The sequence below is a fragment of the Vigna umbellata genome, chromosome 2, assembly GCF_029865625.1.
Source record: "Vigna umbellata cultivar VRB3 chromosome 2, Vumbellata_1.0, whole genome shotgun sequence".
Lineage (NCBI taxonomy): Eukaryota > Viridiplantae > Streptophyta > Magnoliopsida > Fabales > Fabaceae > Vigna > Vigna umbellata.
In genome coordinates this window covers 6,245,595-6,317,683 of record NC_142166.1, presented here as the reverse complement: position 1 = coordinate 6,317,683, position 72,089 = coordinate 6,245,595, and the positions used below count along the sequence as shown (strand labels likewise).

The window sequence follows — 72,089 nt, the reverse complement described above, 5'->3', positions numbered from 1 at the left end:
AGAAAAAAAAATCAATTTAATATAAATTTATATGAAAAAATTGTATTGAATCTTTTTATCATTGTCACTTTAGATGTAGTAATTACGTTTCAAAGTAGAAATGTTATGAATAAAGTCATTTTATACATTATGAACCAGTTTGGATGATATTTCAAAGTGCAAAAATTATTTGATATCACATGAAAATTTATTAAAAAGAAAAATAAAATAATACAAAGTATAGGAACTACACCAAATTTATGATAAAATTTATATACATAAACAAATTATACTTATTATTAAAAATATATAAATAAATACATAGAGAAAAATATTAAACCATTTATATTGTTCTTTATGAAAAAAATTTATATTATTTAATTTATCATCACAATAATTTTCTTCGTGGGAAAAACATGAGAAACTCTTAATTGTATATGTGTATATAAATGTATGCACCAATGTCATCTCTCTCTAAGATTCCAAGAAACCATTCGTTGATCTAAGAAATCGTAATAAACTAAAGAAGAATCACTATCTAACCAGAGATTATGAAAGCTCTCCCTCCAAACATACTCCAAGATCCTTATAAACTCAACATAAATAAAAGTTTGTACACCTAAAATAGCTGAAAAGTACCTATATATTTCCCCAAAATTTCTCTAAAAATACCAACACATGAAGCAAAATCAGGACAACCCCTAGGTGCACTAACAATATTTACCTTAATCCAATTAGCAAATGAAACTTGCTATATTACATCCATAAATGAAATCATCATACTTTCCCTAGTTTAAATATTGAAAAGTTTTAACACAAAAAAAATCAGAGATAATATTATTCATATGCTTCTTAGATTTATTCTCAGTCATACATACTAACTCTTTAATTTGAAAAATAACAAAAGGAAACACAATTGGATCCTGAAATCTACTACTCAATCGCCAAATCATCAAATAACTTCAGTAATGACAACCACTTTAATCACTTTTAACAAAGGATTACAAGGATATTTCATAAATTGACAACCAAATCCAAAGAAAAAACTGCAAATAGCGAAAAACTTCTTTCAACCTTTCCCATAATCGTATAACAATAGAATAATGAAAGAACAAATGAGAAAAAGATTCAACATTATTACCATACAAAGAACACATAGAGCATAAAATCATTTTTTTTAAACCTCCAAGTCAATAGATTACCAACCATACAACAACTTCCAAAGAACCAAAGTTTTAGTTGGTCACACCTCATCCAACCAAATCAAGTTCCCCCACTCTACACATTCCATACCAAAAGAGAAAAACTATTTTGCAACATTTTTTAGAAAGCACACCGGTATCATTCATAATCCAATTAGGCACATCCTCATCCTCATTAACCATTAAAGAAGAAAAATCACAAAAATTAGCAAAAAAAGAAGGAAAGATCTAGTGAGTACCTATCCAAGTTGAATAAGGAATTTTAACCAATTTAGATATGTAGATGCCAGAATACCAACAATCATTCCAAAGATTAATATTAATACAATTACCTTTACTTAGTGTTCAAAAAGTATTTTCAAGAACAACATCATATGTATCCTTAATATCATGCCAAATTGATGACGATTTAAAGAACATGTATTTCTAATACTTAGACTTAAGAAATCAAATAACATGAATTTAGTCGAAGTCATTTTGCCATAAGCAAATTCTCAAGTTAAATGTTGCAGATATGCTTTATTCTCCAATTGAATATTGGTAACCTACAAACCATCACTCAACTTAGAACCACACAAGATAGACCATTTAATTGTGAAAATCCCTATTTTTATGTATCTCTAGTCTAAACAAAATTTTGAATTCGTTGTTCCATACCATGAAGAAACTTAATAGGCCATTTATAAACCTACAAGTTATAAGACTAATAAACTAATAATTACCAAATTTATTGGTTGAATTTCTCATACTAAGCAATTTTCCTTTTCAAGAAGCAAGTTTGTTACGAATCTTATCAACCAAAGGTTGAAAAAATCGTGTCTTGGGAGCCCTCATAAAAATTGGCACACCTAAATACGTAAAATGAATAAAACCTTAATTACAATCTTGATATATCTAAGAAAAGAAACATAAGCATGAGTAGCATAAAAGTGATTTTTAGTGGAACTTACCCGTTAACAAGAGAATGTGACATATAGCAAGAAAGATTTCAAATTTTGCAATGTTATAATTTTTTCTCTACAATAAACTGATATACTATCCCCAGTATGAGAAGGAAATTGTATATCTTGATAACCAACATAAGAAGCAACTAATGAAACTATCATTAGCCCAAAAATTAAAAAATAAACAAATTGTAAGATATGAAAAATTCATGAGATAAATATAGCAAAACATTTACTAAATATCTTAATTTCTCTCCATTTAAATCTAATCTTAATTAAACTATTTATTATCGAAGTTACTAGAATCTGAGACAGTTGTATGAATCTAAGTAATTAATTCTATGAAAGTTTAAGACTACATCAACTACAGACAAGTAGAACCCATTCCAATTCTGGATTTAATCTATGCTCTGCATATGTACTTAAAAACCGTGGACACGTCCCACTGAATCCAACGGTTAAGATTCCTCTTCGGGAGAACAAAACAAAGCTTCAATAAAAACTCAAAACAAAGCGTGTTTTTTTTTAAAATCAAATAATGTATCTTTTTTAATCAACTACATAGTTCAATTTATGTCCTTAATTATTATTATTAGTATTCAACTGGTTTTCTTAGTATAATAGACTCTTAATGCAAATATATAGATGGATTTGTAGTCAATAATATTGGTAACCTTACATGATTGAAATATAATTTTCTTTTATTTATAAAAGATACACATGTTTTTCTTCTAGGGCCTTTTTTGGTGTAATTTTTTATTTAGGGGAAATTTTAAATAAAATTCATCCATAATTCCTCTTAATTTAGTGCAAAATTATTAGAGTGAATTATCTATCGTTTTTTTATTAATTATCTATCTACATAAATTATTTGGATTGAACTAATCACACTAAATAACTTACATGAAAAATAAAAATAGTTATAATTTAATTATTCTTAACTTTCTTTATTATAGACTAATTTAATTACTATCTTGTTAAAATTAAATAATGTATTTAAAATATGTCAAAACAACATGCTCTCAAGGTGTTAATGTTTCCAATGTAAAAAAAAACACTATTAAAATGCTTTGCTATATTTATCTGACTTAGAAACTATCCCATTCCAAAATCACATACATGCATCCAATTTTTGTTTTTTGTTTTGTTGTTTTTACCAAAGTACTTACTAAAGGAATTGGTGAAATCGTAAACCAAAGATCAACCTTGGTGTGCAAAATTAACAATTAAACTACTCCATTGCCCTGCCGTATTATTTGTGTAATCAAACCACCTAATTACGCACTCACCAAGCTAAATTAAACTAATACTACTATAATTCTTTATGTTACGTCTTAATCATTGAAAATGACATTTTTGGGAAGCTGACCCACATACAAGTGACCCTTAAATAATATTGATGTTTAAAAAATCACAACACAAGCATCTCTTTAAAGGTTCAATGGTATTAGTAAAAAAAACCCTAATTTAATAACTCCATAAATTAATTAAAAATAACTTGTTGGTCATATCTCTAGCAATCATCACCCACATACTTCCAAACAAAACCACGGGCTTAATCCAACCACTCCATCAATTATGTTACAACATCTATGATGTTTTCCATGCTGCCCTTATAAAAGACATTCTCATCCCACACTTCACAATACTAATATTTGCAACAGCACAAAACACCCACCTCCTCCATCCTCATTATTCTCCACAATTATTATCTAGCCACCACAAATTACAGTCATGTTGGGCAAAAGGCCACAACCATTGATCGGAAAAATCTCCGAACTTTTGGTGTCCGGTGGCCGCACTGCCGCTCTTTTCGACGCCATCGGAAGCCCGAGAAGCCCATTTGAACATATGAACTTAAAGATGCAACAATCACCGAAGGGTCTAAAAAGTTACGACCTTGGTGGTGTTGGTCTGGGAATTGTGGTGGCTCTAGATAAATCCGAGGAACCAGGGCACGAAATTCTGCCCAAACACGCCGTTTGCACATCAAGTTTGAACAAATCGGTTAAACAAAGCGCGTTTCAAAAGGGTGTGACCGAAATTCCCGTCGGAAGCTCCGAGGACTACACATATGTCACATACCATATTTCCAACAAGACGATCACTAAGGTTTATTACGATGGCGGTGAAGGTGGAATCCTAACACACGGCTACTATAACATTAACAACAACACCAACAACGTTGGTGGTGTTAGAAGATTCCCACAAACGCATAATTTAATTCAAGATGATGACGAACCGTCATATGCAACATCAGATTTTCTCAGCACATGTCACTTGTGCAGAAAGAATCTCCATGGCCAAGACATATACATGTACAGGTACTGGGAAATTCAAGGTTCTTGCTCAAAATTTGGTCATGTTATTTATATTCAATCATTACATTAGGACTAACGTTTTGGTTTGGTTTGGTGTGTGCAGAGGTGAGAAGGCATTTTGCAGCACCGAGTGCCGTTCAAGGCAAATATCCATGGATGAACGCAAGGAGAGGTGCAGATCAGAAGCTTCAAGATCTGTGGAATTGTCAAGTTCATCACACACAAGAGAACAAATGTTTTCAACCGGGATTGTGGCCCTTTAATCTTGAGTATCTGTCTCTGGTGTTAGAAGGTGGTAGTCAGAAAGCTAGAGACTGATGATTTGAATTCACATGATATAAGACTATATATACTACTGCTATATGTGAATGAAACCATAGGAAAAGTTTTGATCTGGAAAATGGTAGGATTTTGATGTAGTGAATACGAATAAGAGCTTTCTTTTCTTGTTTTTTGTTGTATCTCACTGAGAATCATAAATTTGGGATCTCAATTGCACAGATATAACTTGTTCTGTTCTTGAACCTGAAGTAGTTGATTCAGGTTTTATTACTGTTGTGGAGTTTCTTGTCACTGTGCATATTTTTGGTGTTCCTTTCTGCTATGCTCTCTGTCTTGTTTTGTGCAAAGTCTTTTAAGAGACATAATAATTTTTTGATCACTTTGTTCAATCAGCTTTAGGGAGTGGCTGTTCATAATTAAGTCGGTGGGCTCCACTTGTTTAATTCGGTTTTGAAAGTGGTGCTTTCAACACAGTGCAGAAATGATTGAGTCATTGTAGTGTTAATCTGATGAGAGTTTCTTTTTCTTTTTTCTCCTACCCCTCTTTTCCTCTTCAGAATTTAATATAACTAAAATAGTTAATACAAGTTTTTTACTTGTGTGAAATTTTTTCTATCTATCTGCTATGAGCATAAATAATTAATGGCTTTTGTAAAATAATAAAGTTTAAATTTAATATTTTATTTAAAAAATTTAAAGTTAACAATATTATTGTAACTCGTTTTTTACAACACTAATCGTAAATAGATAAATTAAAAATTAAAACTAAGTATTTTTTATTAATAATTCAGATTTCATTTGACAAATAAGTTATATATTTCTTTTACCAGAATTATAAATCTTCTTATGAGGGTAAGAATTTCTTCTGTTGTTTATTTTCTATTCTCCATTTTTTTAGTAAAATTTGTCTATTTTATCGTTATTTTCTAATTCTTGTATAGTGTAATGTTTTTCAGTTGTATTCTTAGTTTTATTGATATAAAGAATAAAATTAGTTATAATAACAAAAATAATCTATATTACATTAAATATATTTTAAAATAAAAATTAAAAAAAGGAATAACTTAAAATCCTATTAAAAACAGTTAAATGATTTTTTTAATAAAAATGCTTAACTATTGTAAATTTAAAAGTATGGTATATTGATTATGTTTTGTTTTTCATTGAGAAATATTATCTGTATTAGGCATCTATAACTTCATTACAAGAAAGTATTGAATGCAAATCCAACTAATTGAGTATTTAATTGTAATTATATGTTGAATTTAACAGCATAATATATTAATCATTTTATTTTCAGCACATAAATCCATGAGATCGTGCTTTTCTTAATGGTAACGAATCTAAATTCTTTTCATTAATACTTTCTTTTCATTTTACGAGTATGTGATATTACTATATTTTAAATATCGTATTTGATTCTCCTCGATCAATCACATCATTTCAAAATTCAGAATTTTCATGTGCAATACTTTTGTTTTCTTCTTAACATATTGGAGTTTTTTATCATAAACTGTAAAGGACAATTTAGGGGATAGAACATACTTTTCAAAAAGCTATTCAGAAAATTTAGTAAAATTTATTAAAATATTTAATCAGCACGACTGAATTTTCTACTTCTCATATTTTAGTATGAAACAAGTAATTATTTTTAATAATGCAGGAATTTTGATAACTTTTTTGAGATTAATAAGAAGGATATGAAATAGGATGGGATGGAAGCATTTAGTAATGTGCAAGAAAAAAAAACTATTTGTTAGAATTAATAAAAATATACAAAATAAAATTGACTTAATTAAATTTGAATATTTTTTAAATTTATGTATTTTTAATTGAGTTTTTCTTCAATTTTTCTTCAATTTTTCTTCTCTATGGAATTTTCAAAATAATTTTATATTTTTCAATTAAAATTTTACTATTTAATTAGCTGATGAGTCCATCATTTTTTGTTTTATTTATCTTTCTTTCTTGTTTTTATATGTTGAAAGTTGCTATTTATTGTATTTAATGTAAAACAATATTGTAATTAATGTATAATGTATTGTTTCATAATGTATAACATTCATATCATTTTATTAATGAAAAAAATAAATGATATATATTTAATTAAAAAATATAATTATCCAATAGACAACTTTTTTTATAGAAAATCAATTGAAAATACTTATGAAAAAAATTAAAACTTAATTAAGCTAATAAAATTTAAAATAAAATAATATAATATAATACTTATCTAAGCATGTATATCAATGTTGATTTTAACTTCATTCAACTAAACATAATAAAAGCTCATAAATTATTTACTTATAAGCTCAGAAGTAATATATTTATTTATTATATTAGAATATTTGATAAAATTATTCGTTATAAATATGTAAAGGAATATAATTATTTAATTTTTAGTGCACAAATTTAATTATACTTTATAGAAAAAATATATTACCATACAGTTATGTTTTTATATTTTATAAAAATAACTAAACTTTTTATATTTTTATTTATTTTCTTTAACGAGGTATATGTTTTATTAATTAGATACATTCTTCCTTTAAATGAACTAATATTGATATAATGAATATTAATCAAATTTAGTTTTTACTTAATTTTACAATTTAATCTTCTATTTCTCAGTTTAAATTATTATTATTATTTTACAAAATTTATTATGTGAAATTTTCACCTAACATTTGGAATCTCATTTACTCACCATGGAGACACATGTATGGAGTTCAAACACTGTCCAAACATGCCTACAATAAGAGAATATGTTCTCACAGAAACACCATCTATCAATATTTGTGACCTAATAATAATAATCATAATATGAACTTTTACTATTTATACATACACGATTATATGATTAAAAATATATATTTTCCTCGTATCAAACACATACCTGTATAAGGTTAAAAGCAACGGTTCCAACACGCTCCTATGATGAGAATTTTCCTTTTATTATATCACGTTTCAAAATGGAGGAAAAAAAGACCATTCCATTCAGTGGGCTGAACTATACCAGGAAAGTAAGAGAAAACACATTAGTCAAATTTTTTAATATTTTTAACTCTTTAATCGATATCTTAACAATTATTACTCATTCCATTAATGTATTTAGGAATCTCTTTCATGAGTTTAAAAAATGTTTTTTTTTTGTTTTATAATTAAGAATGGAGTATTGGTTAGGATTTGTAAGAGAGTAATAGATGAGGGTGTAAAAATGATAATAGGTATTTAGAAACTTATGGATGAAGAGAAGACGAAGGTGTGTCATAAATGTGTAATTTGGTGGTTTTAAGTGGGTGGTGTAGGAGTAGGGACCATAGGGTGGACCACTTTGAATTTCAGCACCAGGTGGAGTGAATGTCATCACTAGGGAATCCAACTTTCCATGTAGCCCTACCCTACTTTATCTCCACTTCAAAAAAATAAAATCTAAATACAGTATTGTATGTTGTGTTATCATAGTGTTATTTACTCATCTAAGTTTTATTCTTGTAACAATTTCATATTGATGTTATATATTAAATCGATTTTTCTGAGATTAAATAAAATAATATGTTAATAAACAATAAATTTTATTAGAATAAATTTTAAATTATGTTTTGATTTAAAAAATAAACTTTAAATTTAATTTAATTTAAAAAACTAATTTATAAAATAAAATTTATATTTATATATATTTTTTAAATTGATGTAAAATTTTGAACAAGATGTAAAATTGCATATAAACCTGAATTTAAATTAAAAATAAGATGTAAAATTGCATATAATAATAAAAAGAAATTAGATGGGTTTTTGATAAAGGGAGGAAGGAATATTAGGGGTCCCAGTGGTGCTACTTTATGGTAGGAACCCCTTTTATGATTGATAGGCATATGCCCCACTATCACATTGCATGTCTGCTGCCATCTCTTTCCTAAAATTAAAATCATTGTGCTCCCTTCTCATAGGGGAAAACAGGGAACAATACCTCTTCACCTCTTTTATTTTATTTTTCATAGCCTATTTATGCGCCAAATTTCAAAATTTATCCATTTCATAATTCTTTCTCAATCACTTATAAATAAACATTTTCTATATTTTTATTAGTTACATGATTCTCACACTAGATTAGATGACGTATCTACTATGTGTATATGGGATAATTTTGTTTGAATAAATTCTTAGACTTTGAAGGAGTTTTGAAAACTCTTATGAACTCTTTAGGCATAAACTGCATGAGAAATCATCTGAAGTCAAGCAATGTCATAGTTCACACGTAAGACTAAGTTGATTGAGAGACGTATATGTCAAGAACCAACAATGAGAGTGTGTCGCAGAAGCCTATTTATTGCATTTTGTTGGATGCACAATTTTTATGGATAAGGGTGTAACATAGTACATCTGTGTACTTGATGCTCTTTAGAGATATGTAGTCAGGTGGCAGATAGGTTTGGGGAGTTACTGCACTTACTCACTTGTACGAGCAACTTGGAAATGCTAGCTTTGCAAAAACAAAACAATGAGCTGGATATCTGACTCATTTACAGGTACACATATATCTTGCACTTTGATTTCCTTTATTGTTTCATTATTGAAATACATTTGCATATTTTTGTAGAGTTGGATATATGAGTACTTTCTTGGGATGGAAGGAAGAAGTTGTTGGCTAGTTATGATGAGACTAGACTTCGAGTCACATGTTTTGTGATGGAGAGGAAGATTTCCAATCTACAAGAGGTTAGGACACGATTAGATACCTTGACAAAAGATGGGGTGATCTAGGCCCCATATGGATCACATCAAATTACTTGTTTGCATATGACAATCGGTTTGTTCTCTAGCTTCATCAGGGTCGGTGGGATTGTTCACCGTCATTTATCAGAATGTGTGTTAAGGAAATTTTTGTATGAGAAGCCAATCACGTGGTCGCCAAATGTTGTTCTAGAGGTTGACTTGACAACTATTGATAATTGTTAGTTACACTTCACCAAGCATGTGTTGGTCAATGTCACAATAACTTCATATATACTTGCATGTGTTCAGGGATACCTACAATGGTTTTAAAATGTATCTCATGCTTATGTTATTCGTTCTGTTGAAGGCGACCGACAGATTCTTTTACCCTGACTTCATCCTAGATGACATTCTAGAGGGCAAGAGTTCAAACTAGGACCTGGTTGATTGTTATGTAACCAAACAATGTTTATGTATTTATGTTATAAAACAATGTTAATTAATTAGTTATTTTCGTCATTGTAAGGTGTTATCAGACGTGTTGTGATTATCTTTCAAAGAATGATTGATAATCGTGATGTGAGTAAAGACATTGTAGCTTTAGACTAGATGTGGCTAGCAGCGTGTTCATTTAATGGTCTTTTAACCTATGTTGATTTATGTGTAATACCAGCATTTTTATTATGTCTTTTGTTTTGAACTTCAAAGTAATGTTTATAACTAAAGAACTTCATATTTATTATTTCCATATACATAATCTATTTACATAATACAAATATCAGTTCTAATGCAAGTTTACATAACTGGTATTCACGTCCATCAACATTACAAATGTTTGCATCCTTTTGACATAAAAAGATGACTGTGCCCGAGCCTCCAGATAAAAATTAGTATACGATATGATATCCACCATTAATAAAGGACAATTGTCGTGTAGGTGAACTTGTAAAGATAAAATTATTAAATGGAAATTATTTTATATTAGTACAAAATACTAATCACTTTACATATACAAAATGAAAACAATGAATATGTCTTATACTTATTAGTCGATGTTGTCTTATATTAGAAGATAGTCTAGTACGTAGTAGGAAGATCGTAATATTTTGAACCGAGGAAAAACAAACCAAGATGACATTATATAGATAGAAATAACATAGCCTATGTATGATATAGTCATTCATTTCTCCATATTAACCTATAATTAATGAAACAAAATGTTATGGAAGAAAAATGTAAGACATAATAAGTAAAGTGTAAAGCATAGCAACACGTACCCTTGATTATGTTCGACTAAAAAAGACTTCCTTAGTTCTTCTAGTCGATCATAGCTTCCCACTAATCTTGCATATTAATCACGTCATTCATTAAGTTCTTTAAAAAAATCATATCGAATAAAGGGTAATGACTTTTCATCCATCCCTAATAAACAACAATGCATCTATATCTACAATGACCATTAACGACATCAATAACATCGATAATGTAAGAGTGACAAATCGAATGGAACTTATCTAACATGGATATTTAACTTTGTTGCATAAATCCAAATCTTGCATTAGATTTAGCCTTATATTGAATGTCATAATTAACTGAAGAACTATCATGTTGGGAATGAGAGACATCTATATGCTCGAAAATGATGGCTCATGCTTTGGAGACCTTTGAGATTGATGAAATTTAGTCTTATATGCACCCTACATTTTATCTTCATGTGTTTGAGGTGTTACTGATGTCATTATAAGATAAGCAATATCAAGTAACTTTTGTTTGATTGTCACTTTTCCTATATTGTCAAGTTCTTTCAAACTATTAAGCATCAAATCAAATTCCTTTTGAATGCATAATTTTTTGGATGATTCATTTGTGAACTATTTGAAAAACTCAATTTAATCCGCATTATTGAATTTTAGATAGAGGAATCACCCAAAGTTATACTATGCTAATTCACAAGCACATGGTAGACTATATGTTTGTCTCACAACACAACTACAACTTTCACTATCAAATCCTATATGCTAAACTCGATCGAACTCCTAAGAAATAAGTCTTAAAACATATTTTGATACATATCCAACCAATTTTTTATACTTATTTGGCTTAAAAGCGTCACTCATAAGATTTATATTTTTTTTCAAACGACGCCTTTATTTCATTATATTGCAGGATGATGACGTTATGAATTGCATCCCAACACGAAAAAATGTCCCTTATCCTACTTTCCAATACTTTCTTCAGGCTCTAGTAAGTAAATTCAACCTTGATACAAATGACATGAAGAATATCATAAAACATCTAATAGAAAAAACTAAATAAAATAACATGCAGACATACATGTTTGATGTTGTGTTTCCTAAATGCATTAATCGATTTATCCACGCCTTTACAAAGTATTTCTTATACGAAATTATCTAAGAGTCATCATATTCAAATAATAAAGGCCATGAATTACAAACATGATGAAGGCAATAAACACAATCACTAAAGGTTGAATCATGTTCACAACCCATGACATTTTCTCATGATTCCATGAAAACATACAATGCCTTAACAAAATTGACTAATATTTTGCACTCACAATTTTTTTAATGTGGAAACGACATAGGAGATGATAAAATTCAAGAAATACAATGTCAATGGCATTAATCAAAGTTAGGTCTTTGTCGCTAATAATAACTTGTGGACCATTCTCATATGTTATAAATAATCCTCTTAGTCTTTCGAAAGTCCAAGTGAAGTTAGTTTGTCATTCACTTGATAAGAATACAAAGGCAGCTAAGAAAGTCACCCTTATTGATGTGACCCCAATATCTCAAGTTATAGCAACTGATATTTGTTGGTTTTGTAGGTGTTATCCATCAAGAAAATAATATTAATTGCATTCAACAACTTTATTGCATTAAGATGTGTCCAAATGATGTCACTTACCATGTCAAATTTGTCTATACATCTACTTTAGTTGATGTATTTATCACAGTCTAATATTATCATCAGCGACTATAATTAAGTTTTTGAAGTTCTCAATGATCGTTTGTAATTGTATCTTGGATTATATACTTGTTTGACTATTATCATATTACACTCATTATTTTCTTTAAGAATAATAAGCATGTTTGCAAGTTTCACTTGACTCTTAGTCATATCAACAAGTAATGATTGTTCAGTGGATTTTAACCTCCCAGTGAAAGGGTGACCAACTAAAGTCTGTAACAAATCATGGTTATTATATCCACAAATCATCATCAATACACACACTTCTCCATTAGAAATTGGTTTGTCTCTCAATTTAAAAGAACAATTGCATTTTCTTGTGCCGGATAAACTATGTTAAATATCATATTTATATTTCTTGTACTTTCCATCCTTTTAACATCCTAACAATATATATGTCTTTCTCCCAAGTTGATCATTAGCTTTATTAGATCTTATGATGACAAAAACAAAATCAAGGTCAAAAGCAATCTCCCAAACCCACTGAATTAACTCATCACATGTGGGAAAAATCTAATCAGTTGTAAAGTTATTTGTGTAATTTCTCACACACATTTCATTTATAAAAGAAAAGAAATCTAACATGAAAGTATAATTTACTTGTGATTTCATAAAATTTAAAAGACAATTTTCATCTTATATACGAAGACTCGAACCATCTATAACATAACATCGTTATAGAATACCTTATTTATTCAATAATAATAACTTGAGATTGACAAATTCATTAAACAAAACATACACAAAGAAACTTAAAAAAAAAACAAAAACAATAAAAAAGTAGGCAAAATAAATTTAAAAAATAAATAAAAAGAAAACACATATAGACAAAAATGAAGAAATTTTAAAACAAAGATGAACAAAAGTGAATGAAGAAACACACTATAACGTGGTTGAGAGAAGAAGAAAGATGAAGTTGAAGAAGAGAGAAACACTTTTAGAGTTGGTTGGAGGTGTAGGATAAGTAAATATTATAGCATACACATGGTTTGGGGTGTTAGGATCATTAAATATAGCATACAGAGTAAATACGTTTGATAAGTAGTAATTACTGCTTTCCTAATTAATTTAATATTTTATATATTTATATTAGGAAAGACATATTCGGCATCACAGTAAAACTTAAGAGTTCGGAAAGAAATATGGTAGGTGCAAGAAGAAAGCCCCTGCGTAAAAGACTCGGAGGATTTGAGGCGAAGTAACACCTAGCCCAAGACGTGGTATGGATTGAGCTGACTACTTAATAGGCCCATCTATTGTTTGATATGGTGCTTCGGCATCAATTTTGTAAGAACACAATAAAACACTCCTATTAGGCAATATTTACTTTGAATAATCTTATTTATTAAAGTATTTTCTTAAAATATTATTTCAATAAAATGCACATAATCTTAAAAATATTTATTGTATTTGATTGATAATCTATAATTTCTATCTTTAAAAAACTTTTCCAATAATTGGTAAATGAATGAATATGTAAGGTTTGAACACTTTGGATAGTTTTATCATTCAATTTGGTAGATTATGTATTAATAAGTAAGGTTTTGATCCCTTTGACCAATCTCATTGCTGATAAGCCACAAATCTATAAATATTATATTTAACCATGTAACCGAAAAGTATTGGTAACATATAGAGTTGTTTTTTACCCTAATTATAAAGGAAATAGCATTCAAATTTAAAATTTCTGTAATTTCCCCCCGTAATCAAGCAATCATAATTTTTGTTTTATTGTTTGTATTTTCTTTGAAAAATTTTGAAGTCATCTTATTTTCTTTGATCAATAATTTTCTAATTTTAATATTCTATTTCGAGTCATTCAACTACTAATGAGTAGTGCCTCTATGTGGTTCTATTCTAGTATCATTATTAATTGATGGTCTAGGTTGGTCATGATTATCATCGTATCCTTTGTTCTTATTTGATAGGGTTGGAGGGGGCAATACAACCATTAAACTAGCATCATAACATTCTTAGATAGTTTTGTAGTAAACATGTAGCATGATCATGTCCCATGATGTTGATTAAATTTTGATTAATAAATAAGGGTTCAAAGCAATATTTTCGAAATCATTCAACACAAGCTAGTCAAGAAGGACTTATATGAAAGTGTTTTGGTTGATGATAAGGTATCAACTTTTGATTGTTTAGCTCTTTAAATTTTCCTCCTCAAACATGGTGTACAAATATAAATACCTTTTTGTATCCACTTTTTCACGGAAAAGCTCTACAATTTGATCATCATAAGGGTGTAAGGCATATTTTTGAAATTTTCAACTATTTCAACATCTTCTAGTAAAAAATCTCAATTTAACTTCCTTGATATACCAAGGTCTTTATGATCACAAAGTTTTCATTCTCTACAGTAATCACCATGGGATCATCTTATAAGGGGTTGATGACCTTGAAGTCTTTATTAGTGAAGGTAGATGAGGATGTTATTCTTTTTAGAGTTGTTGTCATTGTGTGAACTCACTCTATCATTCGTAAACACTTTTTTCAGGTTGAGACAAATGAATATTCACTTTTAAAACCCCAACAATGGTATTGATCACATCTTAAAGTGGTACATCACATGTTTGCGCTTCTCAAGATGTTTGATATGCTTGTCATGTCACACCTCTTCTCAACTATCATGATTTTCTAACTTCTTTTTGTTTGGTAATCCATCCTCGATATCTTGATTATCTTTTTATGAATCTTTATAGGAGTTTCACTTGATTCAACTCTTATATCTATCTTTTAGTATAGTACATTATTCAATGTTGTAATCAAACTTGTGGTGATATTAGAAAATTGTTTGTTTGTGCCCTTGGGAAGTGTAGGGACTTTTTGTGGGGTGGGAACAATCTCAACATTAAGATCTTTTTCCAAGACATGGGTTCTCTACTCATTCAAGGATGTGTACTATAAGACTCTTGGGATCTAGGCTATTGGGTTTGTATGATGGGTATGTGTCTTTCTAGTTAGTCCTTCTTATGTTATTACTTCTCTAACACTACAGTTTATGTCGGGTTTTGTTTATGAAGCCCGTCAATTATTCTAGTTGTATAAACATGGCAGCTCATGTTCGCAATTCATTAAGGTCTGAGGTTGGCATCTTGTATTGGATGTTTGCAAAGGATCTAGGTATGAAAGTTCTAATCATGTGATATTATGTTATTTTGGGATTTAAGTTCTTTATACTCAAAGCTCCTTTTTTCAATATCTCCTAGAATGTCCTTAGAAGCTTACACTTCTCTTGTTAGATATTGACTAGGATGATGGACGTTAAATATTGTTGTTGACTTGTTGCAAACCACATACCAAAATTTCTCACAAGTATGTCAAACCAAATCAATGGAATGAAATAGGAGTTGTGTAAGCTAGCTTAAAGTTGATTTCTATTAGGAAGTGGGGAACACTCAACAAATCATTACATTTTTTTATGGTGTAGATGTTTATATGTTGTTTATGTGTCTGTCTAGGTCAATTATCCTATTATATCGATCAAATTGAGAGACTCTTGTATGTGTAGAAATCACAATTTCCATCAATAAAAGGATGATGCCAAGTCTTATTGATGGTTAGGGAGGAATGGATTAAGGCATTATATTGTGACATCATTCTAGATTGACTTAAGACTTTCAAGATTTTATGATTTCAATCAACAATGAAGATATTAACTGCAACTTACTTGGAGTTTCTTTTTGTGTCATCTTTATTTGACATCATTTTAGTGTTCACAAGACATATGGCATCTTACCTCTAATTTCTTTTTCATTAATTTATTTTCTTAAGACATGGATTCCTCCAACCTTTTTGTCCTTGGATGTCTAACAATTGTTACTTTTTATTATTTGTCATGTTTCTTGTTGAAGCACCAAAGTCCTTTGAAGCACCAAAGCCCTTTGAAGCTAATTCAATTCCCAAGTGAAAATGTGCTTATATACTTATAAATTTATAAATATATTGTGTATAAAAATTATTGAATACAATATTGTACCTATAAATTGTTTATTTATATATATAATAAATTGATGAACCTTTCATTTGAATAACCAAATATTAGCATAATAATCTATGGTAAATAATTTACATTTAAACTGATAATATATCAACTTATTTAATGCGGTAGTAATTACTCAAAATCAATATTATTAAAAAATAAAAAAATATATCTTCGTATTGTTCATTTTAATCAAGTATACCGTTAACGTTACTACGGATAAAACAACCATTTTTTTAATTTAAAGATTAGAAAACAGTTTTCAATTTTAAAGAATAAAAGAAAAAGTAATCCAAATTTTACAAATAAAAGTTTATTTAAGCAAAAGCACAAATGATTTTCTTCTTGATGATGTAATATGATACGATACTTCCCCAAGTCCAATTTTACTCCTTAATATTTCATCTTAATAATTGAATCGTACAGAGGCAATTCAAAACCTTATAATTTTCAACGACTCCCTTTATCTTTAATACTATTGCTCCTGCTTTTACACGTCTCAATGTTTGGTTTAGTTTGTCTTTAATGTTTGGTTTAATTTGACCAAATATTTAATTTTATTCCAAAGACAAAAATAAACTTATAATCATCATGTAAATCTAAATAAAACCGTTTTGAACTAATCACATCAAAGTCGATTGGCCACAAGTTCAAAGATAAATTGATTTAGTATTTCCTGATGAGAAAAATTAGAAAAAGATTAATCTTAATATAACAATGAATATATTGAATCACTGTAATTAGAGCAGCAACAACTAACAAATAGTTAGATCTAGGACATAGCCCAACAGAGCCGAAATTACTATGACAAACAAAGCAAAAAGCCCATAAAGCATTGTAAAACATTACAAAAAAGAAAAAGTAATAATGCTACCTAGTCAGGAAAAAAACATAACCAGAAACTTAGTGAAAGGTTCTGGCAAAAAACTTCTGACTGGTTAACATTTTCACAACAAAAATATGCTTAAAATTATATATTCTGTAGCTGCTCTCAGATTTTAGGTGAAGTAGCATTCAACCCAAGCCATGGCAAGGACTCAGCTGATGGCCCGTTCGGTACTTGATATGGAGCTTTGGAAGCAATTCTGTAAAACAACAGAAGGAAACATTATTGACTGAACAAAAACAAAAGGGTTGCAATTCCACTAATAATATCTATATTATCAAGACAAAAGAAAAAGAAAAACCAGATCTGCAAAGGGTAAATGGAGATTTCTCTTTTTCAAACAAGGAAAAATGAAAAGAATTCACATCTGGGCTAGCTTGTGAATAAATTTATTTGATTTTAAGTTTGCCCACAACTGCAGGATTGTGCTTTGGTTCAACTTATTTAAAACAAAAATGAATGATTTTTGAAAAAATGGAAAGATTATTGTTTCCCTAAAATATTCCTATACTAAACATGCACAAGATGTTTAAAGTTTTCTTTGTTTGGGTGAAAGTGCATACCTATCCTTTCTCTTCAAAAGAAACCGGTGGAGTGAAGCTTTTCTAGCAATTGGTGGATCTGCTCAAAAAGGAAATTCATGATTAGAAAACAAAATAATCCATATAACAAAATTGAATAAAAATATTCATCTCAAAAGTATTAATGATCTTAAGAAATTACCACAAACAACAGGCCTGGATGATGGTTGAGAGTGTTCAAGGATGGAGTTGGTAATAGTCACAGTGGGAATAATTGGAGCACTTGAATCAGCAGAAGTTCTGACCAAATTAGGAGGAAATGAAGGTTGGCTCTGTGTGTAAGTGAAAACAGAATTGTTCTGGCTCTGTGGCTTCCCTCTAGCATAGGACATGATCTCATTTGCTTTATCAGCAGGAAAATCATCAAACACAACAACTTGTCCTCCATAAAAGATTGTCATCTGAGCAGTCTTAGCAACCTTGCTCACAGACTTAATTGCACTGCACACCATGAGTTAATACAAAAATTGTCACATACTAGTTTAAAGGCAATTTTTCTAGTGAACAAACAGCCATAAAAGAAATTGGAGATTTAAATAGCATATCTAAAGGGTGGAAGCAGTTATGAATTGGTATGCAGTCATTGCTCATTAATATTCTTCAACACCAAGTTGGAACAAAAGGTTACTGTTAATTGACTTGGCAACAAATTAAAGAAGCAAAAGCAACCAACCTGGAATTAATCAAGGTTGGAATCTCCTCTGAAGGACGATAGGAAGCTTGTGGAGAGAGCAAATCCATAGCTGTCAGGTTCTTTGGTGTAACGTTGTTTTCCTTGGTAGGAAACAAGTTCATAGTTGTAGCAGATTGACAAGAAGTCTCAGGTGACCCTGTAAAAAATTTCACATCAGAAAAGAAAAAAGGAAATCTCCAAAACATGCAAAATATCTGACAATTAATCTTGTTTTCAAACAAAAGAGAACACTAAAATCAAACCCTTTTCTTCACTTTTTCTCATTCAAATAAGTGGGGCAAATTTGGAGTCATGAGTTAGATCTAGGAATTTCAAAAGACATGTAGAGCAATAAATTAGCAACAAAGCTAGATACCTGAGAATTGAGAGAGAAATTCAAGCCTAAAACTAAAAAATGTTTCAATTCATAAAAAAAAATAATAAAAAAAATTGAAAGACCGATTCCTAAAGATATATTTATCTCAAAACAAACCAAGATGAAAGGAATAAGCAATTGAGTACCCATCAAGATTCCAAATGTTTCCCTTCCTACACTTTCTACAGAACTAAGCAACACCCAAAACTTTCGCTGAAATTGCACATAGAAAAACCCAAAAGAAAAAAAGAAAGAGAAAAAAAAACATTTCCATAGTTTAAGGAGGCGTACCACATGGTTCAGCGTTGCATGTCATACCGAGGGTGAGATCTCCAAAGCTACCCTTCTCCTTGATGTATTGACTCAACAGACTGCAAGTTTGAGAGAAGCTTGACTTCTCCGGCGACTTGGCCGATTTCTGGCCGGAAAATTCAGAGTACTCCGACGAGCTGGACATGATTAATTGAATCTACTCAGAAAGAGAAACACAAGTTTTCGGTGAGAGAGAGAGAGAGAGAGAGAGAAAGAGAAGCAGAGAACGCGTGGTTTGACGGTGAGGGTCGTTGGATTACGAAGGAAGAGTCCGAAGATGTAATGATAATCTTTGTCTCCGCCCCTTCATCTTATATATATAAATCAATGATAACCAATTTCAATAGCTCCAATAAAATAATAATAGTATTATTATTATTTAAATTTTGAATAAGGAGGTGGAAGATTGGAGCACGAGGAATATGTGGGGTTTTTCGAAAGCGGTTCTTTTCTTTTCTTGCCGCTGTCTGCTCCCATGTCATACGGTTCCATTTGTTGTGATTTTCCCAAAGTCTCCCTCATAAATTTTTTTTTATTCTTGTCCATAATTATTTATTTACTTGTTTATTATTATTATTATTAATATTATTAATGTGGTTTTGTATTTTTCTTTCCACCACGTGTTGTTTGCGTCGGTAAACTAAACGGCGACGAAACGGTTACGTTTGCGCTCCGTTTAGATTTGTTTTTTACGACTGCGTTTTTCACTACCTTAAATGCGCCCACGTTTTTGGTTTTATCTTTTCACGTTTAACTCATTCATTCTTTTACGAACTGTTCATACCATTGATAATTAATGCTTTTGCTTAAATATCACGCGCTTTGGATCATTTAAATATCTTCTTTTTACATATCTTTTTATTATATTTATAACTAACTTATTAATTTAACTATATATAATAAATTATCCGGCTGTTACTTTCATGAAAGTTACAAAATACGCTGGTTATTATATTATAATATTAATACACAAAATTCAGTTTTTCACTGATTTTTATTGTTTCAATATAAAATTTTATTAATTATTTTTATTTTATTGATTGTTATAATTATTAAATTATTAATTTAGTTTTCTTATTATTGTAAAAAAGTGGCACACAGCACCTGTTTTTACCAATTGTTTTACAAATAGTATTGTTGTATACGGACAAAAATCTATTATTATCGCGTTTGTCTGTTATTTTATTTTATTAAAATAATATAGAATTTAAAATACGTAACGTTGCAAGAATAAATTAAAAATATTTTTTAAAAGTATTTTATTCATATTTTTATTATATATATATATATATATATATATATATATATATATATATATATAATTATCTTAGCCTCGCAATTGCACGACGAGTTTAATTATTTTACTTTTGTGTATTTAGTTGGGTGTAGAGACACATAAAAAAGAAAAACAAATTAGACAACAAACTTAGGAGTAAACATATACATGATTATTCTACAACCAAACATGTGAAGAAGTTGGTGCTAACATTAGATTCAAAATGAAATAATAAACAAGAGTTCTTTATGAATAAATACTTTAAAATATAAATATGTAGTTTTTAAAATAAATATGTAATTTTATTAAAAATTATATATTATCATGTATGAAATATTTTTTTGTTATTTATGTGTATGTGTCAATAAAAAATATGATATAGGAATGACCTTTTAATTTTTTGGAAAAAAATGAAACTTAATTAGCTTTATAAATCTTTGATATAAGTTAAAATTTAGGAATTCAAACAGATTTGATGAAACCTACAAAATCAGTTTGTATTTATAGAATCGTGGCAGATCCCAAACGTGAAAGACGTGTCACCAGAACGCAGAGGGATATCATCATGAACACAACTTCGTGATTAGACTAATTCCATTTCGAGAAAAATTATAAGTTTTCACGATTAAAATTTGTTGATGATAGTGCTGGATTATTAATGATCTGTTTTGTAAATGGTAAAAATTGTTATTTTTGTTTGTGTTACGCACAGGATAAATATTTCTAAATATGTAAATTATAGGGATTAATATTTGAGTCTATAATTGTTTTTCAACTATTAGTTTTGAATCTTTTACTTGTTAACTCTTTTAATATTTATCATGCCAATGTTAAGAGATTATATAAATAAATTAACATTCCGATAACTTAATTGATTTAGTAGTTTCACTTTAGTTACGTGTAACATATTAAATCACTAGTAAAAAAAATAACGTATAACGTCACGCGTTTAATATTCAATTATTGAAAAATCAAAATAAAAAATGAGTGGTTACATTTTTGTAAATAAATGCAATTATTAAACGTTGTTTAGAATTATAATTCGACCTAAAAAGATATAAAACATCGAATGACTTTTAAATTCGACGTCAAAAGGTTAGTGAATTCAATAAAAATTTGAGCGGGAGATTTTCATTCACTTTATCTTAACGCGCGCGATACCCTCTCATCTTCTCAAACTTTTCTCGAACGAAAGTTTGACGCACATGTAATATTTCTTTCATTTGATACAAATGCATGTTAATTAATTACTTTATGTATGATTTTTGTTTGTTCTAACCGATAATTTTCGTGTTCTTGTTCTTCAAAGGCGCATTCTACTTTCTCTCTATGTGACCAAACTTTGTTCCGACAAACCCTCATTTTGAAGGTTAGTTTTCGTTTTCGTTTTTGTTTTGAAGAACTTATTTGTTGAACTTGTTTGTTGTTGGTTATTATTGTTTGTGGTTGATACTACACTACACATTCATAGTTCATGCTTTATAAAATACGAAACACTGGAATTTTTTGTGTCTCCTGATATGGCGTCGTTGGCGAATTCGCCATTAAAAGCCCAAAATATTTGACGTTGTACGTGATTTTTGTACTAGTGAATAACAAGTTAATATGAAAGTAGTGTCAAAATTATATGTGGTATTAAAGTTTTTAGTTTGTTTTAATGGTCGACTTAGACGGTTGTGATAACTTTAATACCATAGCTATAACAATGATGGTTAAGTAAAGGTCAATGTATAAGGGAAAATATATTATATGTAAAATACTTATTCTTGAGGTGGTGTTAAGCTATCTCAAAAAGAGAATTAAGGGGTGTTAAGTTTACTTAAAAATATGAATTAAAAAAAGACCCATCCAATTAATAATTTGAGAGATCAAATTAAATCAATATATCTTAGAAACCATATATCAAAATTTAAGGTTAATCTAATGGTTAACAAGGTGGGAATTGAAGATGACTCAAAAATAGAACTAAGGTTATGTTGAGCTCTCTAAAAAATACGAAACTAAATTTTCTAATCACAAACCTCCCATTAATAATTCAAGAAGTCAAGTTGAATTAATATATCTTAGGAAGCATATCTCAAAAATTTAGGTTAGTCAAACGGTTAAGTAGGTGGGAATTGAGATTTTACCAAAATGACTTGGAAATCAAGTTAAGGTGGTGTTGAGCTTCCTAAAAAATATGAAGTTAATTTCTATAATCACGTACATCCATTTAATAATCTAAGTAGTCAAATTGAATCAATATGTATTAGGAACCATATATCAAAATTTTAGGTTAATCTAACGGCTAACTAGGTGGCATTTGTGATTTTACCAAGTTGATTCAAAAACATAAATAAAGTGGTGATAAGTTCATTCGAAAATGAGAAATTTATTTCTTTAAACATAGACATCCAATTAATAATCTGAGCGATCAAAGTGAATTAATATATCTTATGAACCATCTATCAAAATTTCAGGTTAATATAACGGTTAATTAGGTGAAATTTAAGATTTTACCAAGATTACTCAAAAATAGAAAATAAAGATGTGATTCGTTCACTAAAAAATGTAAAATTAATTTTTCTAAGCACAAACATCAAATTAATCATTTTTATCAATTATGAACCACATACCAAAATTTCTGGTTAATCTAACAATAAACAAGGTGGACATTGAGGTTTTACCGAGGTAACTCAAAAAGTAAAAAACAAAGAAAACATAGACAAGAAAATAAAAATTCCACAAGTGGACAAGATAGCTTCCCTTGCTAAAACTTAATATGCTCATATGTCATATATTCAAATTTTTCATCCTAAAACATATAATTATCATGCATAAAGAAAAGAGTTAGCTCCCCTATCTCTTTTCGAGTATTTTCCTTCAATTTCCAAGACAAACTCCAAGCTCTCCTTCACTTCCCTTGTTTCCTTGCTCTTTTCCTATCTTGCACCAAGTATAGTTTGTCCAAAAAGACTCCTTCTCAAAAATTCATGTTGTCTCATTCTATCAAAACTCATGTTGCTGCTTCTCCATTTATAGCCAGGATTCCATTTGTACATGATTTCTATGAGTCCCAGTTTTCCTCATTTTATACATGAATTTATGGAAGGGAAGCTCACCACACCTTAGTTTTCTGTAGGAGGTTTGGAAAATGTGTTTGTTGGTCTCCAAGGTGCCCTACCAATTCATGGGTCTTATAGTAGGTTTCACTCATTTCACATTTATGTAACTTTAATAGAATTCACCATATTCACCATACTGATTTAAAACATTTCATAATTGATAAAAATCATTAAACCAACTTATTAATATATAAAATGTATTTACAAAGCCTTCATGAGAAAAAAAACACTTAAACTTTTGAAAGATAAAAACACTTCATCAACTAGGAGGATCTATATAATACAAAAGTTATATATCTAAGCAACTACTACTCTTTCTTAACAATCATAAACAGGCATATTGCTTTAACTTTTTCATATGTATTATTCTCTACTCATGTATAACATACAATCATTGTAGATGAACAAACCACAACATAACTTGGGAGTACCTAGCGGTCCGAAGGTAGTGTTTGGTGCTCTGAACCTCTTGTGATCACTATCTAGTTTTCACAAATGACATCCAGGAGTTGTGGTATCACTCAATACTATATCAAACTTTTAACTCTCAATTTGATTTGAGTAGGTTGTCCAACTTGACTATCTATACACACCAATTCCTTTTTAGTTTAAAATATCTTGTTTTAGTTCAAAATAACCTTGAGATAGATCAAATTAGACAGTCTTAACCAATTCAAACCAGTTGCACAAAAAACAAAAATTAATTCAGCCAAAACATCAAGTCAAAACAATCACATAACAATTTAATACACACTTTTAGCTTCTAACCTAACATACTATATGTCCAATCTTACAGAACCACATTATCACATATCAATATACTACACAAATTTTCAATCAATCAAACCAAATCACTCACTTTCATTTGTGTTACATATAACATATCTATTCCAATTTCAATCATCTAAAAATACAATTTTAAAATATTTTCTACACATTCGATTATAACAGTTTAGCAACACATATAGATCACAACTCATTGTACAACAATATATACTTTTAAATTTTAAACTAGCTTTCTTTATTTGAATATACACCTAAACTTCAAAAAGTGTTCTCCCGATACTCTACTCTCACAAACTCCATAAACTCTATCTCACTCAGGTTGCTCTATATAAACATAGAAAATTTTGATAAATGATCTTGACATATCCTAACAATTTTAACTAAACTAATATTCACCTTGAACATTTAAACGTGACATCCAAAACATTCCACATGCAATATATTTATTAAAAGATCAAAAAGGTTATACAAGATAAACTTATTATATTTAAGATTTTGATTGGATAAAATGATACACTTCAAGATGAAAGGTTTTATAACATACTCCAATCTTGAACTACTTCAATCTTCAAACAATTGAAGAATAGAGTCACAAATCTAGAAAAAAAATATAGATAAGTTTAGAAAAAAATTAAAAATATAATATTTTTATAAATGAATTTTTTAATAGAAAATTTAATTACAATTTCATCCTTTTATTATTAAAATAATTTAATATTAATTTTTTTAAATCATTAATACTCTTAAATCATTTTTCAAGTTTTCACAAAGAAATCCAATTTATAAAAAAACAAAACGTGATTGTAATGTCAAGACTTTAGATTATGTGACAAATCACTGCAATATGAGCATTATTATTGTGTGATTAATTAACATTATTCCTTAATACTAGAAAAGAAAAAAACATAAAAGATTAAAGATTTAAGATTTGTCAAAGAGAACAAATTAATAAGAACTAAAACCAATCCAAAAAATGTGTAGACTAAAAAGATAGTTAATCTTAAATTATATTATAGATAAAATTTGTGATAAATAAACATATAAATTGCTTTACACTTACCATAAATAAATTACATGCGATACAAAAAGAAAATTTGCAGAAGATGATGTTAATATTAATGTTTTAAGATTGAATTTATGCTTTTAGCTGATTAAGAATATTTTTTTATCGTAAACTTAGAAAATATTTTTTTAAACATTCATATTTTTCACGCGAGTTTAATTTGTATAAATATTGAAAAAGAAATGTGTGGGATATGATACTTTATTAAAGTATAGCCCCACATAAAGATACTACGATTATTGTAGATTTATATACTTTCACTACATAAAATATCTTATCACCAATTCCAATTATTATAGGCTTATACATTTTCACTATGTAGAAGACTTTTTTTTTTTTAAAAAAAAGAAAGAAAGAAATACAGTCAATTTAGGAACATATGCATTTCCCTCGGTACTTTTATTTTGACAGCTTATCCGAGAAGTGAAAACTATCCTCAATGTGAATTTTGGGACAATTTTTACCTATGGTTGTTAAAAAAATCCATAAAGATATTGAGAATTAAAATGGTTAAAATAATCAACTCATGAAAAAAAAATTCTTCTTCGAGATAACACTTTAAAAGCTTATAAATTAGTTTGATCAATTTATAAATTATTTTGATAAAAATAATTTTTTAATATTTATTTTAATATAAATCAAATATATGTATGATTGAATATGTTTTTCATATATCATTAATATTTTTCATCTAAATTTCAGGCTTTCAGTTATTCAACTCTTAGTTTATATATATATATATATATATATATATATATATATATATATATATATATATATATATATGTATATATATATATATATATATATGTATATATATATATATATGTATATATATATATATGTATATATATATATATAAATATATATTGATGCTTGTGGGGTTCAAAAATGAAGTTTTATGTTAGTGATGAAAACAAATCTATTTCTATATCTACATGCATATAATAAGAGTTTTTTTACATTTTATTTTCCCCTTCTCTGGAATTTTTTTACCACACATAAAAATCAATTAGTACATTTATATTTTATTATTTTATTTTATATAATTATATTAAACATAGCTATAAATTTGATATTATGTTAACACCATAATAATTAAATTATTTATACCATTTTTTATAAACAGCACATTAATATAGTTTCTTATAAATAAAAACTAAATTAATTAACTTATCAACAATAATTTTCCTCACGAAAAATATGCAAAATCCAAACTTCTCATATATATCTTCTTTATAATAGCTTTTAATTAATAATATAATATATACGTTAAAAAATCTTTTTAAATTTGAATTATACATAAATATTTATTTGAATATAGGAATCCCAAAGTTTGAAGGCAAATGTGTTCTAGATAAAGAATTAAATAATCCAATTAAGTGTGCTAGCTTTTATTTGCAAACTCATATATTGTCCACATTCAATCCATACAATTGTTTCAATGGAAGTTAGGTTACAATATACAATTGTTTCAATGTAGTATTATATTGTCACGCGCAATTGACTATTCTTCTCTTCATTAAATCATGACTATGCACTTGTAATTAGTATTAGTTAATTGTATATAAAAACTATATTATTTCCATTCCAAGATTTCTGACATAAAGTTCTTATTATAATTTTCTTTTAAGAATTTTACTATGTTATATTTTTTTCCGATCTTATGACATTTTCTGCTTATTTTAAACGTCCTTACTTTTAATAATTATTCATTGAACTAATTGATTAAAAGTGACTTCTAAAATAAAAATTGTATACTTTTCGTACAAATGGCAATACTATTGAAATCTTAGACATTAAAATAAAAGAATTTTAAAAAATAATTATCTTAAATTTATAACGTCATGAAAGGACTAACATTATTATTTTACTATTCTGAGTCACGTGTCCACAAATATGCGACAGTGCCTAGAAGGTTACTACACGAAATTTCGCTGTAGCTCTCTGTCTTGACTTCTCGTATTATTCTCATATTTTACTGATAAACAAACAAGACCTAACTTGAGAATGCTTCGTATATAACATTAAAGTTCGACATTTTACATTGATCAATTCAAAATGGGTCGGCATCTATTATATAGAATGAAAAAGTCAAATATTGTAAAATAAAAAGGTTGGTAAATGCGGTCCAGTGAGACGGATAAGAAAATAGTATAGTATATAAAGAACTTTGACTATTCAACTATCTGCAACACATGTTTAAAACAAGTTCATGTGATAGCTACCAGTGAAATAGTTGTAGAGAAATAGAAAGAAATATTAAGAAAATAACTTTATTGTTATATTATTTTATTTGTTTTTTTATCAATTATTTATTATTATACTACATGATTGTCTGATCATCTCAGGTAGAACAGTCCAAACGATTAAACACTTTGTAAATACAATCATACTGATTATTCCGATATCGAACGATTGAAACATACAAAATAAACGATCACCTTTCAGAATAATTAAACCTAATGTTAATTAATTTACCACAAAATATGATTAATATTAATTGGATCAGACCATCAGTGATTCAAATTCATTTTAAAACCTATGAAATACGAGTTTGATCGAAAGAAATTTCATAATAAACAATATAAAGACAAACATTCACTCAAGACATAATAAACCAATAATATTGACCCATAAGCAAAACAATTATTATTATTATTATTATTTTATTATGATAAACTATATTTGAAAATTGTTTTGGAAACAAACTCACATAATCAATTATATGATCCGTACTAATTATAAGGTTAAATATAATTTAAAAACATAAAGTAATTAACTGAACCCTTTTCCCTCCTTTCTTTTCCTCTCCCTTTTGTTTTACTAAGTTACAACTTCGCAGAAAGATGCACGACAACTTCTCCGCATAATTGGCTTAGCTGTTTTTGGTAAACTGTATTTCAGTTCAATGCTTCAAAATTCATTTTTTTTGTCTCTACAGTTAGTTTCCTCAGTGATAGACGAAAGTAATATATTTACTCAGCAAAATGTAGCTTAATAAAATATCTTTATTTTTAACTTTGAGATTTTTACCGATCAGTTGTCATTCAATTTTCCAAAATTTATTCTACATGTCTATAAATATAGATTGAATTTTATTTTACTTAATCAACTACATTTATTATTTTTTTGAACCTAATCTAAATGGCACTAAATTTAAATTGAATTTATTTTGTCAATTAAATTAAATTTAATAAAATTGATCTAATATATTAGACATATTATACATGAATTATGATAACTTAATTCAGAACAATTCGTAATTCGAGTTTAGTTCATTCAATTTAACATTGAACATAATTGATTTAAGTCTAACCATACTCAAATCAATTTAACTTGATTTAAGTCTAAATCGATTCGAATTAACTTTTTGATTTAAATCGACTTGTTAATTTTTCATAAATTTAAATCTAAACTAATTCATCTCAACCTTTAAAAATATTATTTCAACTCGACTTTCTCATCGTACTAATTTTATTAAGCTTCCAAAGTGGATAACTCTCTTCATATACTATTAAAAAGAACTACGATGAAAAGAAAATTGAATGGCTTTTACTTTTATAATTTTAACAAACATGAAGAAAAGATTTTACAATAAATATATATATATATATATATAATACATATCCTATGAACAAATGTTATTATTGTTATGAGAGGAAAATATAAACATTTAACTAAGTATAAATAATATGAATTATTAATACACAAAAGTATCATGTTGAATGTTATCAAGCTCGTTCCTTAAAGTTATAAATGATTATTTGATGAAAGAGTCAAATTTAACATGTGATTTTCATTTTGAAAAGAAACTATAATGTTTTATAAGATGACAATATTTTGTCATCTAATTTTCTGTTAAAATGTGGTTTTATAAAAATTTATATATCCTAATAGTAATTAATTAAGCTAATCAAGAAGGAGTTTGACTTATTCAATAGAACTTCAGTATGTCACATATAAGAGAGGATACGAAAAATTCAACAGTTGTTTGACTGATTCAATAGACTGCTTAAATCAAATCATAGTGTATCAATTATTGGAATTTATATCAGAAAATTGTTGAATGAGTGTCCTTACTTTAAGTGGGTAAATGTAGGAAAGAGAAATAAAAAGACAACGCGACGTCCCAACAATTAATGAAAAATAAAATTTTAAGATTTTCACAAGAAAAAAAAATAAATTGAACTGAAAATGGTTGAGTTGTTTATCCATTATTTCAAATTATTTTTTACGTTACCTTATTTATCAACTCTTTATAATTTGTCATTTCATTATTTATTACTAATATAATTAATATTTATTTTTTATTTTCTGGTAAATATTTTACACATTATAGAATATTTTTAGTTGATGAAAAAATAAATTTAAATTGAAATTATATATAACAATAAATAAATATATATATATATATATATATATATATATTATTAAATGATGGCCAAATCATTTAACTTACAAAACAAATTATCAAACATTTTAAAATTAATAACAGAAAATTCATTTAACAAGTCATTCTTTTATCCACTATATTTTTTAACTACTACAATAATCACAATATACAGTGACAAATTCGTTGTGATTAAAACATTTACCAAAAGTTATACATCATAATAAAAAAAATTGTAGTGAAACAAAATTAACAAGCCATTCAATTCAAAACATTTTTAGGGTTTTGATTTCAGGGAGAGAAAATATGTTTATAATATTTTAAATTCAAGTTTTAATTTATTAAAATCTAATCATAAAATGGTTATAATTTTTCAAATATAATATTGTGTTATTTAATTTATACCACAAATTTGGACCAACAATGCAAAAATAAAGACATAATTGACTATATAATATTGCATATTACTTTTCAAGCTTAGTTTGTATGTTCAACTAGATGATCAATTTGTGAGATTTTTAAGCATAAACAATTATGATCCTTAGGTAATAAATTATAGTCTTCTACATGGATGTATTCAATATTTATGTCTTTTGGTTATCTTGGTTAAGCATATTGAGGACTGAGTATTATTAACACTGCACACCAATTATAGTCATCCAAATAACAACTATAAGTTATATTTTCATTGTGTGAGCCACCTTGTTCTTTAACTATCAGTTAATTTATATAAGTACTTAAATAACATTTATTTCTTTCACTCTATTACTCGGTTTGTTGTTAATAAATAAACAAATATATATAGGATACATTCATATTTATTTACTAAAATAATTTAACTCTAACATCTCTATCATAGAGATATTTTTCTTTTCATATTTAAAACATTAATTAAAATATACAATGAAATAGAATAAATAGTTAAAGATGGAAATAGAGGGTCTTCATCCAATTTAGGATGTGTGAGGTTGGTGTAAAAGAATTCTTTTAAAGATTTTAGAAAGGATATTTCTGTAAATGTATAGAGAACTTTGAACTCGGTTCTGACATGTTATCCATATTGGACCGATATGCATAATCCAAAATCATATTAGGACACCGTTTACCGCCGATCACCGATCACCGATAACCATTCATTACAATAATAAAATTAAAAAAAACAATATTTTCTTTTATTATAGAAAAAGAAGGAGTAGAAACACACTTTCCTAGATAAATGAGAAAACAGTATTTCATTAAAGATATATAAATTCGTAAACCTACCAATGCAACTTCTCGTGTTTGATGTTACTGTTTCCTTTATTCATTAAATATGTTCCAAATTTAGCACGTTTTATTTTACTGTCTTTTGAAGCTCACAATGCTAGATATAGGTTTAACTATTTCTATTTAATGTGATGAGTTGATAACAAACTCATGGTTACTGTCTTAATTTAATACTCACTTTTCTAAAATAATTATATTAATCATGGATATTATTTTTCAAATATTATTTTTAGGAGATTCCAAAAAATAAGTTAAACTCATTGATTGAGATTGAATAAAAAAGATAAAAAAGAGTAAATTCCTACAATTTTTTTTTATTACTTGAAATTAAAGTGTGTATTGTTTTAATATTTGATAATGTCATAATTTTAAATTATAATTATTAAATATTCATCACTTACATATGGTAAAGTACATGTATTAGATTGTTAAGATTCTTTGAGTGCACAACCATGCACATGGTTGAAATACTTGTGTAAGTGTATTATTTGAATAAAATAAACAAACACATTTCATACTCACTAGATATTAAGAACAAATATAGAAACAACTTTATACATTTAGAATAAATATACTCAGATACATATTCAAGCTCAACATTTTCCTATTAATAAATACTATATAACTTACCAAGCGAGAATAAGTTACTTTCAATAACAAGTAGTAAAACTTTTGTATGAATATGAAAAAAATTCAACTGAAAAATGTTAATATCTAAATTGATTTTATATGAACATGCACGAATGGTCAAGATTCCTATTTTGCTTCAGCGTTAATTGTGACAGTGGTGATCATTTCATAGTGAAGACAATTGAGACTTTTTTTTCGATGAAAACTTTTTTGTTTGCTCTACTTTAACGTACTTCTAAAGGTGACATATCTCAACTCTTCCATAGTGTGTTCAAGGTTTTGATGGCATTAACAATGTTTCTTTTCATCAATGTTCCTTAGGGTTGGTTTCTTCTTGATCGGAACAGGAGATCCGCACTTAACGTCTCATCCACGATTCTTTCCCTTAACGCGTTCAGAGGGGTGTACTGGTTAAACTTAGACTCCCAGGAGAGGTCCTTGGGCCTAGACTCGTCCCCTTTATCTCCTCCACCAATCGATTTCTTCTCATCCTTCCTTTCTCCATCAGAGGCTACAACTTCCTCCTGTTGTCTCTTCTGAAAAGTGCATATGTCCTCGATGTGCATAAACTTGATGGCGTAACACATAGGCTATCCGCAAACATCCCTCGTTTAAGGTTATCGACAAGTTATTATACCATGTGACTTATAACATGTTAAATATAAATATAAGTGTCCATAGAAAGTAAAATTTTAAGGTTATTACAAGTCTGGAGACGAGCCCGTTCCCATTTCTATACCCACTCTAATACTTATCTCGTCTTATTTAAATTAGTAAAATATCTACAGTTTATTTTATATATATATATATATATATATATATATATAACTTTTCTTATTACATTTTTTCTTTTAATTGTTTGACTTGTTTTATACTTATAAAATTTACTTACATCTTTAAAATATTTTTTCTCTTATTAAAACAAATTTCATTATCCTAAATAGTTCACTTAAGGACTTTTCATTTTTTTTCATATTTTTAATTATATATATATATATTTTAAATTTCGTTGAATTATATATCAAATTATTTCTAACAAGATACATATTTAATAATATTTGTTTATTTTATGTTTATTTAGTACTTTAATATGAAATATATACCAATATGAAGATGGATACAATTCATTATCAAACTAGGATAAGATAAAAATGTTTATCTATTAAATATAAATATGTAAATACGAAGATAGGGATAAGGTTTTTCTTTAAAAATAAATATGAAAGAAATAATGAAATTTATTACCATCTCGCTGCAATGAAATTCCTCCGTGAAATTTAATGTAAAATGATCATAATCAATTTAAAACAAACAACCAATTTAGTATAACGTGTGAAGGAGACAATATTACCATCTTAATGCTAAATAAAATCACTAAGAGGTTAAATGTCTTTTTCTTGAAAATGGGAAAAAAGTTATTTATTAGAAACATGAGGACCAAATTCATATTGTTATTTAAAACAAGTTTTGAAATGTTAATTTATCGAATTATTTAAAACCATCGTAACTACTCATGATGTTGGACAATAGCATAACAAAACTCATTCACATTACTAAGAGAAGAGTAGAGTGCTACGAATTTGAAAGTGAAAAGTCGACAATGAAATTCCGTGTGGAAAATGAGGAGACAAGGAAAGTTCTAGGATAGGATGCGCGCATTACACACCACTTCACGCAACCGCAGAATAAAATAACACGTGGCAAGACCAAACGGCTTTTCAGAACGCGCAGTTTTATTTACGTTTTTATCGGTATCTTCATTATATATTTTATTATAATTTATATATTTAATAATTTATGTTCTTTTTTAAGAGAATAATCATAATTTATTGAGGAGTGGTTGGAGCATGTGGTTTGCAAGGAGTGTTGAATTTTGTAAAAGAATTATGGAGTCACGGGTTAAGACTGAGTCATTCTAAAGAACAATGAAGAACTTTGTCTCTATTCTCTTTTTAATTTTTTTTTATTTTAAATCATTTTACCCTTTACAAAATTATAACATAAATAAAACCTTCTATTACGATGACTAGAAATTAAACATTCTCAATATAAAAAATGGATTTGATAGAAAATGTTTTGGTTTTGAACGCTTTGTTCCAAGTTGGGACAGGGCAACCTCAATTTAACATTATTAATTCTTGATTTGAATTGGGTGGTGTCCTTTTGTTTACTCTTTTCACCCATCCACGTGAAATTCATGACTTTTTTTTAATCTTCTTTTGGTGTTATGCGTGACATTCATAACCGCTACAGATGCTCCTTTACTCTTTATAAAACAAACATTGCAACGTCATTACACCCACTTCCATGTTTGTATTTTCTTTTTCACCATTGCTAAACTTTTCATGCTTCTCACCTCTTCAATTTTCTGTTGTGTTAAGCAATATAATATAACATTGAAATAACTAATAAAGAAGCGAGAAACCCGGTTAAGATAGTATAGTATTTGTTCCAAGGAATTTTTACATCTCTCAATATGGCTGCTGTCAAATGATACTCATCATTGTTAGTTAAATTTCAGATCAAGATTACGATTTTCAAAGACTTATAAAACTATATAAATCGTCAAACCACAAAATTTTACTTTCTATATAATATATATATTAATCGAGCTTTATTTTAATTAAAACTTATTCAATTAAGAAAGTAAAGATGTAACATATGAAAGTGAATTTGGAAAAAAATAAATGTTAAATTTTAATTACATTCATTTTTATTTAAATGTTGTTGTTGTAGTTGACAACACATATAATATAATAAACATTAAATTATATTTACTTTAAATGAAATTTATTCTTTTACTTAGGTTTAAATTTTATAAATAATAAATCTGTTTGGGTTAAATATGTTTTTAGTTTCTTGACTATCAAACGATTTTGGGTTTAGTCCCTATTTGGAAGTTTTGTTCATTTTAGTCCTCTTAGTTTTGAAACTCTTATAATTAGTCCTTAAAATTGAACGGCGTTAACTTTTATTTGTTGTGGCAAACGACGAGCCCACGTGTGCCACGTTTTTTTTTCTCTTTTACTCTTCAATGGAGAAGCGTCCACCGCGTCTAACACTGTGCCGCAACTGTGCCGCCACCACCCACACCGTTAATGCCGCAAAGCCTTAACGAACTGCGAGTTGCCGTCACACGCATAACCATCATGGTCGCTGCAAAGCCGTCGCGAATGCGCCATAACCACCATCTCCAGGAAGCTTCAACCTCCAGAAACCTGCAAAAGAAGAACTCAGATCGCGAGCAACGACGTTTCTCACACGCAACCTCAGGCTGCCATCAACAACGGTGAGTTCAACGCAGAAACCTAAACAGAGAAACCAAGATCCCAATTCAGGTACCCTAATTGCGAATCCATCTTCTCGCGCAACCTCCATTTCATTTGCGGTGCAAAAGCTTTCCCTTCACGCATAGAGCCAACACAAACCTGCAAGGAAACCAAAGAAGCAAAAACAAAAATCAGATCAGGAATTCCTCCCTAAACTATGTGAAGTCACCGTGAAGGAGAGGGAGAAACCTTGTTCTCCCACCAGAAGCAACATTCCCCCAAAATCAGAAACCCTAATTTTTTGGGTAGTGATCTTTAAGATTAAAATTGTGTGTCTGTTGGTTAAAGACTATGAATGTGAATATTTGTGGGATAATTCTTTTATTTGTTTTATCTAAATGGTTTGTTTCCTTTTACTTCCATAACATCATCATGATAACTCAAGCAGTGTTTGGGAAGGAGAAAGGGGAGTTTCAGGTGACCGACACCGACATTGCCAACTTCGAACAGAGCACGAAGCTCCGAGACAATAACGTTGGCCAAAACAGAAAGCTCTTGGCCGAGGAGAGCAATGCTGGTGGTGGTGATGGTGTTGTCTGGCCGGATGGATTTCTTCTACTAACAGGAGGCTGCTTCAGGCAACGGCAGTGAAGGCCGATGTGGTGGTGGCTGTCGGAGGCGGTGGACGCTGCTCCATTGAAGAGTAAAAGAGAAAAAAAAGAGTGGCACACGGTGGCATCACACATGAGCTTGCCGTTTGCCACATTAAATAAAAGTTAACGTCGTTCAATTTTAAGGACTAATTATAAGAGTTTCAAAACTAAGAGGATTAAAATGAACAAAACTTTCGAATAGGGACTAAACCCAAAATCACTTGATAGTTAAGGGACTAAAAACATATTTAACCCAATCTGATTTACCAAAAAGTAAAAATATTGTATTTATGCTGTTATTTGCAACAACAAAAATTCACTTATTACTTGTTCTATTAATTTTCTAATACTCATTTAAAAAATATTTACATATATTTTAAAACCATAGGTATATGTAGATATACGCATATATTTAAAAAATATTTTATAAATTCTAATATAAAATTATAAAATAATATCTAATATAATATAAATTAAATATAGATATAAATTTAATTTTAATTAAATTTAATTCAATAAAATATAAATTAATTTTAATTTTAATTTAATTTAATTTAATAAAATATAAATTAAATTTTAATAGATTTTAGTTGGTACGGTTAATATGATATCTGTATCTAATTCATTTATAAACCGAAATTAAAATATCAACTATATGTTACTCACATACACTAATTATCCATTATGAATTTTATTTGTAAATATTTGTCGACACGAGTATTTTTTTTATTCTTAATATAGTGTGATATTAGAAATGAAAATTTGTGTAAAATCATAATATTTTACGATATTTTGAGTTAAATATATTGGTTTTAATAATAAAGATAGTAATGATATATATTTTCCTTGAATGATGGAAAACGAGAGAGAATGAAAAACAAATTAAGATGATTTAAAGTTTAAAAAAGTGAATTTAAGTTTAATTATTTTTATAAAATTGGATAGAACATTTAATGAAGTAGATAAAAAAGACTAAAAATAAATAAGTGTAAAGCAATTTAATTAATAACTTTGTTAATTTATTATTATTATTATTGTTATTATTATTAAAAAATAAAAAAATAATCCGTTATGTTATGTATGTAACTAGTCTTTTAAAACAATAATTTTTCAATAATATAATCAATTATATGTGCAATATAATTATACATCTTTACCTATAAGTCATACATTTACATAATTTTTCTTCTTATAAATCTGATTGTTAAGGTTATTATATTTTCACCTATAAGTCATACATTAATTTTGTTTTCTTACCCATAATTTTATTTTTTTAAGGTTTTTTAAGATATTTTTTACTTTGAAGATTATTGACTCTTTCCTAATTTTATCTTATGAAGATACTGAAAGTAAATTGAGAAAGAAAAATGTTTATAAACTATATATTTGACATCAACTGCTCTTAAGTTATGATAATTTAAAATAAACCAAGAAATAGTAACTTCAAAACAAATGTACTATAAAATATTTAGGTTAAATAGCAATTTATTCCTTTTTTATTCATTAGTTATAAGTTTGTATCTTCTTAATTTTTGTGATTTTTTTAACCATAAGAAAATTCCCTAATTTTAGAAATCCATTGTATTGTATGCGTTTTATTTATTTTATTTTGGTGTAATTCAACTTCAAATATAACATATTCAATTGAGACACCATTAAAAACTATTTAATTACTTAAGATGTGAAAAAATAAAAATTGAAAATTGAGAGTTTTCCCTGCTACATCTATAAATGAAAAGTCAAACCTACCACTTAAAACATTATATGCTGCACCATATTAAGTATATAGTTTCACGTCACGTTCACAAAATTTAAATATTATAATATTCAATGCAGTGACCTACATTTCAAATATATAAAGAGGGAGAGAGATTCTCTCAGGTGATTTTTTTTTAAATAATAATGTATGAATAATAAGTTCTACATTATCATAACTATTTTAAGAATTAATTTCATAGAAAATTCTTCAAAGTCATTCTATTGATATTTTTTATTGGCCAATTATGCAAAACTAAACCTATATATTAGTTTAGCAAAATAAAGTTTTAGAGAATTATTCTCACGTCAGTAAACAACTAAAAAAGAGATATATAATTAAAGGATGCACACATGAATTAAAGAGGTTCTTCAAAACAAGTTCGACAAATAATAATTAAATACTCTAATGGTACATGCATGCGTGATTTATGGTTAAGAAATTATTAAACAACAACGCGTCATTTATGGTTAAGAAATTCTTAAAACAACAGGCGTCTTTTGTTTCAATGATAACTTTGTGTTAACCAATGCTTCTTATAAAAAACTAATTAACCACCGCAAATAATAAAACAATAATAAAACACGAAGTACAATATTAATAGTCATTTCTTAAACAGAATCATTCTAGCTTGAATGTATATCTATTTTACAAAATAAATTAACAAACCATGAAGCAAAACATCATAGTTCACTAAGAATTTCAATTGCTATAAGATGTGAGTTTGGTTCATGAGTAGTTTTAGTTTTATTTTGTAATTTTCTAAAAATATGATGAATTATAGAACATAAACATCTATAGCAATATTAGTTCCTATGCAAACAACTAATCAAATGACTATAATATATTATGACTAATTACATGTTTTATCCATTCTATTTCCAACATTTTTCTGTAACCTTTTTATTTTATCTAGAACTCTTATAGCTCTTTATATACTTTCTATGCACCTTATTATTACTTTTAAATTATGAGTGTTATAACATGTTTGTGAAGTTTAACTTATAAGTATGTTGAACATAATAGTTTTATTTTCATATTCTCAACTCAACACTTATACATAAGATTAGTTTATTCAATACATACTTCATTTTGAATTAAGTTTATGTATATATTACAATATCCAAAGTTTTAATCTTGAAATTGATAATATGATTTAATGTTTCTAATTTATTATTAATTAAGATTAAAAAATTTCAAAGTATTTTAAGTTGACGTGGTTAAACTAATTTTCAAAAAATTTTATCAACATATTAATAAATTTATCAAACTCTAAAATAAATAATACTTCAAATACGATATCAATAAAACTCACTAGTGCAAAAACAGCGTATAACGTCACGCGTTCAACGTCCAACTATTGAATAGCCAACGTTAAAAATGACCAATGACATTTTTGTAAATAAATGTAATTGTAGAACGTCGAAGCCCCCATTGAATTCGACGTTCTATGATGGTAATTATTTAAACCGGCATATCATTCTCTTTCTTCTTTCTTTTAAGGTGTTTCATTTAAAACAATATATTTTCATTGAGAACACTCTAATTGTGAAATATGAGATCTTGCCGTTAACATATTGTGAATTTCAGAACTATGCAGATATGTTTCTCTTTTTTTTTTATAACAAATTAATTAAAAATAAGTAATTTTATTTTAATATTGATTTCTTTAAGCTAAAGTAATGAATCATAACAAGTATAACTAATACTAATACTAATACTACTACTAATACTACTACTAATAATAATAATAAACGTTCATCTATACACTAGTACAAAATTAGTCTTTTAACACGCTTGATAGGCTTTGTTTAGATAAAACTATAACATAAAATGAGTGATGACATTTTTGTGAATTTCGCAAACATATAGGTCTTATTTCTAAAAAAAACGAAGTCATATATACTTTTTTGACATAGTTAACAAATAACCGAAGCATAAAAGTTCACAAAATTTTCAAAATATTTTAAAACTTTTTTTTAAAAAAGGAATATGGATTCAGTTATACAACTAACCAAAGCTATATGTTGATTTTGCTTTAGTTGTAACATGAACGTCACTGTCACTGCTTCGACGTTGCCAACCTTTTCGTTCGTCATTGTCACCATTGTGCCACACATTCATTTGTTATTCGGTTTCGTCGTTCTTCTTCTCCGTCGTGGTAAGCGCGATGCTTTTCATTTTTTTATGCATTTTTTTACTAACGTTTGTTCCTGAGACTAATATATGTTATTTGTGTCCAAGTACTACATCTTTCTGATGGAATTGTGGACCTTTCCAAAATGCAATTAGTTGCATCCTTCTGCAGTATTGTCTACTTTTCACACTCCTAGATTCTTATTATTATCTTTAAAATTTATTTTTAAAAAGAGCCTATAATTTTATAATAGGTTATTTTTTTTATGTTGAATATGTGATTAATTGTATGCTTAAATATATTGTTGAATTGAGTTAGCCTTAGTTTCCCGTTTGAGATTCAATACAAAAATTATTTATTATCTCTAAGTTTGAAGAAATGTACTTTTTAAAAAATGAATATAAGAGTTTGCAGTACTAATAATTTATAAATATTGAATCTTCAATTGTTAGTTGGGATATTTAAGAAGATTAATCACTTATAATAGTTTATTACTGTATATAAATTTTAATATAAATGTTTTAAAATTCATGAATATTTGCAACTGTGTTTTGTATTGATCTTTGGGTGCATATTTGATTGTGGTTTATAATCACCTTCATTTTGTGTAACGTGAAGACCAATGCGAAATGTTGATAAAATTTTGTGAAATTTAAGATATGTTGTTTAAAATTGATATGTACAATAAACTAAATAAAGTGAATCTTATTGAATGAGACATGATCAAACCTTGAATACAAAAACAATCAAAGTGATCATTCAATATTACTAAAATTGTGTGAACAATTTCAGTATATATACGTATAGATTGAGATTAGACTAATTCATCATGCATCAGTGCTAGGTATGTGAAATGAGTAAGAGAGTTTATATAATTTGTGCAACATAATAACGGTAAAGTGATGAAGCGAAGTTTAGATGTCCTTGTGTCAACTGTTTGAATAGAGAAATTTGAACACAATCAAACTTAGGGAACATATTATATATTGGTATAAGCAAGATGTCTTAGGGCTTATGTCGAAGATAAATGTGTTGAGAGAATATGGTAGTTTTCTTTGTTGGAACAATGGTAAGCATCACAAACATCAATATTATCATTGGTAATGTACTAATATTTAGATCGCAAAACTTGTAATCTATACTATTATTCGGATGTCCTAGGTGAGAATGCCTTATGTTACGAATAGGAATATTACAAGAATTATTTTAACATAAACAATTGAAGGTGCAGAAAAATGTATAAACTGCCTCGAGGTTTAATCAAACCAATCCTCTCTTTGGTTTGAACATCTTGTGTCTCAAGACCAGAAGAAGATAAAATGAGATGACAATTGAAATTGGTGATAGTCTTGGATACTAATAAGATTAAAAATGACAGTACCAAAATAATGAGCTTTGATGATGTGTGCATTATGTAAAGTAATGGAAATAAGATGAATTTTATTAGGGCTGGGCAAACTGAATTGCACTGAATTATATTGATGAAAACTGTATTGAACTACAAACTATTTCTTTTGAACTGAACTAAACTTAAAAGTAGTTCAGATAAACTGAACTGAACTTCTTAAACTATAGTAAAAACTAAACTGCACTGCTAACTACACAAAATTTAACTGATAAGGTTTAAGTTTTCCTGCATTCCTTACTTTGGATTCTCATTCAAAGCCCTTTGTCGTTGCCTGTCAATTGAACTCAAACAGAGATAACTCTGAAGAAAGAAGAAAGAGTGCTGGTTGTAGTACAATGGCTGCCAATGCAAAATTCAGGAAATGGGAGAAATTGGCTTCGGCCTCGTTGGTGGCCGCCATTATTGCCTTCAACTCTGACATGTCTGCCCTTGCTGATCTCAACAAATTTGAGGCTGAAATGAGGGGTGAATTTTGGATAGGATCGGTTGCACAATCTAGTTATGTAGATCTCAGGTTGGTTTATTTCATTCCATTTTATCTTTGCGGATTCATAAATAACACTTTCGGACTAAGTTTTAGGCAAAAACGAAACTGAATTATCTTCGCTAATTGTTTTGCAGGAAAGCCGTGCATGTGAATGAAAATTTCAGAGATAATTTTTTATTGCAATTGACCATGCGTTATAAAGAAATTAGAAATGAACATGATGCAATTTCGCGGTTGCAGATGATACAATGGACAAAATCAGTGTTAATAAGACAAGCAGTTCATACAATTAACTGCACTAAACTGATATAAAGTTCAGTTTTTCTAACTGAACTAAAAAATAGTTTAATTAGTTTCTAATATACATCAGTTTAGTTTTTTTTAAGTATATTATAATATAAATAACTGTAATTTAGTACAGTTTATTAAACTATCTCCAGCGCTAAATTTTATGATATGAGGAGAAATTATCTAAAGAAATGCATATGTGGTCTGTTGCTCTAGAATCTAAAATTTAAAGATTAATCCTAGTTTAAGAAAAATAGAAACAATATTACTTATCGTGGACTGCAAGCTGTCACAAACTCAGCTTGATTGATTTGGGCCTTGGGAACTCGATCATTGGATTATTTGAACAAAGGATTTGATACTGTTGTGAAGTGAGACTTGTGAGTTGAAGTTGATTATGGTGTGAAATCGTTGTCTTCTTACAAAACAGTGTTGTGAACATGTCTACTTTGTTGTTGTGAAACTTATGTCTAGGGAGTATCCGTGTTTTTTATAACAGATATTGATAATATGACCATATTTGTTACAAAATTTATTTTCTTGATCGACGTGAAACATTCAAAATTAATTACAAAATTTCATTTTCTTTAACACGTGAAGAAATGATAAGATGATGAGATAATAACCATCACAGTATAACCTCAATTGACAAATATAAAACTTGCTATTACTCAAATTTATGAAAAAATTAAATATTAATCAGTGTAGAAAAAGTCTACAAAATTTTATTTATAGAAAAAATAATTTTGAACTTTTATTATTTTTTGAAGATACATAGTTGAGAAGGTGATGTGAAACCCTAGAAGATCCCAAGTAATAGATTATCTGCAAATGGACTGAGTCCACTGGATGGTTGTGTGGAGAGGGAATTTAATTAGGTCAACTTGAAACAAAGCCAGAATAGGGTGCCGTCTATGTTGGGTTGGTTTAGGTGTTGGCAGCCACAACCACAACGCAACCAAGTCAAAGGCTGTAGTTTCAATCAACATTGCATTTTGCATCACGTGCCAATTATCATCTATTGACTTTTAACACATGCTATATCAAACCCTTCTTTAATCTTATCTTCAAAACTAATCATAACTCTCACTCAACTACTTCCTTCGATTGGAAGCCACCAGAATATACAAATACCCTCCTAAAAACATTTTCTTACTATGTCTTTCTACAGAACAAGTCCTTCCTAGAATCTTGTATCATGTGCAACTTCTTATATCCCTCATGTCTACCTTTTATAATATTTTATTTGTGGAAAATTTCCTTAATTTTTAAATATGTTTAATGGCAAAAGTATCTTCTTTTAGTTAAATAATTAACAAATTAAAGTTTTTAAAACTTATAAGAATATTTGATTAGTTAAAATTAAAAAAAGGTCAAATTTAATTTTAAAAAAATAGATTTAAAATTTTCGTAGTTTCTTATTCCACAAATTTATTTATCTTTTTTACATTTTTTAGTTCGATCACAGTTAGTATAACATAAATTCAACTTTAGTAATTAAACTAGTTTTAAAAAAATAACAATTAGTCTCTAAATTGACCTCTAATTAAGAAATTGGTTTCTAAACATATTTTTAGTCACTAAAATTTATCATTATTTAAGAATTTTCTTGTATATTTTGATAATTATTTTTTAGTTGATATTATTACGTTCATTAGGGAGACACAAACATCAATGAAATCTGAGTTCAACCATATAAAGAATCGACATCACTCTCTACCTAAAACCTTAAGACAATGAATTAATGAGTCTTTCATCTGTATAAGGTGTTCTACTTTCTCATTTCTATCCAATGTAGAATTTAGACTCACAATTGCATTCACAACAATTTGCACCACTGAACTATTAAGTTTTCTATTTGGTGTGATAATTAAATCCAAATAAAAGAAATTAATAAACTGAAACTGTCTTATGTAAATTAAAATAAAAAATTCAACTTTAACATTTTTTTTTTAAATTTTAAAATTCTTTACCAAACATAAAATTATTGTTCGTGTTTTAGACATGATTTGATCGTGACTAATACTTCTAAGCAAATGTTCAACTGATCGGTAAAATGAGAGTATATACCTAACCCATTAGAGATTACCATTTTTTTTTTCATATTATTTTTATTCAGTTATCGTCTGATTTTATATAATTTTCAAGATGGCTTCTTGAATTTGGTAGGTGTGTAGTTAAAGATAGGCAAGTAAGGCTTCATCAAGTAGTCAAGAGTTTTTGGTAAGAAAAACATGTTGTCAAAGACATTTATAATTTAGAAGATTTAAAACTAAAATTAATATAAAGTGGTACGTACTATTAGAACTTTTTATATTTAATGAGATTTTTCTTACAAGTCTGTTATAAAAATTTAAAACAAAAAACATTTTTTTTGTTATTTTCCTTAAAAATTTTAATTGATAAATATTTTTTGTTGGATAATTACTTTTATAAAATTATAAAATTCGTAGGTATTTTCTACAATATTTTATGTGAAAAATATTGTGTATTTTAAAAAAAAGTAATAACAATTTCTTGCTAATTATTATTTATAAGAAAATTTACAACTATATTTTTTTAAGAAAAAGCTTTAAAAAAATTAACCGAAAATGTGTGTTTATTGATAGCGTCCTCGTGGAGGAGTTTGCCATCATTTATTAACCAAATATAGTAAGAAAAACTACTTTGGTGTTGTATTATATTCTATCCAAAAGAACTTTCAAAAATGAAATATTTGTTTTTTACAAAATAAAGTAGTTTTTGGTAAGTTATTATAAACAAACATGTGGAACAGAATTGATATTAGGTATGAAAACATTTATTGAAATAAGCAACATTTCTTCAGAGATGAAATGGAGTCTCGTTGGAGGAAAAAACTATGGAGGTAAGCAAATAAGGTAGGGTTTGTTTTTTGAAATTCTTCAATAGTAGTTAATCATTGTATAAGAAGATATGTGGAGTGTATTCGGAAAGTAGAAAGTATGAGGTGCAAGAAGAAAAAGCCTTTTAAGCATTGGATTGTACGGGTCCAAACACCTGAATTCTTATCTTTCTGTTCTCCTTCAAAGTGTAAAAAAAAATGTAGCATGCTAATTATGGTTTCTTTATTCAGAATCATAAGGAAATAATCATATGATTTTGAATATAATTAATTAACATATAATTGTTTAATTTAAAACTGTTCACTGATAAAACATTTTTAAGCTATCGATTATGATTATAATCTGACTCAAAAAGTTATGATTTAAGTATTAGTTATAACTTTCAATCAAATGCATCCGTCTAACTTCCATGACTTCTGGAAGGTATAATCACTTGCATTTCATAGAACATTATCTCAGAAACGATTTTGAAATTCTGGAAAATTTATATAAGCGTCTGAAAATTTTCCTATATACAACTCATCACCTAAGAAAAGTAACTAACAACTTCCTTCCTCTCATGCTTTCATTGAACAAACTCTTTATATACATGCACGCACACGAGAGGTATGACATTATTTGAGTTTGGAGCAGAAGACACCTCAAATTTCATAATCTATGTCTGTGACATTCTGCGAAGCAGCATGCTTAACAAGCTGCCCTTGCTCATCGTACCGATCAAAGCTGTCACAGGGAGCGGGAGAGATGGTCCCTATTACCTGACCTTGGACAAAGGCACACTGGAAGATATGCTTCTTCTTGTAGGTTGTGCCAACCTTCATGTTCTGGAATGTCACATTTCTTATTGGAATCTGTTCACTGCCTTGAATTCGAACTGGCACACGAACTCCTTGGCCACGGATATTGATGAACCTTATGTCTCTCAGTATTGGAAGTGCTTTTGGATCGTATCCAGCACCAGGGTGTTCATTGTAATCTGTCTTTATCACAATTCCAACACGCACGTTTTTGAAAACTAGGTTCCTGTAAGTTATTTGGCGCACGTAGCCACCTCTTCCTGGTGCTGTCTTGATTCTCATGGCACGTCTTGATTCCCATACCAGAATGTTCTCCACCAGCACGTTTGATACCCCACCAGACATCTCACTGCCTATTGAGATCCCAGCACTGTTGCATTTCACACACACAATTTTCCAAACTATTTAAATATCAAGACAACATGAGATTCCGAATGACATGCAACAACACAAGATATGCTATGCTTTGTTTCCTATTTGTTGGCTTGAGTTAGGAATTCACTTTACCTGACATTAGATCGAACAACAAGGTTTCGAATAACTATATTCTTGGAAGGCCTTCCATAAGTAATTCCATATTGATCCCATCCACTTTTTATTGCAATTGCATCATCCCCCACACTTATGTAACAGTCCTCTATCAACATATCCTCACAAGAATCTGTTCATAGAAACCGAGACTTGTGAATATTATTCATACAACAATAAAACAAACTGAACGTGTAATCAAACAGAGGATAGAAATGACCAGCACATCACATGTTAAGATATGAAATATGTTGTAGCTTTTAGTAGAAGACACACTTGCCAGGATCTATGCCATCAGTATTTGGAGCGTGATATACAGGAGCCAATATAGTGACATTTTTCACTGTAACATTTTTGCAGTCATACGGATGAAGTGTCCAAAAAGGAGAGTCACGCAAAGTAATATTTGAGATCACAATGTCACTAGACCATAATATCTGAACAAGTGGCCCCCTAGTGTGGTTCAGAAGCTTTTGCCGATATTTTGTCCACCACGTTTGTCCCTGTCCATTTATGGTACCATTATGCCCTGTAAACAACAGAAACATAGAGAGCAAGTATAACAAAAATAAAAGAAATCAGTATTGTATCAGAAAATTTTGTTTATCCTGATCAGTATATGATGAGTTAAAAAACACTAAAACTGGTTTCCCACAATATATCTAAACGGTGTACATTGGTATCCAAAAGCAGAAGTTATAAAATACAGTAATCCATTAACTAAAACCTTCAAACTATTTGGCATCACAAAATGTTGGACAATATTATTTTCTTTGAAACTCTAACATCAAAGGTTCAATTGACAAATTTCCTTATTCTCCTTAACATATAACGATTTGGTTATATTTTGATACTATGTATAAGTGTTGTTCGAAAGAGAAGATGATGACTTTTTTATCCTGACCTGTTATGACAACATCTCTAAGATTTTGACCGTGGATCAAACTGGTATATCGAGGCCCAGGATGCTCCCTTCCATACCCATATGAAGGCAATGCAGGCATCAGTGGCCAATACTTTTCGTCCTGTTAATCATCACACAAAAACACATATATAAAAGTAAGTAAAAAGTTTTAATTTAATAAAGTGAGTGAGGAACAGTAGGACTGAAAAGGTCAGTCATAAAAATGCAGCAGAATGCATATTATATGACGAGAATGTGGCTAGACTGCCCTAGTCATAGTAACAGCTTCTATGGTAAAATTACAATTGTATACTCACTTTCTTTTCTATCTCATTTTTATCTTACTTTTTTTTCCACCTCGCCTCCTTTTTTTTCTTTTATCAATTTCTGTCTAATTTTGTTTTGTTTTCTCCTTTTCAGTCTCAATCCACCACAAAATGGGTGGGGATTTATGACAGTTCTTCTCTTTTTCAGACACAAACCAGTTCGAAACACATTACATCACACGGATGAACTCTTTCCATCAATATCAAGTATAATTTATCTTGATCTTTAGCAAGTACAAAACCATTTCAGTGTTGTTATCATGGTATCAAGGTTATACTATTACTATTGAATTGAGATTTGAAAGAAAAAGAACAGAAAAAACCCCACCTGAATTGCAAGTATAACAGCATCAGGAGCAAGAAAAAGAGTCATGTGACTGGTGAGGTTGAAGGGTGCTGTGAGCCAACGTCCAGGTGGCACAGTGAGTTGGCCGCCACCCTTATTCCTCAACTTGGAAATGGCCCTAACACCTCTCTCAAACGCCTCAGTGTTGAGAGTAACGCCGTCACCAACCCCACCAAACTCAGTCAAACAGAAAACCACCGGCCGTAGCTTTGGCGGTGGCTGCACCGGAACACCACCCAGCACCAGAAAGCCGCTGATCGTGTTTCTCTGCCAGACGAAAAGCGAGGCCAGCGCCGCCACCCAAAGGAACGCGAAGAGGGTCTTGTGAGAAGCGAAAGGTGGCGTTTTGGGGTTGAGGAGGAACCAGCCGAGTACCCCTGAATTCTCCACCATTGTTGGCAACTGGTTACGTTACGTGGGTTGCTTCGAAAACTGTCGAGGGCTTTGAATAAGGAAGTGGGGTTCGCGTTAAGTTGCTTACGTGGGTTGGTTTGGAGGGAAGTTTGTAGTAGTAGTAGTCAGAATTGGGTGATGATAGATGAAGTGCATTCAAAGCCAAGTACTGCACACTGATAGAACAATTGCAACTGAAACCGAAAGATGTTTCTTGGGACAATAATACAACAATTGCAATTTTCTGGTTCAGGATTTGAAACAATTACGATAATACATACCTTTGTATAAAATTAAAACATCATGCTTCGCAATTAATAATCGTAATATAGTATTGATTACTTATTTAGCTAAATATTAATGACAATTATCTTATTGTTAGTAGAAAATGTTGTCACGTTTAATGATGATAGTACCGGTTATTTAGTAGAATATCAATGACTAGGTTTAACACATTTTTTATATATGTCAATTATAGTTATCACATTAACAATGAGTTAAAACAGCTAATTTTTCTTTCATAAAGTTTAATTTTGCAAAATTAAAAATTTAAGCTACGATTGGCAAATATTTATGTGAAATAACTGTATGAAATTCTACCGTACATAAATTATAGATTAAATGATAAAACAAAATATATCTAGAAAGGAGTTTAATCAAAATATTAGTTATTTGTTCATAAATTAAAGAAAATAAAAGATTATATATATATATATATATATATATATATATATATATATATATATATATATATATATATATATATATATATATATATATATATATGTATATACCATTATCTTCTCCATTTTCTAGGTAGAGGATGTTGGAGAAGTTCGTCCAACACATTTTCATGCAGGTTAGTTCACCAAATTCGTGAATGTCTTGTTCATAAGAAATGTAGTTTATTTTATTTAGAAAGTCAAATCGAGTTTTACATGATGGAATCGTTGGAACCACTTATATAAATACGTCGATATGTACATATATACTGAATATAAAATCTTAAATAAAAGAGTTTTCTTGCAACATGTTATATATAAGACACTTGTTGACATTATAAGAAAACTTCGATGTTGTAATGGTGAAAGTGACAAAGCAACTTGGTTTTCTTAGAGAGCAATTTGTTTGCGTCATGTGATCGAGACCGATTAGTATTATTAGATACATTTTTACAGTTAAACACTTCTTTTGAAGATTCAATTCTTGTAAGCTGAATTTAAGTTAGAACATAAAATATATTTATAATCGCTATTTTGAAATTAATAACTAGTATAGAATAAATTACACTTGTACTTTATAGTACATCTCTATTGTAATCCACATGTATAATTATTTAGCACATTTACACCATGTATTCCTAAGTTCTAAAAAACATCCAAGTCTTTGTGAAAAAAAAAATGTTTATGATATAGATGTGATGGTTAATGAGTGTTTTCTTCTAAAAACGTTTTCATCTACTTTGTTAACCTAACATATTGTGGATGGGAAAAATAATAATAATTGCAACCACTTAATAAGTTCTTTTGTGCTTTCGTTAGTTTCCGTCTTTTTATCTTCAATTTTGGGATGTTGAGTGAAAATTTCGTGTTGTTAATTGTGTTAGAATAGTGTTTAATTAATGAAATGTGACGATTAAGAGTAATGTCTTCTTCCATTTTCAATGTGAGAAAAATTAGTAAAATAAATATAACGTTGTCATGGAAGGCTAGTAAAAAATATATATAGTGAAAAAACAAAAAATTAAGTAATCTCTTTTTCATTTGGAGTTTCATCATTAATGATTATTTGAGTGATCTGAAAAAGATGATTGAGAATGAGTATGGAAGATAAACGTAAAAAAGTAGATGTTAGAAATATTATATCTTTTATCTTTTATCTTTATCTTTCAATTAGTTTGTTATTATTTCTTATTTGTATTTTAGGCTTAATCCATATTTCTTCTATTATAAACAGAGAACCCTATGTTTGTATTTAACACAAGGGAGATTAATTCCATATATAATTTTCACTATATTTAACAGTAGAACTTGTTAAAACAAATACAAACTTGAAAGTGATGGATAGAATTGCTAGCAATTGAAAAACATATATATCATTCACAATTTTAATTGTAATAATTGTTGTTTAAATTTTATTTCCTGCAATTGTATTTTGTGGGAAGTCAAATGCACAATTCTTATTTTAATTGCACTTGCTATTAATTAACAGACTTACGTATACTTTGTAAATTAAAATATTTAATTTCAACTTGTTTATTTTTTTAAAGTTCAATCAAATCCTTTATATTTTAAAAGTGAATCACTAATATATATGAAGAATGTTCCGTTAATTTATCGTCTTAAAATTTTATATTAGAAATAATATTATGATATCTTGTATGAACATGTTCACATCTTATGTTTTCCCTCCTAAAAACCTCACATATATAGAAATCGATGTTATCATTATTAAGAAGTAAATTTTCTTCCTCTGAATTTAAATAAAAAATTAGAGTTTGTTACCTATGTCTCAATTCTACGAAGATATGGCTGTCTAACTGCTACCCACACCCCCTTTCGTTCAAGTTAGACCCAGCCTTAACCAACAATCAAATCACTCTTCATTGTTCTACCCACTTTTAAGCCCAACACTTCATCCAAATATTGAGGACAAGGTTCAATAATTAAATTCAATAGTTCAGGAATGGGTTGGTCCAATACCTCGCATTATATGAATTTGTCTTGAAATATGTTTATATTATGATATATATGAGTATTATATAGATTTGTTATTAATTAAGTTTGTTTTTGAAAGATTTTTTTCATTAATTCTTAGTTTTATTTGATAACTTTAATTATTTGAAATTTAGTTTTAGTTGATATTTTAGTTATATAAATATGTTTTTTGTAGAAAATATCAAGTTAAATAATGAAATATCTGTCTAGAAAATTATGGTTTTATTATCTATCTTACGATGAAAGTCTTGTATACGCGCCACGTGTGGGTTTCACATACCATTGGCCATGGTTTCATGTTTTATCCATCATCTGGATATAGCAGATAAAGCCTCAGAAAACACAAACGTGACCCTTGTATTGTATTGTTCCATTTCACACAACACTTTCTCTCATCTGATTCATGGCTTTAGCAGTTTCCTCCACTGCATTGTCAAGTCTTCCAAACAGGTCTTTCCCTTTATGCTCAACCACTCGAACCACCATTATATTGCTCATGTGTGAGTATTTTTCTTTGGATGCAGAGAAATACGTCAAAAGGTTAATTTGGCCGAAAGAACAGGGACATGGTTGGGTTTGAGCAGAAGAACAGCTGCAAATGCAACAAAAGGAGTGTCAGCTGTGTGTGAGCCACTTCCTCCAGATAGACCATTGTGGTTCCCTGGTAGTTCACCTCCTGAGTGGCTCGATGGCAGGTATGCATACCAAAGTTTCTAATTTCTAATAAATAGAATTTCACTTAATTGCTTCAATTTTCTGTCTGCTGCAGTCTTCCCGGTGATTTCGGTTTTGATCCTCTTGGATTAGGTATGCTCTACAATGTTGTCTTGTGTTTAACTGAAACCCATGTGGTTGTTTTATGTTTGTGTCTGTGTCTGCTGCGTCTTGTCAGGGTCTGATCCAGAGTTGCTAAAGTGGTTCGCTCAAGCGGAACTAGTGCATGGAAGATGGGCGATGCTTGCAGTGTTTGGAATTCTGGTTCCGGAGTTGCTGGAAAGACTTGGTTACGTTGACAACTTCAACTGGTACGATGCTGGAGCGCGAGAGTACTTCACAGACCACACAACGCTGTTCGTGGCGCAAATGGGCCTGATGGGCTGGGTGGAGGGTCGAAGATGGGCCGACATGCTTAACCCAGGATGCGTTGACATTGAGCCCAAAGTGCCTCACATTACGAACCCGAAGCCCGATGTCGGGTACCCGGGTGGGCTGTGGTTTGACCCGATGGACTGGGGTCGTGGGTCACCTGAACCAGTGATGGTGTTGAGGACGAAGGAGATAAAGAATGGAAGACTTGCAATGCTGGCATTTGTAGGGTTCTGGTTTCAAGCTATTTACGTTGGAGCTGATCCCATTGAAAATTTGATGGCTCACCTTGCTGACCCTGGCCACTGCAACGTTTTCTCGGTAATTTCATTTTCTCTTCCTTTATTAATTTCCTAAAGCAAAAGCTAAATACAATTTCGGAGTACTTTATAAGCATTGTAAAATTTGTTTAACTCGAAAATGCAGGCTTTCACGCGGTAATGCTATTATCTATAGTTTGAAGAAAAGAGGATATGGATCTGGATGAACATATGGTATTACATTATCAGTTTACTTTAAATATGTACTTTTTTTTTTTTAAATGTAAACTTTACAATTGACACCAACACCAAGTTTTTATTCTTTTAAAGAAAGTATTTTTTATTTTTTATTGCTTTTCTAGTTCCTAACTAAATTAAAAGTAGTCATTTAAATATTACTATATCGTTTATTATTTTACTTACTATCATGTATTGGAAATATCATACAAGAAGAAAGTTTAATGTGTTTAATTTAGTTTATGTTTATAAATATGAGAGAGGAAACATATGAATGAAAAGATCCTTATATAAAAAAGGTAAAATATTACTGAAAAAGAAATAATACAAAGTAATTAATTTTTTAATATTTATATTTTGAATTTGATGTAATATTGATTGTCTTACGTTCTATCACATATTGTGCTATTATATTTCTTTTTATTCTTTTTCAAATAAAAAAGAAAGAAAAGAAAGTTGTTAATGTGTGTAAATTAGTTATAAATTCTTTAATAATATGCAAAAAAATTGAATAGAATAAGTTTTTAATTATATTGAAATATGAAAGGAAATTATTATATAACATTAGATTCTCGTACTAGAATGATAAGGCAAAACATATGTACTGATAAAAAATTATAAATAAAATTGCAAAATTGATCCCAATCAAATAAACAAAATTAGTTATGTTTATTTTCTTTATATATTTAAATTTAACCAAACTTAATTACATACATGATTTAGAGAAAAGACGAGTATAAATTAATTTAAACTGAGAAAAACATAAATATCCTAAAATTTATCATGGATTTGAATGAATTTTTAAATTGAAACAAACCCTACTAAATGCATTAATTATTAATTTCATCTTGAATGATATTTTCTTCCTTAAATGATGATTTAAACAATTTTATACAAGACGAGAAGTTAAGAATTATATATATATATATATAAAGACATTTATATTTGTTTTTTAATTTTACTTTTTAAATAATTTTTTTAAATTAAAATAATTATTTTACTAATTTGACTGTTTAAGAAAATATTTTTAAAAATTTTAATTATTTTTTTACTCAACAGATTTTTCTAAATTTAATTATTATTTTTAATTAAAAATTACGTACAAAATAAATAAAAACTATTTATATCAAAATTATAAAAATTCTTTATGTTCAATTTTGTAATAATAATATAATAATTTGATTACTTTTTGTTATCGTAAAAAAAAGTAAACACATAATTCAAACCTTAATTAAAGTTAGAGGAATAAAACACAAATATTGTCACAAAACAATGTAAAATAGAAATTGAAGTTAGAAAGTGTTGTAAATGGTAAATTTCATCCAAGATGTGTTAGAAATCTTGTTTTCTTTTATAAGCCAATGGTTGTTTTTTAATATTATTTTAAATTTTTTAAAAAGTATATTAAGTTAAAATAATATAATTATAGATACCAAACTATTGAAATAAGGTGTAGAGAAAGATATGTGGCAAGTTTGGGTTTCCATGCCCCAAACCAATAGTATATGAACTCCAAACATATCGGAAGGAACCAAAGGAGCACCATGTCCAGTGCAACATCCATCTATTCTTAGAATCTCCGACGGCATTTCTGGCAAAAACACACCATCATCACTCATCCCCCTCTCTTCTCTCTTCTCTCCTCTCTCTCACCCCCAAACACCAAAACAACACTAACCCAAACTCCAACATGACACCCCGCCTCACTTTCCCTTCCCAATACCAACCTCCCTCTCAAAAAACAAACAACCTTAGTCTCTACGAGCAGCGGTCCATTGTTCCGACAACCACCCAATGGCCGCTGTTCGCTTCCACAACCACCTCCTTCTCCTCTTCTTCCACCTCTTCTTCACTCTCTCTTCTTCAACCGAAACCCAATCCCTCCTCCGTCTCAAGCAGTCCCTTGTCAACGGCGATCGCTCTCTCTCCTCATGGATCCCCAACGTCTCGCCTTGCTCTGGCACCTGGCTAGGCGTTGTTTGCTTCAACGGAGTCATCACGGGCCTGCATCTCTCCGACTTGGACCTCTCGGGACCAATCGACGTCGACGCCCTTGCGGAGATTCGCGGCCTCAGAACTCTCAGCTTCATCAACAACTCCTTCTCGGGACCAATCCCGGCGTTCAACAAACTGGGCTCAATCAAGTCCCTCCTTTTAACCCAAAACAATTTCTCCGGACCAATCCCAAACGACTTTTTCACCCCGTTGAACTCCCTCAAGAAACTCTGGCTCTCCGGCAACCGCTTCAACGGCACCATCCCCCAATCCCTAACCCAGCTCGACCTCCTCAAAGAACTCCACCTCGAGTACAACTCCTTCTCGGGCTTGATCCCTAACTTCAGCCAACGGCTAAAATCGCTGGACCTCTCCTTCAACAAACTCGAAGGGCCCATTCCCGAGAGTCTGGCGACGTTCACCGTGGACTCGTTCGTAGAAAACAAAGGTCTGTGCGGTAAGCCGTTGGTGAAGACGTGCGAGGTTTCCGACACGTCGTACTCGATGGCGAGCAGCGTGGGAGAGGAGGAGTACGGGAGCGGGTGGGGGAGGAAGGTGATCGTGGTGCTGGTGGTGGCGTCGGTGGCGGCGTTGTTATTTCTGCTTTTGACGCGGAAGCGGCGGGTGGAGTTCACGGCGGTGAGCAGGAACAGCAACGCGGAGGAGGCTGTGGAGGTGCAGGTGGCGAGCGTGAGGGGGAGCGTGGGTGAGAGGAGGGAGAACAAGAGGGGGGACATAGTGATGGTGAACGAGATGAGGGGGGTGTTTGGGCTGCAGGACATGATGAAGGCGGCAGCGGAGGTGCTGGGGAACGGTGGGCTGGGATCGGCGTACAAGGCGGCGATGACGAACGGACTGTGCGTGGTGGTGAAGAGGATGAGGGAGGTGAATAAGATAGGGAAGGAGGTGTTCGACGCCGAGATGAGGCAGTTCGGCAGGATACGACACCGTAACATCATCACTCCCCTGGCTTACCACTACAGGAGGGAGGAGAAGCTCCTGATCACCGAGTACATGCCGAAAGGAAGCTTGTTCTATGTATTGCATGGTGATAGAGGTCTATCACATTCTGAATTGACATGGCCAATTCGTTTGAGGATTGTGAAGGGAATAGCAAGAGGGTTGGGATTTCTTTACACTGAATTTTCCACGTACGATTTGCCTCACGGGAACCTTAAATCTAGCAATGTTCTCCTAAGTGATGAGTATGAGCCTCTTTTGAGTGACTATGCATTTCAGCCACTGGTGAACCCGAATGTTGCAGTGCAGGCATTGTTTGCATTCAAAACCCCAGACTTTGTGCAAAACCAAAAAGTTTCACAGAAGACAGATGTTTACTGCCTCGGAATCATCATTCTTGAAGTTATCACCGGGAAGTTCCCTGCCCAGTATCACAGCAATGGCAAGGGTGGTACTGATGTTGTGCAATGGGCTCATTCTGCTGTTTCCGAAGGAATGGAAGTAGAGTTGATCGATCCAGAGTTGTCATCAAACGACACAAATTCACGCAATCAGATGCTAAAACTTCTCCGTATTGGTGTTGCTTGCACTGAAAATAACTCTGATGAAAGACCAAAGATGAAGGAAGCTATTAGAAGGATAGAGGAGGTACAGGTTTAAAGATATGCATGTCAATAACCTAGCTTAGTTCAACTTTCTTTTTTAGATGACAAATGCAGGCTTTAGCCTCTTTAAGCCAACATCTGTCCTTGTAAGCTTATACAAATCTCACACTAAAATAAATTCATTTTTCCTCATTATCCCTCAATTTTCTAATTTCACCCATAATTTAATATATCAAAACACCTTCATTATGTCACATACCTTGCATATTTGGCTGTCTAAGCATCACTCATCATCTTAGAATCCTTGAGATGCCAAACATTGTAATAATTAACAAACACAAATACTGAGTTTATTACATCTCATCTTCAAAGAGATAATCTTTCTTCATCAATCTTTAAGCATTCCTCTCGAGAGCCGCTCCATCTTTATCACATGACTGTAAATACATATATATTTTAATATACATACGTAATTTCAATACAAAAATATTTAAGAAAGATATTATAATCTACATAAGAAGAATCACTTGTTAATACCTCTAAAGCAAACATTTAATCAAATTAACAAACGAGCTTCTTACAATATGGTCAACATAATTTAGAAGAATAGCTGTATATACTATATTTATTCTGACTTTAGGCCCAACTCTTGGGTAATGTTGTTACACATGTATGCATGTTTATTGTGTTTGATACAATAAAATAATTGTTTTTCTGTTTTGAAGTTATTTTTTTCCTCTGTTCTTCACCTTTTTCATATTGTTGTTGTTAGTGGAATTACTATCAATATTGACAATATAATTTAGAAGGATAGCTGAAATAATGGATTAGTTTTGACTTTAGGCACAATCCTCCACTTATGGTATGCATGTATTTATATATAACCTTGCATGTTTGTTGTGTCTGATACAAAATACATATATATATTTCCTTTGAAGTTTTTTTTTTCTCTGTTTTTGCCTATTCATCCTGTGCACGTTCTACATTCTTCTTTTTTTCGCAAAATGTATGAGTTTAGTTGTACTTTGTTTTCTTCAAATTCACAAAGGTATAAGGAATTATTGTTGTTGTTGTTTAAGATCATTGATGTTATTAATGGAACTATTGATGTTATTAATGGAATTATTATTGTTGTTAATGGAATCACTGTTGTCAATATATATATATATATATATATATCACAAACTTGAGTGATGATATATTTATAACTTTGAGTTTGCCTAAACAATATAACAATATATTTTTGTAGTTTTAGAATTAATCCAAAAGTCTACAAATATACCCTAGTATCACAAGAAGTAGTCATTAATTTTTTTTTACTAACTATTGTCGTTATTATTTTAAAATTCATATAAAAAGGTTTTCTTATAGGTAAATAATTCATATAAACTGCAATTATTTACCGTAAATTTTCATAGATGTTCAACAACTTCTGTAACCGTAATTCATCACTATCACTGTTGAGTGTTTGCAAAATTTTGTTTGTAGAATAGTTGGTGGAGGTTACTCCTTAGAACACCCCACATTGTTCCATGCATCACTACATTTTTTTAATTTCATCACTACATATCTGTTGAATTCTTTTTTAGTTTTTAGTTTTTTAATTTATTGTACTTTAAATTAATATATAAATATTATTTAATCTTTTTAAAATTATTACTTAATTATTTATAAATTAATTTTATTTTATTTAATAAAATAATTATTATTAATTTAATTTATATATTATTATTTAAATAATAATTAAAATAATTTTTAAAAGTTTATTAAAACGGATGTGCCACAGTCCGTCCATTGAAGTTTGTTTTCTTTTTTTTTAGTTTTTAGCTTTTTAATTTATTTAATTTTTTTAAAATTATTACTTAATTATTTATAAATTAATTTTATTTATTTAATAAAATAATTATATTAATTAATTATATATTATTTAAATAATAATTAAAATACATTTTAAAAGTTTATTAAAACAGATGTGTCACATCCGTTAATGGATTTGGCGACATCCGTTAAAGTTTCCTTTTTTTTTCTTTTTAGTTTTCAGTTTTTTAATTTGTTTATTTTAAATTAATATATAAATATTATTTAATTTTTTTAAATTATTATTTAATTATTTATAAATTAATTTTATTTTATAAAATAATTATTATTAATTTAATTTATATATTATTGTTTAAATAATAATTAAAATACTTTTTAAAAGTTTGTTAAAACGGATGTGTCAAGTTTCTTTTTTTTTTCTTTTTAGTTTTTAGCTTTTTAATTTATTTATTTTAAATTAATATATAAATATTACTTAATTATTTATAAATTAATTTTATTTTATTTAATAAAATAATTATTATTAATTTAATTTATGTATTATTATTTAAATAATAATTAAAATATTTTTTAAAAGTTTATTAAAACGTATGTGTCACATCCGTTAAAGTTTGTTTTTTTCTCTTTTTTCTAATTTATTGTATTTTAATTTAATATATAAATATTATTTAATATTTTTAAAATTATTACTTAATTATTTATAAAATAATTTTATTTTATTTAATAAAATAATTATTATGAATTTAATTTATGTATTATTATTTAAATAATAATTAAAATATTTTTTAAAAATTTATTAAATGGATGTGTCTTATCCGTTCGTTGAAGTTTTTTTTCTTAAACAAAAAAAAATATATAAAATATGTAACGATGACAACATCCATTGAAGGCGAAACGGATGTTGACATCTGTTTTATAGCAAAAACAAATTAGAAATGAAGTGGTGCAAGAAGAAGCATCTGGCGATGGTGGAGGGAACAACACTCTAGTTGGTGGCTCGATATAAGCCCAAAATGGATTATTGAACCATATTGTGTAGTACACCTAGACAATTTTTTCCTGCACCTGCATAATTTCAATCTTCACTCCATAAATTCTTATATTTGGAATTATACTAGGATAAATGACATCAAGATAAAATAGGGACAAATTTTAGGGTGTTGCTCCCTCCACCACCACCCTATACTTCCTCCACCTCCCCATATTATTTTAAATACAATTATATCCTTAAGTTAAAAAGATTTTTACTTTTATTTTAAATAATTGGAAACCCTAATTTTACTTTTCCAGCACCCATCCACGGAACTCTCTTCCCCTTTCCCCATTTGTGTTTCACCTCTCCACCTCTCGCACTTCCATTCCTTTTTCTTCCCAGTTTTTTTTTTTGGTTTGAAACCGCCATGGTGTGAAGGAGCGTCGCCGCCGTGGTGTGGAGGAACATCGAGGAGCGTCTAAAATAAAAAAAGCTCTAAAATAAAAAACTCGTTACCTTTAGACGGAGGTGACATATTCAACGGATGTCAACATCCGTTTAAGGTAAAACGGATGTCGACATCCGTTTTTCTTGAAACGGATGTTGACATCCGTTGAAGGATGTCACCTCCGTTTACGTTTTTTATTTTAGGGTTTTATTTCAAGGTTTATTCGAAAACGAGGAAGCACGACACGCACTGCACCACTCCACGCACTGCACTACGAGAGCGACACTGCACCATGAGAGGGAGATTGCTTGATAATTCTTTCCACCACCACCAACCTTTGCAACTTGTAGTATCACACAATGACGAAAGAAAGAGAGGAAGAAATATAATGTTAAAATGAAAGAAAAATATTTTACTCATGTACGGAACTAGAATAGATTATTAGTGAAATAGGTTGTGAATGGGTAAAATTAAAAAATAATAACCCTAAATAAAATTTTAATGAGGGACAAAATAGTAAAGGGAAGGTGGAGGAAGAAATGTGTGGTGGTGGAGGGAGCAACACCTCAAATTTTATTATCTTTTATTATCTGATCTCCACTATGTAACAAAAACACTCATACATATTTTTTATGGTTTCAATATTAATAAATTATTTTTATAAAAATTAAAATTTAAATAAATAAAATATGATATTGTTAAATAATCAATATAAAAAATATATTTTTATTTTTTTAATGTCAAATATTTAGAAAATATTATAAATATCGATATCAAATAAAAATTGAATTTAAGTAAAAAAATTATATAAAGTAATACATAAGTATAAATAAACTAAATTTTATGATAATAAAAATCTATTAATTTTGTAAATGTTAACGAAACAAAATTGGTACAGTTAATTTTTTTAAAAATAAAATAAATATTTAAGTAAAAAATATTTTAAATGTTTATTTATTTTCTTTCTCTAAATTATAATAAAATATATTTTTTATGTATTAATAAATACTATAATAAATTATTTGAACCAAACAAAATAAATTAATTAGTAATAATTCAAATTTAAACTTCAATCTAATACGGATGGTGATAAATAATATTCAAAACAATAATAATATTATTATTATATTATAGTAAATGAAATGTCGCTGTATAATTGTCATAATAAAATTATATTTGTGAGAATGAGTTAGAATATATAAAAAATCATTAAAATAATATTCTTCAAGATAAAAATAAACCACATATAAAATATATAAAATATTAAAACGAAGTGAAAATCATAATATGTATATCTTAAAAATGATTTGATACATCATTGAATAAAATCACACAGAGAAAAAAGAATATATAATTAAGAGTATGATAGGATGGAAAATATCTTGAAAACTTCATAAAAATTTTCAGATATCTAATTAGTTGAACCATTAAGATAATAAAAATTGTTTTAGCAAAACAAAATTTCTTCAATTGGAACAAAAATTAAGGATAAAAGAGAATAAAAAGAATATTTTTTTATATTATCTAAAACAATGAAAGATTTACACAATTAAAAAATTAAAAATTAAGAGTCAATCATTCTCATGTGAAAAAATAGAAAATAAATAAAAATATTACAAAGGTATAAAAACAATCAAATTTGAGATCTAACAACTATTTAATTGAATGAAATTGATAATTTACCAGCATAACTATATAAAGAAAAAAAATGTATAATAAAAGTTGTGATAAGAGGGAAAATATCTTATATATGTGAGTGTGTTTTTATAGATACAGAACAAACCAAACAAATAGAAGAGAAAATTAAAATAAAAAAATGATTTATATAAAACTAAAGATTTATATATATATAAAGGAGATTTTTTTTTCTTTTGTCCACATTTATTTTTCAATTTTATTCTTTAAATAAAAAAAATTAAGCATTTTACCACTTTTAAATAATAAAAATACCTACAAAATAAATAAAATTTATTTATAAACATTATAAAATTATTTATATTTACAATAAAATTATAAAAATTATTTTTTATCATTATAGAAAAAAAAACATACTTATGTAAGACCTATAAGATGGTACTTTAAAAGGGGTAGTAGTTTAAAACTATTCAATTATTTTAATATTAAAAGATTTTAATATAAATAGTTTCGTTATAAACAAGTTTCATTATTTTAAAATACATCATTTTTCTATAAATCACTCTTCTAAAGTTCTCTTACTTCTCTCTAGGAGTACTTTGTTAATCTATTTGAAGATTAGAGATTACCTGAGTGATTATAGCGGCGAGATTTTCAAGTCTAGCTTATTGATTTCTTCAATAGAGTAAGTTGATTTTCTACTCCTTTCTTTCATCACTTTCATTTTTCCTTGCATGCTAGCCTTCTTTATTTTACATGTTAAGTTTGAGTCTTCTATAAGACTTTCTATTGATTAATGCACCCTGATCGTGTTTCTGTGGTTCGTAGGAGTATATAGGAATTTCTATAGGTTGGAGCTGTTTTAGGCTTTTTAGAGCGGTTTGGTCTATTGTCAAGTAAGAGAGACTACTATTTGCTTTAATTTTTATGATAATAAGTATGTAAGTATTATTGATAGATTCTGAGATGTATGCTTGTTTGAAATTATTACATTTTGAGTGAATATTTGCCTATTGATAAATATTGTGGTATATAATTGTGACATGATGCTTGCTTGAACATGTGATGCTACTGTTTTGAGGATATGTGTGATATAAATCTGTTATAGAGTTGGAAGTAGTAAAATGAAAATGTTGTTGGGTGAGTTTTTGGTTTGAGTTGAGGTTTTGATAGGTGAATTTCTTAAAGAGTGATTTTGGAACTAAGATTGATGTTGAAAAACTGTTTTTAGATCATTTTAAACTTGTCTTGAACTACAAATAACTATAAACATGATGTTGAGTTGAAAGTAGTTAATAGGGTGAGTTTAGGTTGCTTTTGGGTTCATTTTAGGGGTTTTAAGAGGTGAATCTTGGAAGAATAGTTTTATAAGTAAAGTTATTGTTTGATGGTTACCTTGAGGTCATTTAGGGCTTATTTAGCTAGTTAATGCATTGAAAAATCTAGTGTAAACCCTTGATTGGTTGAGCCTTGATTCTTAACCAAATCAACAAATTGGTATCTAATTTAAGTTATAAACTTGTTTTTGAATTTCGGATGCCATTTTGATTATTTGGATAGATATTAGAACAACCAAAGCTAAATTTAGAGATTTTTACATGTGACACACAACCACCAGTAAATAATTTATATAAGAATTGAAAGGACGAAGATGAACATTGGTAAAAATATAAGAATAAAGACAAAACTATATGTACTTAACCATATTCTCGTATCTGATTGGATTGAGAAAATAAATGCTTTAAACAAGAAAATCAGAATATATATATATATATATATATATACACGACTTAGTTATAAAATAAAAGTATAAAAAGAGAAGAGATATAAATTGCAAACTTCTATTGTTTGTTTAACAATGGAAATATCTTTATATCCCTCATATCTTTTTTCCCTGGTCATAAAGTAGGAGGAAAATGTGGTTCGTTGTGCCTAGTTCTTATGTTTTAAAAATAAACAATTTTTATTAAGGATTTATTTGAGTTTTTTCTTCAAAAGCAAATGTAACAGTAAATATAACTTCGAAGACTAACTTAAGTTTTATTCGTTAGGAAAATAATTTATATATAAAATTCTTTTAACAAATGGCCACAAGCAGTTAGCCTTATTCACAGTTGCAATGTATTATTTTCTCACTTTACATGTTTTCTTCTTGGTTTTTCTTGTACTTTTAAGTAATCAACATTTTATTTTTTCGAAAAGAATAAAAAATATTTACTATATCCAACTACTGACTTTTTTGTAATTAATCCAAATATGTAAGATGGAGTTTAGTCTATTAAAAAAGTTTTTATATTAAATATTATATCAAAGTTATTGGTTATTATTTTTAAAATAAAATTCTGTTATTTTCTGTTCAATACTAATTATTTAAAAAAAAACTTATATAACAGATAAAATATCTTTTCCAAAAGCTAAAAAAATTAAAATAATGTTTATATACTTGAATCTTAAATGAAGAATGTGAAATGATCTAAAATTACCATGGCCTAACTCATTTTCATTTTTTAATTGAAAATTTTAAGTATATATGTCAAGTTTCGACCTGATCCACATTATTAACATATATGTTGGTGACCCTTAACCAACCATGCAATAATGTATCGTTGTTTCTCATTTACACTAGAACCTTCAAAGCTGAATGAAAAAGATAAGAAAAAAAAGCTTGTTATTGTTAAATTAATCACACTTTATTACAAATACAGAAGTTAAGATCTCATCCATAAGAAACTGGATTATGTTGTGACATTCATGGACTACATTAAAGTTGTAAAAAACATAGAACTTTTCCAGATTCTTCTTCCTGTTTGTCAGCTTTCCTTGGCATGATTCATACATCCAAAAGAGTAGGAACACTACTTCATATCTTCCATGCTGTTTATGCTACTACCTTCCATGTGAAGACTTCAGCATGCATAATCACAGTGGTTCAGGTACAGCAAAACAAACCAATCATATCTCAAGAACAATATCTGTCACAGAAAAAAACATGATTATACATGAACTTAGGCACCGAGTAAAATGTAATAATGTAGATAAATCATTTAATGTGCAGAGCTTACATTCAGAATCAGTCTTCACCCATTTACTTCCATTTTCTGAAACAGTAGCGAGTTCCTCTTCATCATCACCATCTTCATTGTCCTCATCATCATCAAACTGAGAAATTGGTGTGGCTTCAAGGTACTTGTTTATGAACGGTGTAGTTGAACATGAACCTTGGGGATATATCTTTTTGTGAAGTATTGCCCTCAAAATCTGTGATCAGAAGCAAAGTATAATGAGAGTAAGAAAATTGAAGGAGTGATTATAAGGTGATTTGCATGGTTTCTGATCTACCTTCTCCATTCTGGACTCAGTGGAAAGTGGATCTTTGAACAAAGGGGTAGGTTGAAAACCACTTTTGCAAGCAAGCATCTTCTTAAGAAGAAAAGAGAGTGATTTCTTCCCAACACCTCTCTTACTGCTATGATCCAAACAATAATCTTTTCCCCTGCTAAACACTATACTCTTGCTTGGGTAGAAATTACCTCGCATGGCATTGGAGCCATCAGAAAGAGATTCATTTTCTTTAGCTTCAGAATGCTCACTGTTCAAACAATCCTTGGTCAGATCATTGGTGTGTTCTTCTTGTTCACCTCCCAAATTTGGCTCCACTCGCCCTTTAAAGAATATGCAGAACTCATTCTGAAGATTTGCAACTTCTTCTAGCGTGATCTCTTGTTTGCAATCCTTGAAGGAAGATGAATCCTCCACAGTGTTTTTACTCCTTCCACCCGAATCTTCTTTCATGGTGTTGCTCCCAAACGTTCCAATTGCAAGGAGTGCTTGAGGCCAGTCACTGAACTCTTGTTTGCAAGGTTCATGCTTCGTGTAATCTGAAGGAGGAAAAACAATCATCAAACTCACTCCACAAATGATAGAATATTATACAAGGTGATATAAAGTCGCAAACACAAAGTTACAATGGATATATATTTCAACTGAATTATTATTATATTACTTTCTCTTGTATGATAAATCAAACAGAATAATAATTCACTCTACCTAATCAAGCCCAAGTGGCATAGTTTCTGTTCCTGTAGAATAAACAATTGTTTACTCAAACAGTACACAGTAGACACCACCAACCTGTGAACATTGTTTTATTGTTCTTAGCCGTGAGCATTATTGTGTTCTTAACTCTGTTCAGAATAGTTTTTATCGCTATGTGCATCTAGAAACAAAAACTCACAGCTAGCCAACGTCATAATCAGACCTTAGTATATCAAACCATGTAAAAACTGTGGCAAAAATGATCCTCTCGCCGGAGAATGATGAGAGCAAGGAAAAAAATATGCTTACGGATAGCTGAAATCGATGAAGTACGTTTGTTTTTTCCATTGCTCCCATTGATTCTGTTTTGCATCCACTCAAAAATCTGCAAAGGGACACATGATCATGATGCATGCTGCTTGGAAATGAAGAATAATAATAATGTGAACAGAAGAGAAAGCAAGTTTTCGTTACCTTCATTTTGGTGAATAAACTTGAGAGATCGTTAAAGGTAAAATATATAGAAAATTTTGATAGATTGCAGAGTGAAGAATGTAGAGTGTGGTGATCCCACACCGAAGCAAAGTCCAGCAAGTGCTGAGCTGCGAAAGGATTTAAAGTTTAAATACAGTTACTAATTTGTGGTTCAAGTTCCCAAACAGTGACTTTAGCAACCTCTTGATTTCTCTAAGTTGTCTTTTTATCATTCCTTTTTCCAACCATAATTTTTTTATTTTCTTGTCTCCTTTGCCACCTGATTTTTTTATGCAGAAAGGATAAACAAATGTGGTTAAATCGATTAGGGGAAACTCGATTTATGGTGAAGGATCTCAAACCTTCAAGAATATTGGGACATTATTATTTGGCATCCAAATATTGAAGTGCAGTTCGTTTTCATAGCCACATGCATACCAAGGTTGGTGTTCTCCTCTCTACCTGCCTTTAAGAACACTCTCCATTTTATTATACTTTATCTAATATAAAATTTAGGAGATTAAATATTTAAATAATATATTTCTTTTTAAATAAAGTTTCAAGTATGTCTTTGAAAGTGATATAAAATTAGGAATTATAATAACTCTTTTGTAATAGAAAAAGAAAAAAAAAGTTTGTAACAGAGTCTAATTCAACAAAATAAAATAAAATAGTATGTAATAACTCTTGTAATAGAAATGATCCTCTTGTAATAAAAAAAGAAAAAAAAATCTGTAACAGAGTTTAACTCAAAAAACAATAAAATTAGAATATTACATAATAACTGTTGCAATAGAAATGATCTTATAATATGTGAAACTAAATAAAAAGAATTATCTTTAAAGTCAATCTCAATAAGTAATCTGTTTAAATTTAATGATTCTGAAGAGTAATCAATAATATCTTAAATTAATAAATGATCGTTTGAAAATATTTTGGAAGTAACTTTCCTTATCTCTATATATTATTATTAAAATGCAAATGATATAGGGTAAAATTATTTTATAAGAGATGAATTCATTTTCTTATACACGTCATTATGATTGATGAAGTCGTTTTTTTTACAGATAAAGTTATTTTATATAAAAGATGGATTTGTAATGTTTAATAGTAAAAAATAAGTTATTTTCAAATTTTCCAAATGTGTTTGTTATAAGTGGGAACAGGCGTGGTCACATCTCTTTCTGTATATTATAATACATTAAACTCTATCATTTTGTCAAAATTATTTGAAAAATAAATGTAGTGCCTATTTTGAGGAGTAGAAGTTATTTAGTTAGATTTGAATGAAGAGATTATGTATTTTATTAAATAAGAAAACTACTTTTATTTGATTAAACAATACAATTATTTCATTGAAAAATATAAAAAAAAAATTGGTTAAGAAAAGAGCGTACCTCCTCTTTATTATAACGATGTAGATAGTAACAAAAAAAACATATAATATATTTTTTTATGTTGTAACAATTGTTAAAAAATATTTATTAAATAAATATTTCTATTAAGTTTTATAATATTATAATTGCATAATATCTGAGAAAAATTATTATTTACTTTAGGCAATTTTTATAAATAAATAATAAACCGTTGATTATATTAATGAGGATAAGAATAATAACAAATATATATTAAAAATATTACAAAAATTATAACAAAGAGAAATTATTTTTCTTAATAATTATAATTAGTAGTAGCTTAATATTTTCAATTTTAAAAAATTGACATTTTTAAATTTCAATAAGTAATTTCTAATAATTTTTAAATAATCAGAATTGAAACTATAATTTTAACTATACAATCGAAACTATATGTAGTAAAAAAAAGTATAACTTTAATACAATTTTATAATAATTTTTAAAAATATAAATGGGAAAACAAATTAATAAATTATAGTGGATAATTAAAATAAATAAATTTCCATTTTAAAAATTAAAAAATTAAGATAGTAAGTTGGATTCACCTATTTAACTCCAATTTTTAATAGTTTCAAAATTTATTTTACACTTTTCGAAAGTGTTAAAACAATTTCAAATTTATTGTTGAAAAGGGGAGACCCTAGTGCAAGTGCCACTTCAAGTTTTTGATGATGTTTAAACATGGATTTTGATGATGTTTAAACATGGATAGATTATATATTAATAATTTGAGTCATGTAACTAGAAAATTCTTAAAATATAATTAATATTAAGATTAATTTTGATGTGAAAAGAATCAATTTAAAAAAAAAAAAATATATATATATATATATATATCTGTTATTAATTAATTAGCTTACTATTCTGATTGATTAAGTCAATAATTATAAGATTTTAAACCTAAATAATATTAATTGATTAATTATTTTTATAATTAATTAATATAAACAGATTTGTCTTAAAAACTAGCTTTCTTTTCATTGTTAATCATGAATTTTGAAATCTAAGAATTTAATTATTGAGACAAAAGAGTTATTGGGTTGTTGGAGAAAACTTTAATGGGTTTTTTAAGTTTATCAAGAACTAATCAATATGAACTTGCTTCTTGTTTGACAATAGGATTGATTTATAAAATCAGGTGTACTCGTTCTATTATATTTTTGCATTTTTCAATGTTTTATGTTGTTATCACTGTAGGTGATAGTTTTTATGCAATTGTGTGTAACATTGCATTCGTAGTTCTTGATAAGTTTATCAAGTTTTTGATGTTTTGGAGTTTAAAATTATTAAGGTGCACTTATAGTTTTATAAATTCTGTTTGATACAGAGAAAATCTTCTAATTCAGATTGTTTAGAAGAGACCTTATAGAGATAAATTCTTTTAAATCCAATGTATATAAATTTGTATGTTTTTTTTCTCTTTTGTTAATCAGCATTCTATTCTTCTATTTCACCCGCTATTGGGCTGTTATTGGACCATCCAATTTCTACTATCACATACGAGATGTCTATACATTGGCGTGAAGGGGTGTGTTGGAAGTCTCACATCGACTAGAGATAAGGTCAAATTATAATATATAAGTGAAATGCAAACCTCACCTTACAAGCCGGTTTTGTATTAAAAACTATTCTATATAAGGTAAAATTGTTTAAAAGATTAAAAGTTTTTGAAAAACCAATTCACCCTCATTTATTAGTTTGTAGATATTAGTGGTAACAATTTTAATATTTATTACATCTAAATTTATTTATTGAAGCCCACGTAATTTTTAACATACCAATTACATTAACTAGTAATTAAATACTCAAATAAATAAATAAATAAATATATATATATATATATATATATATATATATATAAATGATTATGAATTACTTTTTCCCAAACTCTTCATATGATCTTGTATCATAATTATCACAGTTGTACCATGAACAAAATAAATTAACATAAAATAATGGAAGATATACAACTCAAACATAACAAATTTCTCATTCATGGTTTCAGTTAATGTTATTAAAAGAATAACAATTCAATCATAGTATATAAATTTAGGAGATAAAGTATATTAAACTGGTATACACCTAATACATAATCAAAGTTTATCAAACATGATAGATAAATGATATCTAGTTAGATAACTTTCTTATACACACTCAACAAAAGAATTGGATGGAAAAGTTTATCTTATTTTCACCATATGATACTTTATTCACATTATCAATTAAGCATAATATTTATCCATTCCTTTTACGTTTATACAACTCTCAACCATAACACTTAAACTATGTCAGAGTATCACTGTACAAAACAATTACATATTTTACCGCTTTATCAACCAATCAACTCAATCCAAACATATGCTGATCAAAATAATTTTTTAGTCAATAATGAATAATATGCTTATACAACAATGTTGAAATGAAATCATATAACAATTATAACTTCGAAAGATATTTAAAACAGTGAAATCAAGTTATACATAGAAGAGAATTTTGCTTGAATAAGTTTTTCCACTATAGTTAAACTTCTTAAGTTGTGTATTTGGAAGAGTAATATAGTACAAACGTTAAGGATAAACTAGTATAAAAAAAATTATGTTTAATCTCCTTATTGTTTTATTTTAGATTGAACAACACATAAAAATAATTTAAAACTTTATTCAATCTTCTTTTCTAGAATCATTTACACTAGCACTCATAACATTATAGGAATCAATCGCATTTATAAAATTATATTGAAACAAAAACATCAATGTGCATGCATTTCTTTCTTATACAAAATTAAAAAAAAATGTCAATGACACTTGTCCGTTCTAAAATGAATGCATTTAGAAAAAAACAAAAATTGATTATGATCAACTGAAGGTTTCGTATTATTTTGATTCAAATTTTGTTGGGTTCCCTGATGATAAAAAATTTACCTTGACTATATTCAAGTTAACATGTTATACTTTGTATAAAAAAAATATGATTAAAATTCTATATTACTTTCATAATTTACTTTATCATTTATAAAACTACCTATTTTCAATTATTTCATTAATTAAAATGTTATTATTTTATTTTAATCATTCTGTGAAACAAATTATATATCTTCGTCATAATTGGTATAAATCATGCATTCGAAAAATCAGCACACACCACACATTGGTGTTCTTTTTAGGATACAATTTATCTGAGACCTAAAACAAATTTGAAATATATGTATACATATATATACACACACCTGCTTTATTTGTTTCTCCAATACTTTTAAATTAACAGGGCTTAACTTTCATTATTTAACTTATAGATGTTGGCAAAAGGAAGAGTTATGTTGGTAAATAGAAGGATGTAAACTTGTCATGAATTAAAAGCAAACAATGCAAAAAGGATGCACTGCATGCAATGTGGCATCAACATTAATATATGGATATTGTGCCATTGTTGCCAATAAATAATTGTATGCTCACTACTTTCTTTATCTTTGACCAACCAACTATACGATAAAAAAAAGAAAAGTAAAACATATGCAGTCAAAAATTAAACCTCGGAGGAAGTCCAAAAAAATATGACTTAATTAAATTGAGTTTACTATTTTAGAGTTTAGTTTACAACTCATAATTTTATATTAGATCAGCTTTCTAAACTAATGAAACCAATTGTTTATAATTTATTATTAAACTTTTAAAATTAATGTTATTTTAAGTTTAAAATTAAATTTTAAATCTAATTTAACTTCACAAAATTAATAAATTAATTTATAAAATGAAATTTATACGTATTTATATATTATAAATTTTTATTTTTAATCAAGATTAAATCTCTCGCATTTTATTACATTATATACACATACATTATAATTTTTACGCGAAATTAGTTAATCTAGAATTTGAAATTAGATGATTAACATGACTTAAATTTTACAATTAAATACACATTTTTTTATGATATTATAAATTAAATGAGGGGGAAAATAAATTTAAAAAAATGTTTAGGTTTGATTTATTAACGTTAGTGAGATGTAAAAATAGTGGAAATTTGGAAGGAGAAAGATTTGAGGCCAAAGTTCTCGTTAGATGTTCCTTACTAACCGAACCTATAAGCTTGCTATGTGTGATTCCTATCACCATATCTCCACCATGCATTTCATTGGGCAGTTTCTCCTAGACACTACCAAATTCCACTACCCCTTCATCATCTTTTTTATTTTTATTTTTATTTTACTTATAATTTATTCTTTTTTTCATTTGCATTATATGTTCCATTATATGCCTTCAGATAATAAAAAGTTATTTGAGAATAACTAGAATGGTTCTTAATGGCTTCAATCAAAGTCAACGTGTACTTTATGAGTACAAAATTTTACTTTCTTCTCTTCAATTTCTTTTTCTTTTTTCTATTATGAGACATTTGCTACAACTTTTGAGCAAAAGCTTTCGTACCAAACAGCGTTATTTTATTTAAACTACTTTCTAAAAGACATAAAATCTAATATAATAATTTTAGTATTCTTTTTAAGGAGATTCGAATGCCACATGCAAATACAACTTACAAGGTCGTAGTTGTATAATCTCATACACTTGTACGCACAGAGAGATCCATATTTTAATATAATTTAACCTTATTCACTGTAAATTATAACATGAATGAAATCTAATAAAACTAAAATTAATAATAAAATTTTGGGCAAAACATCAGCTCAAGACAACTTTTGGAATTTGTGATGATATTCTCCAAATCAACCTTTGATAGGATACATGCGAAAAAAATCATTAATAGAGGGTGCTGGCCAACAAGGCAAAGGAAACATTTTTTGAGGTAGTTCCTTAATTTGTGTTGTTTCCTATTAACGGATTGAGTTTAGAATTCTCTTATTACACGAATCATGGTGCAAGAACATAACGTGAGACATTAAACTATGATTAAATTATTAGAGACAACATTATGTTTACGTTGTTCATTACATGTCTAAGAGATTTATTATTGAGGAAGAGATCGATGAAAATACAAATCTGAGTTAAATCTTATTATCTTAAAGTTTTGAATTAAAAATAGCATTATTTTCATAAATAAGTGACTCAAGTTTCATCATTATCGAATCTTCTTACATTGAAAAATTCATAACAAAATTAATAAAATGAATTAATATTGATTGTTTGAAATAGCAATACATATACATTGGTTTTTTGGGTATGAAAAATTGGGTGAAAAGGAAAAGAATAGCGGAAAGAAAGGATAGGTATATGTAGAAAAAACGATAGTTACATGAAAGGAATTTTTGTAAGAGCTTCATCCACATATCTTTCCTTTTATTCATTTATTTATTTATTTATTTATTTGATTTTCTTTGTTGACAGTGAAGAAGTAAAATGGTGTAAGAAAGATGTGAAAGCAATATAGCTATGTGGCTGCCCCTGGACTTACGGCTTTTGAAGGTTGTTTTTGTTCCCTGCCTCTTTGGATTCACTACATAATTTTTGCTGATACATAGAAATTTTCATCTTCTCATTGATTTTTTTTGGAT

The 72,089-nt window shown here is 28.5% G+C and overlaps 5 protein-coding genes and 1 pseudogene across 5 annotated transcripts; 3 read left to right on the top strand and 3 right to left on the bottom strand.

The window, feature by feature from the left end:
- The first annotated feature begins 3,763 nt into the window (after positions 1-3,763).
- LOC124829261 (FCS-Like Zinc finger 14-like) lies at positions 3,764-5,050 on the top strand. Its single transcript, XM_047302737.2, has 2 exons — positions 3,764-4,449; positions 4,550-5,050. The coding sequence occupies exons 1-2, from the start codon at positions 3,860-3,862 to the stop codon at positions 4,707-4,709; spliced, it is 750 nt and encodes a 249-aa protein (XP_047158693.1). The 5' UTR covers positions 3,764-3,859; the 3' UTR covers positions 4,710-5,050.
- Positions 5,051-17,123: 12,073 nt separating this feature from the next.
- On the bottom strand, positions 17,124-19,566 carry LOC124829272 (protein TIFY 10A-like). Its single transcript, XM_047302747.2, has 5 exons — positions 19,231-19,566; positions 18,564-18,720; positions 18,033-18,331; positions 17,873-17,930; positions 17,124-17,508 (listed from the first exon to the last, which is right to left on the bottom strand). Exons 1-5 carry the CDS (start codon positions 19,394-19,396, stop codon positions 17,415-17,417), a joined length of 774 nt encoding a protein of 257 aa, XP_047158703.1. The 5' UTR covers positions 19,397-19,566; the 3' UTR covers positions 17,124-17,414.
- Positions 19,567-45,164: 25,598 nt separating this feature from the next.
- LOC124829282 (putative polygalacturonase) lies at positions 45,165-48,153 on the bottom strand. Its single transcript, XM_047302759.2, has 5 exons — positions 47,515-48,153; positions 46,861-46,981; positions 46,237-46,485; positions 45,936-46,089; positions 45,165-45,798 (listed from the first exon to the last, which is right to left on the bottom strand). The coding sequence occupies exons 1-5, from the start codon at positions 47,923-47,925 to the stop codon at positions 45,273-45,275; spliced, it is 1,461 nt and encodes a 486-aa protein (XP_047158715.1). The 5' UTR covers positions 47,926-48,153; the 3' UTR covers positions 45,165-45,272.
- A 2,782-nt stretch (positions 48,154-50,935) lies between these two features.
- Positions 50,936-52,338, top strand: LHCA6 (PSI type II chlorophyll a/b-binding protein (Lhca2*1)). Its single transcript, XM_088105895.1, has 5 exons — positions 50,936-51,092; positions 51,167-51,337; positions 51,412-51,449; positions 51,535-52,049; positions 52,155-52,338. The coding sequence occupies exons 1-5, from the start codon at positions 51,046-51,048 to the stop codon at positions 52,167-52,169; spliced, it is 786 nt and encodes a 261-aa protein (XP_087962021.1). The 5' UTR covers positions 50,936-51,045; the 3' UTR covers positions 52,170-52,338.
- A 1,565-nt stretch (positions 52,339-53,903) lies between these two features.
- On the top strand, positions 53,904-56,039 carry LOC124829292 (pollen receptor-like kinase 3 pseudogene; annotated as a pseudogene).
- Positions 56,040-63,338: 7,299 nt separating this feature from the next.
- On the bottom strand, positions 63,339-65,260 carry LOC124829302 (protein DEEPER ROOTING 1-like). The gene is made up of 5 exons (XM_047302778.2): positions 65,169-65,260; positions 65,004-65,079; positions 63,999-64,537; positions 63,722-63,917; positions 63,339-63,631 (listed from the first exon to the last, which is right to left on the bottom strand). Exons 1-5 carry the CDS (start codon positions 65,172-65,174, stop codon positions 63,612-63,614), a joined length of 837 nt encoding a protein of 278 aa, XP_047158734.1. The 5' UTR covers positions 65,175-65,260; the 3' UTR covers positions 63,339-63,611.
- Between the last annotated feature and the right edge of the window lie 6,829 nt (positions 65,261-72,089).

Bases quoted from the DNA above. Each gene is read 5' to 3' on its own strand.
- LOC124829261 (XM_047302737.2), top strand. From the start codon at position 3,860: ATGTTGGGCAAAAGGCCACAACCATTGATCGGAAAAATCTCCGAACTT. The intron at 4,450-4,549 runs GTACTGGGAAAT...TGGTGTGTGCAG, and splicing joins CAAGACATATACATGTACAG to AGGTGAGAAGGCATTTTGCA.
- LOC124829272 (XM_047302747.2), bottom strand. From the start codon at position 19,396: ATGTCCAGCTCGTCGGAGTACTCTGAATTTTCCGGCCAGAAATCGGCC. The intron at 18,721-19,230 runs GTACGCCTCCTT...AATTTTTTACAG, and splicing joins ATGCAACGCTGAACCATGTG to GGTCACCTGAGACTTCTTGT. The intron at 18,332-18,563 runs GTTGGTTGCTTT...CATGGTGTGCAG, and splicing joins CCAACCTTGATTAATTCCAG to TGCAATTAAGTCTGTGAGCA.
- LOC124829282 (XM_047302759.2), bottom strand. From the start codon at position 47,925: ATGGTGGAGAATTCAGGGGTACTCGGCTGGTTCCTCCTCAACCCCAAA. The intron at 46,982-47,514 runs GTGGGGTTTTTT...GATGATTAACAG, and splicing joins CTGTTATACTTGCAATTCAG to GACGAAAAGTATTGGCCACT. The intron at 46,486-46,860 runs GTCAGGATAAAA...TGTTGTTTACAG, and splicing joins TAGAGATGTTGTCATAACAG to GGCATAATGGTACCATAAAT.
- LHCA6 (XM_088105895.1), top strand. From the start codon at position 51,046: ATGGCTTTAGCAGTTTCCTCCACTGCATTGTCAAGTCTTCCAAACAG. The intron at 51,338-51,411 runs GTATGCATACCA...TGTCTGCTGCAG, and splicing joins CCTGAGTGGCTCGATGGCAG to TCTTCCCGGTGATTTCGGTT. The intron at 51,450-51,534 runs GTATGCTCTACA...GCGTCTTGTCAG, and splicing joins TTTTGATCCTCTTGGATTAG to GGTCTGATCCAGAGTTGCTA.
- LOC124829302 (XM_047302778.2), bottom strand. The intron at 64,538-65,003 runs GTAAGCATATTT...TTCCTCCTTCAG, and splicing joins TTCATCGATTTCAGCTATCC to ATTACACGAAGCATGAACCT. The intron at 63,632-63,721 runs GTAAGCTCTGCA...TTTCTGTGACAG, and splicing joins GGTGAAGACTGATTCTGAAT to ATATTGTTCTTGAGATATGA.